This window comes from Oryctolagus cuniculus, assembly GCF_964237555.1.
Source record: "Oryctolagus cuniculus chromosome 16 unlocalized genomic scaffold, mOryCun1.1 SUPER_16_unloc_1, whole genome shotgun sequence".
NCBI lineage: Eukaryota > Metazoa > Chordata > Mammalia > Lagomorpha > Leporidae > Oryctolagus > Oryctolagus cuniculus.
Window position 1 is genome coordinate 6,702,182 of NW_027208201.1, and position 71,811 is coordinate 6,773,992.

The 71,811-nt window shown below is 40.2% G+C and overlaps 2 protein-coding genes across 2 annotated transcripts; both read left to right on the forward strand.

The window, feature by feature from the left end:
• Window positions 1-37,954: 37,954 nt before the first annotated feature.
• LOC138847809 (vomeronasal type-2 receptor 116-like) lies at window positions 37,955-53,298 on the forward strand. Its single transcript, XM_070067623.1, has 6 exons — window positions 37,955-38,115; window positions 42,013-42,304; window positions 44,062-44,868; window positions 48,970-49,197; window positions 49,504-49,627; window positions 52,394-53,298. The coding sequence occupies exons 1-6, from the start codon at window positions 37,955-37,957 to the stop codon at window positions 53,296-53,298; spliced, it is 2,517 nt and encodes an 838-aa protein (XP_069923724.1).
• Window positions 53,299-56,951: 3,653 nt separating this feature from the next.
• Window positions 56,952-57,674, forward strand: LOC138847810 (methyl-CpG-binding domain protein 3-like 2B). Its single transcript, XM_070067624.1, has one exon. It carries the CDS (start codon window positions 56,952-56,954, stop codon window positions 57,672-57,674), a length of 723 nt encoding a protein of 240 aa, XP_069923725.1.
• The last annotated feature ends 14,137 nt before the right edge of the window (window positions 57,675-71,811 follow it).

Genomic DNA, 71,811 nt, shown 5'->3' on the forward strand with positions numbered 1-71,811 from the left:
ACTGTGACTGACTTAGAAATCTCTCCCTTTGGCTTCGAGCTGTGTCCTTGTCTGGATCACCAGACTGTGACATGCATTCTGTAGGCTGTGGACACAGCAATCCTGGGATTGGTTGTGCCCTACACAGAGACTAGTTCTCCCTGCAGAGGGCTGGCCCTGCAGACAGTATCTACCCCATGTTCTCCCCATTTCAGCTGACACTCTGGTCTCTAACTCTATGCTGAGGAGATCTTGACATGTCATCATCTCTGTATTTTCTTTGCCTGCAACTCCAACTCTTGCACACTTCACTGAATATGTCAGTCTGCAGCTACCAAATTTATCTGAGGATAAATGTCTACACAGAAAGTCTACCAATAGAGATACAACCAGACTCTAATGTTCAAACCAGAAAATACAGTGTCCTCATCTTGGTAAGTTCAAGGTTGTGTGTATGTGTTAAGTATCATTGTGACTGCAGGTGAGTGTATCTTTGTGCCTTTGTGTATTCTGTCCCTATTGGCAAATCTGACAAATGTATGGCAGAAAGGCAGATGAATGAAAGCAGAGGTCCTCACCCTTGTTCTGCCTTCCATAGAATTTTGTGTTTGCTCCCCAGCCTTTCAGAGGTAGAAGACAGGCATCAAGATTTTTGGGCTCACCCCATAAGCACATCCCCTGATCCAACTCCAGGGTCTTGGCATGGATGAATTTTGAGACCCAGGACCACTACTAACAATGCGCAGATGTGTCTGGAAAGGTGCCTAGGTATTCTGATGCATGCACTACCTCATTCAACCTTGCTGCCTTGCTTATCATTCCTCCATCTTATATCTGAAATTAATTTCTTATTGGAAGACAAGAACCTCTATTTCACTTTGTCAGCCTTTGGGATGAGCTTCTTTCACTGCCCAATATTTTCATTTTTTACCCATGTTGTACTGTATCACTGAGAAGTATACTTTTTTCAGAACATATACATGGACTTTTTGTATTAGTATATTTTTGGTTGCTTATAATAAGGTGGGAATTTTACAAGTATTTGTTCTTGAGTCTTTGATTTTTCTTCCAACTTTGTGCACAGTACAGAACTTAATAGATGACAGCTTCATATTTTGGAAAAATATTAAGGTACTCAATATTCAGCTGATTATCAGTGCTATAAATAACCCAGGGGTGAACAAATATACCCATCATAATGGCAAAGTATATCACTAGGGTAAAATGATTTCATTTTATTTTTTAATTTTTATTTAATAAATATAAATTTCCAAGTACAACTTTTGGATTACAGTGGCATTCCCCCCTCATAACTTCCCTCCCACCCACAACCCTCCCGTCTCCCACTCCCTCTCCCATTCCATTCACATCAAGATTCATTTTACTGCGCCATAAACAAGAGTGTCAACTTGTTAAGTCAACAACAGGAGTCACTGAGCACTTACTCCTCATGTGGGATCTCTGTCCTTAGTGTGCTATACATTGAGATTTAATGCTATAACTAGTACTCAAACAGTATTTTACAATTTGTGTTTCTGTGTGGGTGCAAACAGTTGAAATCTTTACTTAATATATACTAAACTGCTTTTCTGTATATAAAGATAATTGAAAATGAATCTGGATGCATATGGAATGGGAGAGGGAGCGGGAGATGGGAGGGTTGCCGGTGGGAGAAGTTATGGGGGGGGAGCCATTGTAATCCATAAGCTGTACTTTGGAAATTTATATTTATTAAATAAAAGTTTAAAAAAGATGCATTTTTGATTATCTTTATATACAGAAGATCAATTTAGTACATATTAAGTAAAGATTTCAACAGTTTGCTCCCACACAGAAACACAAAGTGTAAAGTACTGTTTGAGTACTAGTTATAGCATTAATTCACATTGGACAACACATTAAGGACAGAGATCCTAAATGGGGAGTAAGTGCACAGTGACTCCTGTTGTTGACTTAACAATTGACACTCTTGTTTATAGTCTCAGTAATCACCCTAGGCTCTTGTCGTGCATTGCCAAGGCTATGGAAGCCTTTTGAGTTCACCAACTCTGATCTTATTTACACAAGGTCATAGTCAAAGTGGAAGTTCTCTCTTCCCTTCAGAGGGAGGAGATGGAGGTTTGATGGCTCATTATTTCCACTGTGATCTCACTCGCTGAGATCTTCCATGTGGGTTTTTTTTTTATTTTTTGTGGTTTTTGTTTGTTTGTTTGTTTGTTTGTTTTTGCCACAGTGTCTTGGCTTTCCATGCCTAAAATACTCTCATGGGCTCTTCAGCCAGATCCAAATGCCTTAAGGGCTGATTCTGAGGCCAGAGTGCTGTTTAGGACATCTGACATTTTTATGAGTCTGCTATGTATCCCGCTTCCCATGTTGGTTCATTCTAGTCTTTTTAATTCTATCAGTAATATTATCAGACACTAGTCTTAGTTATGTGATCCCTTTGACTCTTAATCCTATCATTATGATCAATTGTGAACTGAAACCGATCACTTTGAATAGTGATATGGCACTGGTAAAGCAAAATGATTTTAAATAATTTAATTCACCACTCTTATCACTCAATTACTCAATGGATCCACAGCATAATTTTTGCACCAGATATATTTGGTGTCCCACAAGCGAGTCCTCTCTGTGATCAGAAATCCAATTTGGTTCAGGTGTGTATGGAAAAGGAACACTTGTTTATATGTTTATACCACAGGAAAAATTTTAGATTCATGTGGCAGGATAATATATACAATACAGTGTGACAAAATAGAAAAGTACCTTATATTAAAAATGAAACACTGCCATTTTGAAACTGTGAATATACTATATGAAGTAATGAAAGTTTTCTAAAAAAAAAAAAGAGAAATGTATCCCTTTCTTATTTGATACCATAGCTTACATGTAGAATATATTTAAGACCTTGTATATCCATGTACATGGGACAAACACATTAATTAAATTAGTTGGAGGAATTAAAATCTGGGGAAAAGGCAAATAACCATATGTAAAAATTATCCTGGAAAGTTTCTTTCACCATCTAATTTCTCTTTTTATGTATAGTAATATTGATTGAAATGCTCTGTGTACCAAAGAATCCTTAGAAAAGAATGAATTATGGGGCTGGACTGTGGTGCAGTGGGTTAATGCCCTGGCCTGCAGCACCAGCATCCCATATGGGTGCCAGTTTGAGATGTGGCTGCTCCACTTCCCATCCAGCTCTCTGCTGTGGCCTGGGAAAGCAGTGGAAGATGGCCCAGGTCCTTGGGCCCCTGCACCTGTGTGGGAGACCCAGAAGAAGCTCCTGGCTTCAGATCGGCACAGCTCCAGCCATTGCGGCCAACTGGGTAGTGAACCATCGGATGAAAGACCTCTCTCTTTCTCTCTCTCTCTCTCTCTCTCTCTCTCTCTGCCTCTCCTCTCTGTGTAACTCTTTCAAAAAATAAGTAAATCTTAAAAAGGACTAAGAGTCAAAGGGAGCACATAAACAAGTCTAGTACCTGCTAACGCTAACTGATGGAGTAAATAAAGGGGAGAGTGATCCAACATGCGAAACGAGATACTCAGCAGACTCATAGAATGGCAGATGTCCTAAATAGCACTCTGGCCTCAGAATCAGCCCTAAAGGCATTCGGATCTGGCTGAAAAGCCCATGAGAGTATTTCAGGCATGGAAAGCCAAGACACTCTGGCAAAAGATCTCTGCGAGTGAGATCCCAGTGGAAAGAACAGGTCTTCAAAGAAGGAGGTACCTTTCTCTGAAGGGAGGAGAGAACCTCCACTTTGACTATGACCTTGTCTAAACAAGATAAGAATCGGAGAACTCAGAGGGCTTCCATAGCCTTGGAAACTCATGACTGGAGCATAGGGAGACTACTGATGCCATAGACAGGAGTGTCAATTGGTAAAGTCAACAACAGGAGTCACTGTGCACTTACTCCTCATGTAGGATCTCTGTCCTTAATGTGCTATGTATTGAGATTTAATGCTATAACGAGTACTCAAACAATATATTTCACTTTGTGTTTCTATGGGGGTGCAAACTGTTGAAATCTTTACTTAATGTATACTAAACTGATCCTCTGTAAAAAAAAAAAAAAAAGAAATTATCAACTCCCAACTTGACTCTCACTGGGATTAAACATGACAATAGGTCTGATCTGATTTCATCTTCATTTAAAAAAAAAAAATCATCTATTATTTTTCACTTTATGTTTCTGTGTGAGAGCAAACTGTTGAAATCCTTATTTAATGTATACTAAGCTGATCTTCTGTATATTAAGATAATAAAAAATGAATCTTGATGTGAATGGAAGGGGAGAGGGAGTGGGAAAGGGGAGGGTAGTGGGTGGGAGGGACAGTATGTGGGGGAAGCCATTGTAATCCATAAGTCGTACTTTGGAAATTTATATTCATTAAATAAAAGTTAAAAAAAAAAGAAGTGAATTTGTCAAAAGGTTCCAACAATATATTCCTGATATACGCTATATTAAGCATCTTGTGACCCAGAAGACAAGGGCTAGCTAACACTATAGATAATTTCAAAACAATGGGAAGATTTGGAAGTTTTCTTTTTGGTCATACCCTGAACTTATAATACCAAAAGAAATCACATTCTCACAAAATAGTCCAATGGTAGAGACAGAAGAAAACCTGAGTAATATGTATACATAGAATTGCATTTATACATTTTTTGTAAGTTTGGGTCTACCAAGTAATACAAGGTGCCTATAAACAGAAATTGTGAATTCTGAAAAATCTATGATGGATTTGTAATTGTGGAACAAAAACACAACTTGAATTTCATTTTTTGAACTTAAATAGAATTATTTTAAAAAACTTAATCCTGTATGTACACAGTAGTGCAACCTACCCAAAAATCATACAAACATCTCCATCCATGTTTTGCTTATGTTATTGAAGTACTATAATTAGCTAACATAAAGTTGCAACAAAACCTCCGTGGGATGGGTTCCAGAACAGTCCATACCATAATCACCCTTGCAACTACTTCATAGACTTTTCTTGATTGAGTTAAAGCAATTCCCAATTTGTTGAAAGGATGCATGGACAATCAATTTCTCATCATTTAAACTCATGAGATGGTGGCCACCAAAAACAAAAGACTAAGCTTCTACCCAAATGAAACCTTTAGGATAGGGAGGTTGAGGAAAAATAAGGACTGCTGAGTACACATGCACCTCCCACCTCTCATTTGAGTGCTCTCTCTCTTTCCAATTATGCCTGTCCTACAGCTTCAGCAACTTCCAAGGAAAAGCAAATTTGCAAACAGTGCTGGGGATAACATATTCTTCCATGATTCAGGCACTGTATGACACACTGTGATATCCAGAGTGTGTGTATTTTCCTCTGGGTCTTGGGTTGTTGGCTAAAATTGGAGAGTTCCCCTGCCAAGAGTGTACATGAATAAGTCTTGGTCATCAATGCACAGATGATAGAATGGCCTCCTGCATTCAAGGATGTGTCATTCTATGAGAAGAATTAGAAACAGAGAGAGGTGGGAGGAGATGATATGTGAAATTTTAAATATGCATTGAATTCTCATTTCACATGTATGCATAAAATATGATGTTCCTCACACATGTCCTCAGCCACTGTCTTTCATATGTGCAAGTTTGTATCAGCAGCTGAGAGAACGGTAGGAGCAAAGTTAATACATGGAGAAAGAAGCAACTTAAGAAAACAGAAGCACAAACACACACACACATACACAGATGCTACATATATTTCTTTATACATTCTAAATCATTTAGTCATATATGGTGAGAATCTTTGCTGTATTTTGATATACTTTGAAATCAAGCAGATTACACAAGAAGTTGAGTAAAAGGATTAATTTTGTGGATGTGTCAGTAGGGGGATGAACTTCTGCCCTTCTCTGGATATGCTTACACATTGGCAAATCATGAAGCCCATTTCTCCATTAAAGTTCTGTAGGCCTGAGAGAGATATTAGACAAAGCCATGAAGAGACTTCCTAGGGTACACATAGGGTCATCAGTGGTGAATGTGACCTTTCACCTTCTCGATGAAGGATCATGTGAAATGATGAAACTGGATGTGTTTTTTTTTAATTCGAACACTAATTCTTTCTACAATTGCCAAATCCCAAATTCCCATTACATCTACTGATGTAATGACCCTTGCCTCTGTGCACGCAGGTTACAGAGTTCTTTTCCAGCAATGCCCTAGGGAGGAATGAGAGTCCAAATCATGTTTTTCCAAAGCTGTTTTTATGCTCATAGAGAGTGGCAGATGCATAGCCTCAGGACAAGGTGATGCCTACAGTTCCTGGATAGGGCAGAAGTGAAGCAATGAAAATCGGATCAGCTGATCTGATCACAGGGACATTAAGGCAAGGCCTCAACCCTGTGACTTCCTTTGAAATGTCTTCCTAGTGGTTCTAGCTGTGTCTCTGTGTGACTCAGTAGATTAGCACACACTGTCTACTTGTTGAGAGCATACAGCAATACTGGGACCAGCTTTGCCCTACACAGAGATATCCCCCCTGTAGGGAGCTGAGATAGCAGACATAATCCAGTCTGTTTTTTCCTAATATCAGTAGAGACTTGGGCTTTTAACTTTATGTTGGGTGGACTTGGCATGTTTTCTGTGATTTTTCTCAAACTACTCCTGAATCCTATATGCAGTTCACAAGACATCCCTCCCTTGATCTGTTATAATTTCATGAGTGTCTACAAAGATGGAGACTTGCTATTGGGTGGGTTTTCCACCCTTTACATCCTGGAACCAGAAACAGACATGGCCTGGTTACCTTTTTTATCAGGGCCAAAGTATAAAATGTCAGTTAATTGGTAAGTCCAACATTGAGTTATGTGTCAATTGTGGTTCAGACTGCAAGTGAGTGTGTGCTTGTATTGGTTAATCTGCTTGAGAATTCTAAAAAATGTACACGGAAGTTGCAGGAATGCAGATCAAAGAACTCTGGAGTTCCTTCCTTTCTTTTGCCTTTCACAACCTTCCCTTTCCATTTTATTTTGCTCTCCACTCCTCTAGAAGAGAAGAGAGAGAGATGGACATATTTTATATCCACTCTATTAATCTGATATCCTAATCAGCCTCTGAGAATCTTGAAATGAGTGGACTAGTGGAACTCCAGCCCCCATCCTCGCCCCCACCCTTGTCTGCCACAGACAAAACCCATGGAATAGAGAATGGCCTGAGGTCAGTGTTAGGTCTAAGGCACTCACCCTGGGTGTCATTGCTAACAAATATGCCTCATGTAGAAGCTATTATTGTCTGAGATCCACCACCTGAAATAGAGCCTGTCCCCCCATACATTGCATTCTACCTACTGTTCAACTGGCAAACAATGTCCATCTCCATTCTATGCAGAAGAGAGTCAGTCATCATGTGTGTCCATCTGATGTCTCAGGAGTTACTGTGCCTAGATGTAGAAAAGTCCTATATGGGCACAGACTGCCAATTCTGTGTGTCATTAGACTTCCACATGATGCAATATGCCATGAAAGTATTTCCCCCTAACTGATGGACATTGTATTATGGCCACCAAGTGTCATTTTATATGCATAACTCATACTTGTTTACCCAATATTGAATATTTGGAATATCACTCATTTCTTGCTTCTCGATGTAATATATTAATGATCATTTTATTTGTATATTTCTCTGACTGAAATAATTGGGGCAAATTCTTGGATCATGAGGTATATTTCTTTATAAAGCTTGTGGTACTTCTTGACAAATTCTTGCTGATAAACCCACAGATTTCCATTACCCTCACAAATCCCCACACCCATTGTCAGTGTGTCCCCATACTCAGGCCTTCCTCCTGCCCAGCACACCCTCAGTTCACCTTGTGTCTCTATGGGTCTGCTTGTTGTGGAGACTGCATATAAACTGATTCATAGCCTTTGTTATCATCTGTTGATTGACACCTTTCACTGCACAATGTTTTCAAGTCTTTTCCATTTAATGGCTTGTATCAACCTGTAGCATAATTTTCTCATAATATTTTTAAAGATTTATTTATTTATTTGAAAGTCAGAGTTACACACAGAGAGAAGGAGAGGCAGAGAGAGAGAGAAAGAGAGAGAGAGAGAGAGAGGTCTTCCATCCATTGGTTCATTCCCCAGTTGGCTGCAATGGCCAGAGCTGTGCCAACCTGAAGCCAGGAGCCAGCATCCTCCTCAGGGTCTCCTACACAGGTGCAGAGGCCCAAGGACTTGGGCCATTTTCTATTGCTTTCCCAGGCATAACAGAGAGCTGAATTGGAAGTAGAGAAGCCAGGACCCGAACTGGCACCCATATGGGAAGACAGCACTGTAGGAGGTGGCTTTACCGGGTACGCCACACTATCATCCCCCTTCTCATAATAACTTAATAGCTAGGTCTACATTTGCTATCCAGATGCTTGTGTTTACTTATTATTGATATAAAATTAGGAATATATGTTTTTCTTTGTTATCAAAATTCTATTCAGTTTTTTTAACTTACATAACTTATTTCACATGATTTATATCTCACAACTTGGAAAACCTAAACAATGAATTTTAGAATATACTGAACAAAATATCGGGTATTCATCAAATAATTTACCGAGTACCTCTCATGTGCCAAACTAAACATGCTATGCATGGTTATAGTACAAATCATGAAATCACTGGATGTCTACATGTGAGACAGATTTTTTTTATCTAAAATGATCACACATTCTGGTTTGCTTCATACAGCCAATTTATGCAAATAATCCTTGAGTATTCATTAATGTCATCCCATCTTGTTGTCAAAAGTGTACCAGCTTGGAATGTCAATTACATGGTCACTGTAGACTTAGAAGGAGTATGAGAAATGTTTACAGACAGGTAGGAGCTATAAATCCTGACTTTGCCTTCTATCTATTTATTACATCAAACCTTATATTCTTCATGTGCTAAGTAAGAATATTACTACTACAAAACAAAATTCTTATTATGATAGCATTAAAGGTTTATAAAATTCTTGTCCCCACTCCCTCAACTGTCCAGCATCCTTGTAGATGAAATGAAATTACTTAATATGTTTTTGTTAAGAATCCATGCTTTTCAATCTTCTGGATAGAAACTTTACCATTGGTGTTATCTTCAACTTAAATATTTGGCAAATTGGCCAATGAAGCAATCAAAGATCTTGTTCTGCCTCCAGGCTCCAGAGATTGTAGAATCAATCTGCTTACTCAGAAGTGTACCTAGTCATTCTGATTTTTGGATATTATTTTTCTGGCATGTAAAATCTGCTCAATTAATGAAAGACACATGTAAAATAGTCTCAGGCATACAAATTCTCAAAATAATTATCAAATAATAAACTGAACGGCAAAGATTTCAGAGGAAACAATTCAATAAAGAGAGAAATGTTCGGAAGCATATATCTGGAGATGAATGAAATTTAAGTGATCAGGTACCCTCATATTATTTGTTACACAGATGAAAAACCTCTAATGAGCATCATAGAAACTCCAAATTGGATGCCTAGGTAAAATCAAGGAGATACAGAATCAGATTGGGAAGGACACAGTGATGTCCTTGGGGGTGATGAGGCAAATAGTCATCCTATCACAGTGCCTAATGTCGTGCAAAGCAATCATCATCATTCTCTTTTCTCTGCAGTCTCCTCGGTCTTTGTGTGGCCAGAGGTGTGGGCCAGGATTCAGGAAAATGACACAGGAAGGAAGACCTGTCTGCTGCTATACTTGTGTTATTTGTCCAGAGAGAGACATTTCCAATCATACAGGTAAAAACCCTAGAATGGACCTATGAGAATCCAGCCTCTGAACTATCTCTTGATAAAAAGGAAACCAAGAATATTTGCATTGGGATCAGAGTGCCCTATTGTTCTCCATGCACACCTTCACTCACTCTTTCCAAACCCTTGTTGTATGCTCACTATCACCATCTCATTATGTATAAGCTGTTGTCTGACGGTGCTCATCCTCTCTAGCTCAACTCTGACACTGATTCTATCTGGTGTCCTTCTCTGAGACCTAATGTCTAAACAAGAAATATAATATTTGTATTTGTTAAGGCTCACTTTGGATCTAAAGGGCTTGAAATCAAAACTTTTCCATACACAACTGATGAACAGGGCGCTACTTCACATGAATTGTGATAGGAATACTGTGTTATTTTCTGTGCTACATCTTTGACACTGTGCATGGTGTGCAGTACACATAACGAAGGCCACCAGTTTGTCCTTTGGATGTATATACTAGAAGAAGAGGAAAATCAATGTGAAATGTAGAGACACAAAATCCTAAAAATGATACAACTTGGTAACCCCAAAAACCATTGAAAAAGGTCAACATTTAAGCATGTTAAATATCAAAGCCAATCATTTTGAGAAATGTAAAAATGTACTAAGTCTCAATGATAAATAGTTCCACTGTTCAATGCAGAATAAATATGTTTATAATAATTTGAATTCTTCCAAAAGTATATTTAATTTCCATAATCTTAGCTCTAGAAATATTTTTATTGCAGTATCTTCAAATAAGGTCTATATAGTTTCCTTTATGAGGAAGATAACAAAAATGACTTCAAGTTTTGTTAAAATATTCAACATGCAGTAAGTTAGTGAAATATAGAAAACTAAAGTATCATGCATTGACCCATTGTACAATGTACACTTGCCTATGTGTGTCCAGTGCATCTCTGATACGGGTGCCAGAAGCACCTACATTCTATAAAAAGTAAAGGGTGCACGTTGAAAAGCATTGTAAGAGAGAATTCTTCAAATATTTACAGATGCTTATATTCTCTCTCTCTCTCTAAAATATGTTTATTTCTCTGTTTGAATGTCAGTTACAGAGAGAGGGAGAGCCTAACAGAGAGAGAGAGAGAGAAGTGAAAGAGAAGATCTTCCATCAGGTAGATTCACTCCTAAGATAACTGCAATGGCTCGAACTGGGCCTGGACAAAGCCAGAAACCAGGAGCTGCTTCCAGGCATTGCAGAGGCCCAAGTATTTGGCCTTCCTATGATGGTTTCTCAGGCACATTGGCATGGAGTTGGTTTGGAAGAGGAGCAGCCAGGACATGAACTGGTGCCTGTATGGGATGCCATCATCCCAGGCTGTGGCTTTACCTCCTACATCACAACTTCATTCCCTGAAGCTTGTATTCTTGCATGAACACCAAGGATAAAAACTGAGTAGGACTCTTACTGCAAGTGTAGCCCTACTAATACCATTTTCTTGCTTTTTAAAAAATATTTATTTATTTTATTTGAAAATCAGAGATTCAGAGAACAGAGGGGAGAGAGAGATAGAGATAGAGATAGAGATAGAGAGAGAGAGAGAGAGAGAGAGAGAGAAAGTATGAATGTAATTGCTCATGCCCCCAATGAAATCAATGGCACTGGCTGGGCCAGGCAGAAGCCAGGAACCAGGAGCTTCATTTGATTGTCCCACATGGGTTGGGGGTCCCAAGTACTTGGACCACCTTTTGATATGTTGTGTTGTTATCTTCATTTACTTTTTGATTTCTCTTTTGATTTCTTCTGTGACCCAGTGTTCATTCAGGAGCATGTTGTTCAGTCTCCATGTGTTTGCATATGCTCTCAGGATTGCTAATTTCCAGATTCATTCCACTGTGGTCTGAGAAGCTTCATGGTATGATTCTAATTCTTTTGAATTTGCTGAGACTTGCTTTATAGCCTAGTATGTGGTCAATCCTAGAGTAGGTTCTATGTACTCCTGAGAAGAATGTATATTCCTTAGGTGTAGGATGAAAAGTTCTGTAGATATCTGTTAGGTCCATTTGGTCTATAGTGTCGATTAAATATGCTGTTTCTTTGTTGATCATCTGTCTGGTTGATCTGTCTATTGCTGAATGTGGAGTATTGAAATCCCCCAATTCTATTGTATTGGAGTCTAAGTCTACCTTTAAGTTCCTTACCATATCTTTTAAATAAACCGGTGCCCTGTACTTAGGTGCATATACATTTATAATAGTTACATCTTCCTGTTGAATTGATCCCTTAGTCATTAAATAGTGCCCCTCTTTGTCTCTCTTAACAGTTTTTGTGTTAAAGTTTATTTTGTCTGATATTAAGATGGCTACGCCAGCTCTTTTTTGGTTTCTGTTGGCATGGCATATCTTTTTCCAACCTTTCACTTTCAGTGTGCATGCATCTTTGTTGGAAAGATGTGTTTCTTGTAGGCAGCAAATAGATGGGTTTTGTTCCTTAATCCATTCAGCCAGCCTGTGTCTTTTAATTGGAGAGTTGAGGCCATTTACATTCAATGTGACTCTTGATAAGTAGTGACTTTGCCCTACCATTTGCCAAAGATATTTCTAATATATGCTTTGAACTTCTTGTGATCTTTTACTGTGAGGTTTTCTTCCTTCACCTTCTTTCATACTGATGGCTGTGTTTCTGTGTGTAACACATCTTTAAGCATCTTTTGCAGGGATGGATGTGTGTTGACAAATTCTTTCAATTTCTGTTTGCTCTGAAAGGTCTTTATTTCACCTTCACTCACCAATGAGAGCTTTGCAGAATATAATATTCTGTGAAATCAGTTTTTCTCTGAGCACCTGGGCTATGTCTCGCCATTCCCTCCTAGCCTGTAGGGTTTCTGATGAGAAGTCTGCGTGAGTCTAATTGGAGATCCTCTCAGAGTAATCTGACGTTTCTCTATTGCACATTTTAGAATCTTTTCTTTATGTTTCACTGTGGTGAGTTTGATTACAATGTGTCCTGATGAGGATTTCCTTTGCTCAGGTTTATTGGGGGTTCTATGTGCTTCCTGTACTTGGATGTCTCTTTCCTTCTCCAAACCCAGGAAGTTTTCTGCTGGTATCTCACTAAAAAGGCCTCCTGAACCTTTCTCTCCCTCCATGCCTTCAGGAACTCTTAGAACTCAAATGTTGGGTTTTTTAATAGTATCCTGTAGATTCCCAACAATATTTTTTGATTCCTAAATTTCCTCTTCTTTTCTCTAGTTTGACTATATACTTTCCTGTGCTCTGTCTTCTAAGTCCGATATTCTCTCTCCTGCCTCACTGATTCTGTTTCTAAGGCTCTCAAATGTGTTGTTTATTTGGTCTATTGAATTCTTCATTTCATTTTGGTTTCACTTCAATATCTCAATTTCATGTTCTACTAAATTCCTCATTTCATTTTGATTCCTCCTTATGATTTCATTTTCACTAGAGAGATTTTCTGTCCTGTCCTGTATGGATTTCTGTAGTTCATGCATTTGTTTTTGAAAACTTCTAAATGTTCTTATCATAAATTTTTTGAATTCCATATCTTGTATTTCTTTGATCTTATCGTATCCATAATCTTGTATTGGAGTGTCATTAAGTCTTCCTTGTTCTTGTTTCCTCAGTTTGTTGTTTGGCATTGTGGAGATATTCTTTGGTTTCTTCTTCTTTTTTTCTGTGGTGGCTGTTCTCATTATACTATGACTCTAGATTAAGTGGACTGTCTGCTTTTGGTGAATCTCCAGAGGTTTGTGGTGGGTGTGGCCAGAGAGCTCTATACAGTTTTTCAGGGTTAAGGCTGTGCCAAAGGAGACACACCCAGGTTTGGAGTGGTAACTCTCTCTCTCTCTTATCCAGAAGGGAAGTAATTCCCCTCAGCTGAGCTCTTCTCCTCGATGGCAATCAGTGCCTGAGCACTAGTCACAGTGGGTATAATCTTCGTCTGCTCTGTCCCAAGGACCACACAAAGGATCTGTTCAGTCCTCAGTGTAAGCTCAGATTCCCCTGCAATGTCTCTCACCGGGTAGCCAAGGCCACTCGAGTTTGTGGCTTCTCCCAACGAGACTGTGGTGGAATGAGAAGGCCATGCCAAGATGGCTGCTGGGAAGTGAGTATCAGTTACTCAGGAATTGCTTAAAAACCCACCTGGCAATGGAGCCTGCCTGGCAGCAGGCTTTGATTGGATGGCTCTGGAAACCACATGGCAACAGAGCCTGCCTGGAACAGTCTGTGATTGGTTAGGGCATAAACCACCCCTTGACTGGATTGGCTGCCTTGGCTGCCTTGGCTGCTGTGCCAACTGAAATAAACAAGTCTGCAGGCTGCTCACCTCTGGCCTGCTTTCACCAGACTCCCAGGGTCTGTGTGGTGACTCCGCACCTCCTGAACCCACCACGCTCCTCCTCTCAGAACAAATCCACAGCAACATGAGACTACTCACATCTCAGCCACACTGTGAGTTCTCCCACACACTCTCATTTTTTTTTCCACAGTCCCAGTTCATAAGCTCCACACATTCACTAAGTCTTAGTCTCCTGTTATTACTCCCAAACTGAGTTAGGTTTTTCTGCTTGCTTGAGGGTGGGTGCAGCCCTGAGTTGGTGCAGATGATATGTATGTCCAAAATGGTGCCTGCTCTATTGTCTTGCACACCTTTGTAAGGTGTGTGGAGAGAGAGAATCATGTCCGTACCATCCCTTTTACTTTTTTCTTTCCTCTAGTTAGGCTGGTGTACTTTCCCCCATGGGGATTCAAGCCTCATTCCCTCTAGGCTCTTCCTGCTACTTTTCTGCCAGTGTCTCGGGCTACTGTGGTTTTGCCTCACCTCTCTTTCCAGTGCTGGTGCGGAGGAGAAGATTCTTGGCAGCTGGGCTCCTGAGCTGTGGGCGCCCATGTCCTCCACGTAGATCTACCATGTCCCTCTAATTCTGGAAGGGTTTCCTCTGCAGTTGTTTTTCCCCTAACTCTTCTCTAAGACTTCACTATCTCCACTTTTATTAAACTATCTTTCTTGGGCCCTGCACCCACATGGGAGACCAGGAGGAAGCACCTGGTTCCTGGCTTTGGATTGGCACAGCACACTGTCTGTGGAGGCCAATTTGTGAGTGAACCAATGGAAGGAAGACCTTTCTCTCTGTCTCTCTCTATCTCTCTCTCTCTCTCTCTTTCTCTCTCACTGTCTAACTCTGCCTGTCAAAAAAAAATTCTGCATCCATTGAGATGATCATCTCTTTTTTTTTCCTTCATTCTGTTGATGTGATTTACTACAATATGTGATTTGTAAATGTTAAACCCAGTTGGCATTCCTGGGTTAAATCTCACTTCATCACAATGTATGGTATTTTGTTGTAGTGTTGAATTCACCTTGCTAACATTTTTTGGGAATTTTTGCACTTGTGTTTTTTTAAGTATATTGATCAGTTGTTTTTTTTTTTTCTGTTGTGTCTGTGTTTCATTTTGGTATCTGAGTGATGCTGGTAGAGTTCCATCCTTTTCAATATTTTGAAACAGTTAGAGAAGAATCAGAGTTATTTCTGTAGAATTCAGTTTTGAAGCCACTGGGCCCTGGATTTTTCTTCGATGGGATATTTCATTACTGCTTTAGTGTTATTAGGTTAGGTTTTATATATCTTCTTTCTTTAAAAAAATTATTTATTCGAAAGGCAGAGTTATAGAGAGGCAGAGGTAGAGGCAGAGAGAGACAGAGAGGACTTTCATCTGTTGGTTCACTCCTCAGATGGCTGTGTCAATCCAAAGCCAGGGATAGGAGCTTCTTCTGGGTCTCCCACATGGGTGCAGGGGCCCAAGGACTTGGGCCATCTTCCACTGCTTTCCCAGGCCATAGCAGAGAGCTGGATCAGAAGTGGAGCAGCCAGGACTAAAACCAGTGCCCATATGGGATGCTGGCACTGCAGGCGGTGGCCTTACCCACTACACCACCATGCCAGCTACCTATATATCTTCTTGATGTAATTTTGACAAGTTGCATGTATCTAGGTTCCTTTCCATTTCTGCAAAGTTTTCTATTTTGCTTACATACAGTGGTTTGTAGTAGTTTCTTATGGTTCTCTGTGTTTCTGTGATTTCAGTTATGATGTTTCCACTTTCATCCCTAATTTTATTCAAGTTTTTCTTCTTTTTTCTTTGTTGTCCTGAGTAAAGTTTTGTCTATTTTGTTTATCTGTACATAGTACCAGTTTTTTGTTTTGTTGATCTTTTGCATTTTTTAATTTCAATTTTATTTATGTTTGTTCAGATCCCTGTCATTTCTCACCTCCTTCTAATTTGGAGTTTCATTTGTTCTTGCTTTTTTAAGTCCTTGAAAATGCATTGTTATACTGTTTTATCTGAAATATTTCTGTATTTTAGTGTATGCATTTATTTCTGAAATTTCTTAATTCTACTTTTGGTAGAATAGATAAATACACTTCACATGCTGTGTTTTCATTTTTTGTTTCAAGGAATTTTTAGAAACTATAGTTGATTTTTAGATTTAATAAATCTTAACAGTTTGCCAAATTCCTTTCATATGTAGATATTATATATGTACACATACTATATTTATAAAAACCAGTATATTAATATGACATGATGCAGGACTCATGACAATGATCATAAACTGAGGAAATAAGGGTATATTATATTGATGTTATAATTTAGTGAAGACAATATTTATAACTTTTATACACCAAACAATATGACATACATACATTTTTTATACTCTACACGTATTAACTTTCACATATGAGAGAATATGTGGTATTTCTCTTTCTGTGTCTAGCTTAGTCAGCCTATGAAAGAGATACATGAACTCTGTTTATTGAAGCACAATCCATAATAGTAACAATGAGTAAATGAAAAAAATGTTGAATATATAAATTCTGAGACCTGATTGTCACCCAATATATGATTTATCCTGGACATTGCTTGGTGTGCTAATGAGGAGAATGTGTATTCTTGTGGTTTTTAATTAAAATGTTCTGTCAATGCCTGTGTTGTTCATTTGCTCCATGGTTTGGCTCTCTTATATACCTTTGTGGAGTTTCTGCATAGATAATGTGTCCATTAATGACAGTGAGATATTGAAGTGCATCACTATTATTGTATTGCAATCTATCTCTCCATTTATTTATAATAATATTTGCTTTATATATTTGGGGTTTTGTATTATATATGTATATATATAGTTATGTCTTCTTTCTAAATGAATTCTCTTATTAATATATAATCTTCTTTGTTTCTTTTTTAATTTCTGGATTGAAATCTGTTTTTACCTGATATGAGTACATCTACTCCTGATCATTTTTTCTCTCTATTTGTATCTAATATCTTTTGCAACCCTTTACTCTCAGTGAATGTGTATCTTAACCTGTGAAGTGAGTTTTTTATGGATAATGTAGGCTTGGGTATAGTTTTTTTTTTTTTTTTAAGAAAAGATTTTATTTACTTATTTGAGAGGTAGAGTTAAAGACAGTGAGAGGAAGAGACAGGGAGAAAGGTCTTCCTTGTGTTGGTTCACTCCCCAAATGGCTTCAATGGCCGAGGCTGTGCTGATCCAAAGCCAGGAGCCAGGAGCTTATTCCAGGTCTCCCACATGGGTGCAGGACCCAAGCACTTGGGCCATCTTCTACTGCTTTCCCAGCAGGGAGCTGAATCGGAAGAGGAGCAGCTGGGACAACAATCAGCACCAATTTGGGATTCCAGAGCTTCAGGCCAGGGATTTACCCCACTGTGCCACAGCACCGGCCCACTATTATTAACTTTTGACAATTTGACTGCAACATTCCTTATGGAACATCTTTATTGGTTGAGTCTGTAAAGGGTTGAACGTCCGTTATTTCAATGTTCATATCTCTTTCAAGAACTAAGAAGCTTTCAGTTATTATTGCATTCAGGAAGTTCTCCATAGCCTTTTCCTTCAATTATTCCTGTAACAACAAATGTTTGTTTACTTATTGATATGCCATATATCACACTGGCCTTTTCATTATTTTTACCAGACTGTATTATTCCAAAAATCTATTCTCAAGAACAGCAGTTTTTTTTTTTCCCTCTGTCTTAGTTTATCTGTTCTTGAAGCTCTAAACTGTATTTAATTCATTGATTTAATTTTAAATTGCTCCTCTTCCAGTCCATCTCTGATTCTGGTTCCAGAAAGTAAAGAGGGAAAAACCCACCCAGTACCAGGTCTCCATCTCTGAAGACACTTGGCTTCATGGAAATATAACAATTCCTGGGAGGTATTTCCTGCGAACTGTATGAAAAATTCAGGAGTAGGTTGAGAACCATCATAGAAAACAGCATGTCAAGTCAACCCACCATAAAGTTAAAGGCCCAAATCCCTGTTGATGTTAGGTGAAAATGGTCTGGATTATATCTGCTATCTCAGCTCCCTGAAGGGAGAATAGAGCTCTGTGTAGGGCACAGCTGATCCCAGTAGCTGTATGTTCTCAACCTGTGGACCGTGTGTGCTAGTCTATTGAGTCACACAGAGACACAGCTAGAATCACAAGGAAGACATTTCAAAGGGAGTCACAGGGCTGAGGCCTTGACTTAATGTGATTAGATCAGCTCTGGTTTCTATATATGTCCATTGCATCATTTCTGTCCCATCCGGGAACTCATGGCATCATCCCGCCCTGAGGCCAAGCACCTGCCACTCTCCATTAGGAGGAAAAACAGTTTAGGAAAAACATGCTTTGGACTCTCATTCCTCCCTAGGGCATTGCCAGGACAGAGCTCTGTAAATCTGCGTGCACAGGGGCCAAGAGTTGTTAGGTCAGTCAACTGTTTTGAGGGATTTGGCAATTGTAGAAATAATTAGTTTGGAGGTAAAAAAAAATTCAATTTCATCATGTCACAAAATCCTTCATCAAGAAGTTGAAAGGTCATCTTCACCACTGATGACCCTGTGTGTACCTCCAGGAAGTCTCTTCATGGCTGTGTCTAACATCTCTCCCAGTCCTGTAGTACTCTCATGGAGAAATAGGCTTCATGAATTGGAAATAGTATGTACATCCAGAGAAGGGCAGTAGTTTATCCATACACTTACCCTTTTACATCACTTTGTGTAATCTAATTGTCTTTGCAGTACATCAAAATACAGTAAAGATGCTCGCCATATATAATTAAGCCTTTCAGAATGTATACAGGAATATATATAGCATCTGTGTTTGTGTGTGTGTTGTGTGTGTGTGTGTGCTTGTTTCTTCTTAATTTGCTCCTAACACATGTATTAGCTTTGTTCCTAATATTCTCTCAGCTGCTGATAGAAAGACACTTGCTGGTGACACGTGTGAGAAACATAGATGTTTCAGAATTCACAATTTCTCCTTAAAGACACCTTGTGTTATCTGGTAGGCCCAAAGTTACAAAACGTTCACATTCTATAAATCTAAACATATGTATACATACTACTTATGTTATGTTCTATCTCTACCCTTGGACTATTTTATGAGACTGTGATTTTCCTTTGAAATTAAGGATCAGGGTGTGACCAAAAAGAAAGCTTCCAAATCTCCACAAAATATTGCAACTATTCATAGTCTGAGCTAAACTTTATCTTCTGTGCTTATGATGCCTAATATATGGCATATTAGGCATACATCTTTGAGACCCTTTGACAAATTCACTGTAAATTATTCCAAGTTACTAACTGTAAATAAGAACACAGACTACTTCAAGAACTCTAACTACAAGTAAAAAATGAAATTAGATGCTGAAATAAACTCTCTGAGATTTTTTTTACATACAGTTATTTGCCTTTTTCCTAGACTTTAATCTCTTCAACTAATTTAATCTATTTGTCTCATGAGTTAATAAATATAAGTGTGGGTTCAGATAATGTAATAGTAAAATCCACACAAATCCAGCTATAATTCAGGAAGAAAAGGCATCCTCAGTATCCAGTGATATTGCTTTCAAGAGGAGAATAAGAGTTTCCTCTGCAAATGTGCACATGCTACACAGTGATGTAGAGTCTTGTTAATGTACACATTGTGGAAAAACACAGGAGACAGAGCCTCTTCTGGTCTCCCACACAGGTGCAGGGGCCAAGGACTTGAGCCATCCTCCACTGCTTTCCCAGGCCATAGCTGAGAGCTGGATTGGAAGAGGAGAAGCTGGGACTAGAACCAGCACCCATATGGGATGCCAGCACAGCAGGCACAGGATCAACCCATTGTGCCGCAGTGCCGGCCTCATCATTCTTCATCTAAAGAACATAATTACCTACTTTTAGGAAACATTATTTAAATATTTAATATAAAATAAATAAATGAATTATGAAATGGATATTTAAGAAAATAGCAAAACATAAGAAATGTCATGAAAATTCAGATCACATAGAATACTACTGTAATGGTTACACACTTATAAGTTATATTGGCCTAGAATTTTAAAACTCAATTATGTTTATGTATGTGTTATGTTTGGATAACAGAGAGTTTTGTTTCTTCAGTATCTTCATTATTTTCAAAAACTTTTCACTTAGAAGTCACTTCTTTTGGGGAGTGTTTTTTTAGTTGTTTTAAGTTTTAGAAACTCACTTAAAACATGAATAAATAAAAATTAAAAGTTTTCACTAAAATAAACATTTATATTCACTGCATTTTCCTCAGAACCATTTGAAATATCCTGTGCACTCAAACAGTTGGAGGTACATACCCAAACATATATTTTTTTTTTATTTTTTTGACAGGTAGAGTGGACAATGAGAGAGAGAGACAAAGAGAAAGGTCTTCCTTTGCCGTTGGTTCACCCTCCAATGGCCGCCGCAGCTGGCGCACTGCGGCCAGCACACCGCACCGATCCTGGCCTGGAAGAGGGGCAACCAGGACAGAATCTGGCACCCCGACAGGGACTAGAACCCGGTGTGCCTGCACCGCAAGGCGGAGGATTAGCCTAGTGAGCCGCGGCGCCGCCCCAAACATATATTTTTAAAAGAATAGTCAGGATAATCTGTTCATAACACTGGAAGTGTGGAAACAACACAAATCATCACCTGTGAATGATTCAATGAGTTGGATATGGCAGATCCATAAGATTGAATGTTCTACAGCTATAAAAATAATGAAAGAAACTGAAACACAGCAGACCATCAACTTATAAATAGCAATGTCATTTTATATGGTAGGGTTATCCCTGAAAATATGCATACTAATTAATTTCCTTTTTGTTTATCAGTTTAGATGCTATGAATGTTTATATTTGAAAACATGTCTCAGTTATACCTGCTTTATCTTGCTTTCCTGGAGGTTTTGAATTTATCCTTTTGTTGGTATAATTTAGTGGAATTTATTTCCCAAACACAAGAGTCAACTAATCCTTGAGCATTCTTCACTTTGGACACTGTATTGTTCACAAACATCTTAATCAATAATTACTGTCTTGTTATTTGGACAGCATATCTTTATCACAACTATCGGTAGATTCCATGATTATAGGCATTATTCTGTAATTGTGTCCTCCATCATTTGACTGCTTTCTCTTTTTGCCTTTGCTTAGTGTTCATATTCCAGGAGACAATGATGCTATTACTCCGGTGAAATTCACATACCCTGTGGGAACCACTGAAGTAATGTACAAGGATGTGGTGTTACAGTACTTTTACACTCAAATTCTACATCGACTTTTTATAAAGTATATTCACAGGGTTGTACAATTATCATGTCTGTGTAGATTGAAGCCTTTTGCATCATCCCATAATCAAAGCCTTTGTCCACTAAGCAGCCACTTGCAAACTTGCATGAACGTGGTTCATGCAACCATTCATCTCTTTATTTGCTATGTGTTTACCTACTCTGGACAGTTCCTGGCATTGGAATGAGGTAATATGAGAACTCTTAGATCTAGCTTCTTTAACATGGCATTACATTTTCAATTTATCCAAATCATATCAGATATATGAAAATATTTCTAGACTGCCTTGTATTTTTTGAGAGGAAGAGAGAAAAACTGTGAGAAAGGGAGAGATGGTTGAGAGACAAACCTTTCAGTGCTTCACCTCACAATGCCTGCAGTGGCTGAGCCTGGATTGAAGACAGAGCAAGGAGCCAGGAAAAAAAATAACTGACAAGGATCCAATAGCTTGAGTTGTTACCACTCACTCAATGGGTTTTTTTTTGGGGGGGGGGCTGGGGTCAGGAGTCAGAACCAAATTAGTAACCCAGATACTATTATGGGATGCAAGATCATCTTAATTGCAAGGCCAAATGCCTAACCAACAATGGCTTTTAGTTTTGCTTATCTGACAAAGTTGAAAGGCTACTTCATCTTGGATTTTGCTTACAAAGGTAGAAATGTGAAGAAAATTTGAGAAAAATAATTTAGGGTCTCCTAAAACTGCTCTGATTCTTTAAAACTTTCAAAGAAATTTTATCAGGTTTTATGAGAATAACATAGCATTTGGGGGTAAAGATGCAGCCCAGGAGCCCTGCACTGGAGACCAAGATGGAGAAGACATTCACGGCCACCATGACCTTCCCCTTGGTGCCGTGGTAGACAGGCAGGAAGGTCACCCAGACACTGCAGAACACCAGCATGCTGAACATCAGGAACTTGGCTTCATTGAATGTGTCAGGCAGATTCCTGGCTAGGAAAGCCACAGTGAAGCTGGCCAGGGCCAAGGAACCCAGGTATCCCAGGACACAGTAGAAGGCAGTGGCCGAGCCCTTATTGCACACCAGGATGATGTGGCCAGGCTCAGAGTATGCATCTGTGTCAATAAAGGGAGGAGAACTTCCCAACCAGATGCCACAGAGAGCCAATTGGATCAAGGAGCAGATGGGAATGATGAAGTTAGAAGCTCCTATTACCAGCAATTGCCTCATTGTTCTTCCAGGTTTCAGAGCTTTGAAGGCCAGAATCACAGTGATGGTCTTGGCCAGCACAGTGGAAACAGCCACTGTGAACACAAGGCCAAATGCTATTTGCTGGAGGAGGCAGGTGGCTGTGTTGGGACGGCCAAGGAAGAGTAAGGAGCAGAGGAAGCACAGGAGGAGGGTGATGAGCAGGATGTAGCTGAGGTTCCTGTTATTGGCCTTGATGATGGGAGTGTCTTGGTGCTTCACAAAGACCCAGAGGACTGCAGCTGTGAGGACAGAGAAGCACAGAGCCATGCAGGCCAGAGCCATACCCAGAAATTCCTCAAAGCCTAAGAAGGTCACCAGTTTGGGGAGACAGTGGTTTCTCTCCAGGTTTGGGTACTCGTGATCTGCACTGGGGATGCATTGTTCTGCATCTGTGGGGAAAAGCAAGATTCACGTTTCCATTTCACAATTTGCTCCTTTTCCCTGTTCAGGAAAAGGGTCCCTTTTTCAAAGTCATGGTGAGTCCATCCTGCTCTGATATATAGCAAGAAACACTAAAGGATATTTCTGCACTCCTGACCCAGGGACAATGCTTGACTCCCATAGGAGAAACTGGTTCAAAGAAGCTCCTTTGCATGTGGGGCTCTGTGGTCTCATCCTGTCGCTCAGACTTTTTTTCAATGTTTTAATTTCTATAACATGGTGAATTTCCTGTAATTCATGTGGGCTTGGATTCTTCCAAGCCCTCTTCTCTACAGTCCCCAGTGGCTTTCTCAGGAGAAGCCTTTGGTTCACATGGGTTAGAATATTTTTCTGGGGTCATCAGTGTTAAGGTTTTTCTCACTTATCCTCAAATGGAGATGACCTATATAAATCATGTGTCATTCCTGGGACCGCCATACATTTTTCTCTATTCTAATTCCTACATGGACTCGTCTTGTCAGTATTTCCATATAACTGTTGTGATACTGTGGTTGAATAGAATTGTAGCTGTTTGTCTTTATGAGGGTATATGGTAGTAAGTAGTATTTTCATCATGTTACTGAAAAACAACTAGGCACTCTTGTTAACCTGAAAGCATGGCTTGTTCTCCATTTTAGCTCTTGTGAACACCACATTGGACACCACATTGTCTCACTTGAAATAATGCACTTCTGCTGCTACAGCATGAAAGAAGTCATTAAGAACGGGCCAGTTGGTGAATATGTCTCTTTCAATCAAATGTCAAACAAAAATAGGGCCAGTATTCTGGCAAAGCCACCACCAACAATGCCGGCATCTCTTATGGACATTGTTTTGTGTTCCAGTTGATCACTTCCCAATACAGGTCCCTGCTAATTGCCTAGAAAGAACAGCAGAAGATGGCCCAAGCACGGGGGACCCCCACACCTATGTGGGAGACCCAGATGAGGATCCTGGTTCCTGGATTCTGCCTCATCCAGCCTGGGCCATTGTTTCTATCTGGGGCCTGAGCAATTGGATTGAATCTTTCTCTCTCTCTCTCTCTCTCTCTCTCTCTCTCTCTTTCTCATTCTCTGTATCTCTGATTTTTAAATTAAACGAATAAATCTTTTTTAAAAAGCAAGAAAATGTTATTAGTATGGCTACACTTGTAGTAAGAGTCCTACTCAGTTTTTATCCTTAGTGCTCATGCAAGAATACAAGCTTCAGGACTGGAGTTGCCTGCAATGATGGCATCTGAACAGGTGCCTGTTCATGTCATGGCTGATCTACATCCAAACCATCTCCATGCCAATGTGCCTAGGAAACCAGCAGAGAAAGGCTCAAATTTGGGTCCTGTGCAAGACCTGGAAGAAGCTCCTGGTTTCTGGCTTTTGCCTGGCCCAGAACTGGCCATTGCAGCTATCTGGAGAGTGAATCTACCTGATGGAAGATTTTCTCTGTATCTTCTCTCCCTCTCTATTATGCTCTCCCTCTATCTGTAATGCTGATATTCAGACAAATAAATAAAGATGTTTTGTAAAAAAAAGAAATATAAATATTTGCAAAAATTTAGAGGAATTCTCTCTTTCAATTCTTTTCAATGTGTTCCCTTTACTTTTCATAGAATGTAGGTGCTTTCAGCACCTGTCTCAAAGATACCCCAGGAACACATAGGCAAGTGTACATTGTACAATGGGTACATGATACTTTAGTTTTCTTTCTTTCACTAACTTACTGCATGTTGAGTATTTTCACAGAAACTTGAAGTCATTTTTCTGTTATCTTTTTTTTGACAGGCAGAATTAGACAGTGAGAAAGAGACAGAGAGAAAGGTCTTCCTTTTTCCATTGGTTCACTCCCCAAGTGGCCACTGTGGCTGGCGTGCTGTGTCAATCTAAAGACAGGAGCCAGGTGCTTCTCCTTGTCTCCCATGCAGGTGCAGGGCCCAAGGACCTGGGCCATCCTCCACTGCCTCTCTGGGCCACAGCAGAGAGCTGGACTAGCAGAGGAGCGACTGGGACAGAATCCACACCCCAACCAGGACTAGAACCTGGTATGCTGGTGTCGCAGGTGGAGGATTAGCCTAGTGAGCCACGGTGCCAGCCTGTTATCTTCTTTATACTGGAAACTATATATAGCTTGTTTGAAGATACTGAAATAAAAATATTTATAAAGCTAAGATTATGTGAATTAAAACATCCTTTTTGAAGAATTCAAATTATTATAAAGATGTTTATTCTACATTGAACAGTGGAACTATTTACCAATGAGACTTAGTACATTTTTACATTTCTCAAAACAATTGGCTCTGATATTTTATTTGATACCTAACATTGCTTAAATATTTGCATTTTGCAAATGGTTTTGGAGTTAGCAAGTGGCATCATTTTTAGGATGCTGTGTCTCTATATTTCACCTTGTTTTTTCTCTTCTTCTAGCATATACATAAAAGACAAGTGGTGGCATTCATTATGTGTAGTGAACAGCATGCACAATGTCAAGGATGTAGCACAGAAAGTCATATAATACTCCCATCACAATTCATATGAAGCAGCTCCCTTCTCGTCAGTTATGTATAAAAAAGTTTTGATTTTAAGCCTTCTAGATATCCAAATGGAGCATTAGGAAACACAAATATTATATTTCTTGTTTAGACCTTAGATCACAGATTGAGAAGGTCTCATCCTGCACTGGATGGGAAAGAAGGACACCAGATAGAATCAGTGTCAGAGCTGAGCTTGAGAGTTTGAGCACCGCCAGACAACAGCTTATACATAATGAGATGGTGATAGTGAGCATACAACAAGGGTATGGAAAGAGTGAGTGGAGGTGTGCATGAGACAATAGGGCACTCTGATCCCATTGCAAATATTCTTGGTTTCCTTTTTATCAAGAAATAGTTCATAGGCTGGAGTTCTCACAGGTAAGTCAAATGTTTTCTACCTGTATGATTGGAAATGTCTCTCTGGACAAACAACACAAGTATAGCAGCAGGTATATTTTCCTTCCTGTGAATTTTCCTGAATCCTGGACCACACCTCTGGCTACACAAAGACTGAGGCATCTGTAGGGGAAAGAGAAGTGATGGTCATTGCTATGCACGACATTAGGCACTGTGATATGATGTCACTATTTGCCTCTTCATCCCAAGGTCATCACTATAACCTCACCAGTCTGTGTCTTGTCAATTTTATCCAAACTTCAAATTCAAGTTTCTATGATGCTTAATCCAAGTTTGACAATGGCCTATCAAATATTATGAGGGCACCTGATAGGTTTAATTTTGATCATCATCAGATCTATGCTTCTGGACATTTGTCTCTTTATTGAATTGCTTCCTCTGAAATCTTTTAGTTTGGCTTTTTATGTGGTAAAATTATTCTCAGAATGTGTATGTCTGAGACTGTTTTACATGCCTCATTCCTTAATTGAGTAGAAGATTTTACATGCCAGAAAAAATATTCCAAAAAAAATGATGACTATGTACACTTCTGATTGTAACGACTCAGAAAAAGACAAGCCTATAAAGAAAAGATGAGCAAATATTATAAACTATGGATTGTGCATTGATCTACTTCTGGACTTCTAGACCCAGGGAGCGAATAAATTCCTGATACTACCATTGCATTTGTGGTATAACACACACTAGTTATAAAAATCACCCACAAAATTGTCTGGGGTATGTCAACAGCACAATGATGATAAAATTCAGAAGAAAAACTGAACTAATTGGCAAACACAATAAAAAAGGAAAATGGGGATGGTTTCTTCAAATAGTCAACTCATAATTTACTTGTGTTCATACTGCAGCAAACATAATTACGACTCTCACCAAAAGATTAAAATATCACCATGCTTATACATATATATCTAATACACGAAGTTTTTTCACCTTATAAAAATAAAAAAGTTGAAATAAAATTTTAGAATTTGTGTAGACGTGTCTTTAGTAATTTTATGTCTATATATTGATCTCTATCTCTATTCCTTAACATTGCTCTTTCTAGTCACTCAACCTCAGGATACATAAATATGCCCAAAGTAAAAACAATAATACTAGTACAAATGTGCACTTCTAATACACACTGGCTCATATATGTGTAAGCAACACCATATCTTCTAAGCCAAGATGTGAAATGAGAGTTGAATGCTTATTTAAAATCTCACACATAATATCCTCTCAGATGCTATTCAGACGCTCTGTATGTATGCAACATTCCCATGGATCCACACCTCCATGAATGCTACAGGCCATTCTATCATCTCTTCATTGAGGACCAAATCATGCCCATATGCATTCTCAGAGGAAAACCCCCAGATTTTGATCAGCAACCGAAATCCAGCAGGAAAATTCACAATGTTGTGGATATCATAGTGTGCCATATGGTGTCTCATTTCATGGAAGGAAACGTCCTCCCCAGCACTGTTGGTAAATTGAATTTTCCTCAGAAGTGGATGGAGCTGGAGGGCAGGCACAATTGGAAAGAGGGAGAACATTCAGATTCAAGTTGTGAGTGCACACGCACTGAGAAATCCTTCTTTTCACTCCTCTCTATCCTCAGGGAGTCTATTTGGTTTAGGCTGATGTTTGTCTGAATGAACATCATATCATGGGTTCAAGTGTGGGGAATTCTGCCTCTCTCCTATTAAAATGATAGAGAGCATCTGAATCCAAACAGAAAAATCACAGAATGTGTTCCACAGGGTGGCTGACCATGAATAATTAGTCAGAGGTTTAGGAAAGCTCATCTTAGCTCTTCCATATGAGAACAATGTGGCTTTATATGTGAAATATCTTGATTGTTGTGATGGTTCCACACGGTAGTACATTCATGTGCACTTTTAAAAGTTTAACCCAGGACCGGCGCCACGGCTCACTAGGCTAATCCTCCGCATTGCGGCGCCAGCACACCGGGTTCTATTCCCGGTCGGGGTGCCGGATTCTGTCCCGGTTGCCCCTCTTCCAGGCCAGCTCTCTGCTGTGGCCCAGGAGTGCAGTGGAGGATAAACCAAATGCTTGGGCCCTGAACCCCATGGGAGACCAGGAGAAGCACCTGGCTTCTGCCTTCAGATCAGCGTGGTGTGCCAGCTGCAGTGCACTGGCCACGGCGGCCATTGGAGGGTGAACCAACAGCAAAGGAAGACCTTTCTCTCTGTCTCTCTCTCTCACTGTCCACTCTGCCTGTCAAAAAAATAAAAATAAAAAATAAAATAAAATAAAAAGTTTAACCCATTCCCCAAAAAGAATGAAATCCTCTCTTTGGCAAAATAATAGATTCAGCTGGATACCATTATGCATAATGAAATATACCCATTCCATAAAGAAAATATCATATAAGATTTTTGGTGATATGTACTGCATAATATAGAATGGAAGAAAAACCCATAATGTATAAAATAAAACTGGCATCTCAGAAATTGATTTGTTTTTATGGCCCTAGCTTAAATTCCTGTGGTGCAGTGATCTTTCTACATTTCACTTGTGGAACATTATGATTTGTGGGGTATTAAACCCAAAATTTAAAGCAAATTCAAATGATGTTATTGCAAAAATTAAAAGGAAAATGGAAAGGAAGCATGGGAGATTGAGAAAGCAAAGGAAGAAAGGATGGTTATCTTCTTAGAATTCTATCAATGGAATACATGAAATCTGTTCTTTTATAGCAATAATTTTTTTTTTAATTTAACAAAATTTTGGCTGACCTTGTGGTGCAGCAGGTGAAGCCACTTTCCACAGTTCCCTGCATCACTGTGAGTACCGGTTCAAATCTCAGCTGCTCTACTGCCAATTCAACTTTCTGCTAATGTACCTGGGAAAGCAGCAGATGAGGGTCCCAGTGCTTGGGCCCCTGCAGTCACACTGGAGACATCATTGAAGCTCCTGCATCCTGACTTGGCCTGCCCTAGTCCAGGTCTTTGCAGCCATTGGTGAGTGAATCAGCAGATACAAGATCTGTCTCTCTCTCTGATTCTTTCTCACACAGTAACTCTGATTTTCAAATAATTTTTTTTAAAGTTTAACAAAATAGAATGAAATATCAGTTGAATTCAATTAAATGAATTATATCCAAGCACAGTTTTTCTTAATACACATTTTCCCAAATCTGCTTGTACATTTCTAGCTGCCCCTGGTAGTTCTAAACTTATAAAGTTGTGATGCTGTGTATATGTAGTTTATTTGTGTAAAATTTTCACCTCGGGGAGAGCAACAGGATGGTGGAATAGGAAGGGAGCACACTGATAGTCTGTGAAGAGACAGTTTAATAAAAGTGGAGATACTGCAGGTTCAAGGAAGAGTAGGGGAAGAAACAGCAGAGGAAACTCTTCTGGAACTAGTGATTCATGGTGGGCCTGCGTGGAGGGCACGGGAGCCCACGGCTCGGGATACCAGTGGCAGAATCAATGCACCAGCACTGGAATGCGAGGTGAGCCAAACCTCAATAGCCTGAGACACCGGCGGGAAAGTGGAAACAGGAGACTAGGGGGAATGAGGCTTGAAACCCTGTGGGGAAAAGTTCACCAGGCTAACTAGAAGAGAGAGGAAAAAAAAAAAGTGACCGGTACGGACATGAGTTTCTCTCTCTCCACTCACCTCTCAAAGACGAGCAAGACAAAGAGCAGGTGCCATTTTGGACATATGTCATAAGCGGCTGGACCTCAGGACTGCACCCGCCCCCAGCCAAGCAAAAAAACCTGACTCAGGGAGGGGGTGAAATAACAGGAGATTAGGACCTAGTGAATGTGTGGTGCTAATGAAATGAGACTGTGAAAAAAGAGATGGTGGGGAAGAGAACTCACAGAATTGACATGAGTACTCTCCAGAGACACTACAATTTGGTAACCTTGGCAACCCAGTGGGAGGCTGCAGGAGAATTTGAGCCCACACTTAGGGCAGCACAGATTCCCTGTGTAGCCCTTGGGAAAGAGCTTCTGATCTCGGGCTCCTGTGGGTATATCATTCACCTGCTAACGACCTTCAATTCTGCTCAGCTCTGCAGAATTACTTCCCTTCTGAATCAAAAAAAAAAGAAAGAAAGAGAGAGAGAGAGAGAGAGAGAGAGAGAGAGAGAGAGATTTACCATGCCTAACCTGGGAGTGTCACCTTTGGCACACCCTTATCCCTGAGGAACCAAACAGAGCTCTCAGGCCACACCCATCTCAAGCCTCTAAGGCTCCATCAAAAGCAAACAGTCCACTTAATACAGTCACAGTATAACAAGAAAAAAAAAACACCACAGTGAGCGAAGAATCCAAAAAAATATCTTCACAATGCCAAGCAACAAATGCAGCAACTGAGGAAACAAGAACAAGGAAGACATTATGGAACCCCCAAATGAACAAGACATCCCAAACCAAGATTATGAAGGTGATGAGATAGAAGAAATGCAAGATATGGATTTCAAAAAATTTATGATAGGAAAAATTAGAAGTTTTCAAAAACAAATGCTTGAGCTACAGAAATCCTTACTGGACAGGATAGAAAATCTCATTCAAGAAAATGAAATTTTAAGGAGGAATCAAAATGAAATGCAGAAACTTGTAGAATAGGAAATTGTGATAGTGAGGAGAAATCAAAATGAAATGAAGAACTCAATAAATCAAATGACAAACACATTAGAAAGCCTTAAAAACAATCAGTGAAACAGAAGAGAGAATATCAGACTTAGAAGAAAGAGCACAGGAAAGTTTATAGTCTAACCAAAGAAAAGAAGAAGAAAATAGAAATCTAAAAAATATTGTGGGGAATCTACAGGATACTATTAAAAACCCCAAAATTTGGTTCTAGGAGTTCCTGAAGGCATGGAGAGAGAGAAAGGATTAGAAGGCCTTTTTAGTGAGATACTTGCATAGAACTTTCCGGGTTTGGAGAAGGACAGAGACATCCTAGTACAGGAAGCTCATAGAACCCCCAATAAACATGACCAAAAGAGATCCTCACCACGACAGGTTGTAATCAAACTCACCACAGTGAAACATAAAGAGAAGATCATAAATTGTGCAAGAGAGAAACATCAGATTACTCTGAGGATCTCCAATTAGATTCACAGCAGACTTCTCATCAGAAACCCTACAGGCTAGAGGGAATGGCGAGACATAGCCCAGGTACTAAGAGAGAAAAACTGCCAGCCCAGAATATTATGTCCTGCAAAGCTCTCATTTGTGAATGAAGGTGAAATAAAGACCTTTCATAGCAAACAGAAATTGGAAGAATTTGTCGCCACTTGTCCAGCACTGCAAAAGATGCTTAAAGATGTGTTACACACAGAAACACAGACATCAATATGAAAGAAGGTAAAGGAAGGAAACCTCACAGCAAAAGATCACAGGGAATTCAAAGCATATGTTAGAAAATATCTTTGGGAAAACGGCAGGGCAAAGTTACTACTTATCAATAGTTACAATGAACGTTAATGGCCTGAACTGTCCAGTTAAAAGACACCGATTGGCTGAATGGTTTAAGGTACAAAACTCATCTATTTGCTGCTTACAAGAAACACTTCTTTCCAACAAAGATGCATGCACACTGAAAGTGAAAGGTTGGAAAAAGATATACCATGCCAACAGAAATGAAAAAAGAGAGGGCATAACCATCTTAATATTAGGCAAAATAAACTTTAACACAAAAACTGTTAAAAGAGACAAGGAGGGACACTATATAATCATTAAGGGATCAATTCAACAGGAAGATATAACGATTATCAATGTATATGCACCTAATTACATGGCACCAGTTTATTTAAAAGATTTGTTAAGGGACTTAAAAGGAGACTTAGACCCCAATACAATAGTATTGGGGGACTTCAATACTCCACTCTCAGAAATAGACAGATCAACAGGACAGAAGATCAACAAGGAGACAGTAGATTTAAATGACACTATATCCCAAATGAATCTAACAGATATCTACAGATTTTTCATCCTACACATAAAGAATTTGCATTCTTCTCAGCAGTACATGGAACCTACTCTTGGATTGAGCACATACTAGGCCATAAAGCAAGTCTCAGAAAATTCAAAAGAATTAGAATCATACCATGCAGCTTCTCAGACCATAAAGGAATGAAGTTGGAAATTGGCAACTCAGGAATCCCTAGAGCATATGCAAACACATGGAGACTGAACAACATGCTCCTGAATTAACAATGGGTCCTAGAAGTAATCAAAAGAGAATTCAAAAAAATTTCTGGAAGCAAATGATGATAACAACACAACATACCAAAACTTATGGGACACAGCAAAAGCAGTGTTGAGAAGAAATTTTATATCAATAGGTGCCTACATCAAGAAATTGGAAAGGTACCAAATAAATGAGCTTTCAATGCATCTCAAGGATATAGAAAATCTGCAGCAAACCACACCCAAATCTAGTAGGAGAAGATAAATAATTAAAATCAGAGAAGAAATCAACAGGATTGAATCCAAAAAAAAAACATTACAAAAAATCATCGAAACAAGAAGCTGTTTTTTTGAAAAAATAAACAAAATTGACACCCCATTGGCCCAACTAACTAAAAAAAGAAGAGAAAAGACCCAAATCAATAAAATCAGAGATGAAAAAGGATATGTAACAACAAAACGCCACAGAAATAAAAAGAATCATCAGAAATTACTACAAGGACCTGTACGCCAGCAAACAGGAAAATCTATCAGAAATGGATAGATTCCTGGACACTTGCAATCTACCAAAATTGAACCAGGAAGACATAGAAAACATAAACAGACCCATAACTGAGACAGAAATTGAAACAGTAATAAAGGCCCTCCCAACAAAGAAAAGCCCAGGACCAGATGGATTCACAGCTGAATTCTACCAGACATTTAAAGAAAATCTAATTCCAATTTTTCTCAAACTATTCAGAACAATCAAAAAAGAGGGAATCCTCCCAAATTCTTTCTATGAAGCCAGCATCACCATAATTCCTAAGCCGGAAAAAGATGCAGCATTGAAAGAGAATTACAGACCAATATCCCTGATGAACATTGATGCAAAAATCCTCAATATATTCTGGCCAATAGAATGCAACAACACATTAGAAAGATCATCCACACAGACCAAGTGGGATTTATCCCTGGTATGCAGGGATGGTTCAATGTACGCAAAACAATCAATGTGATACACCACATTAACAGACTGCAAAAGAAAAACCATATGATTATCTCAATTGATGCAGAGAAAGCATTCGATAAAATTCAACACCCTTTCATGATGAAAACTCTAAGCAAATTGGGTACAGAAGGAACATTCCTCAATATAATCAAAGCAATTTATGAAAGACATTCTTCTCAGATCTGGAAAAAATGATGCTGAAATTCATATGGAGACACAGGAGACCTCAAATAGCTAAAGTAATCTTGTGCAACAAAAGCAAAGCCGGAGGCATGGTACTGGTATATAAACAGATGGATAGACCAATGGAACAGAATAGAAACACCAGAAATCAATTCAAACATCCACAGCCAACTCATATTGGATCACAGATCTAAAACCAATCCCTGGAGTAACGACAGTCTATTCAATAAATGGTGTTGGGAAAACTGGATTTCCACATGCAGAAGCATGAAGCAAGACCCCTACTTTCACGTTACACAAAAATCCACTCAACATGGATTAAAGACTTAAATCTATGACCAGGCACCATCAGATTATTAGAGAACATTGGAGAAACCCTGAAAGATATAGGTACCGGCAAAGACTTCTTGGAAAAGACCCCAGAAGCACAGGTAGTCAGAGATGAAATTAACATTTGAGATTGAATCAAATTGAGAAGTTTTGGTACTTCAGAAGAAACAGTCAGGAAAGTGAAGAGGCAACTAACAAAATGGGAAAAAAATATTTGCAAACTATGCAACAGATAAAGGGTTGATAACAAGAATCTACAAAGAAATCAAGAAACTCCACAACATCAAAACAAAAAACCCACTTAAGAGATGGGCCAAGGACCTCAATAGACATTTTTCAAAAGAGGAAATCCAAATGGCCAACAGGCACATGAAAAAATGTTCAAGGTCATTAGCAATCAGGGAAATGCAAATCAAAACCACAATGAGGTTTCACCTCACCCCAGTTAGAATGGCTCAAATTCAGAAATCTACCAACAATAGAGGCTGGAGAGGATGTGGGGGAAAAGGGACGCTAACCCACTGTTGGTGGGAATGCAAACTGGTTAAGCCACTATGGAAGTCAATCTGGAGATTCCTCAGAAACCTGAATATAACCCTACCATACAACCCAGCCATACCACTCCTTGGAATTTACCCAAAGGAAATTAAATTGGCAAACAAAAAAGCTGTCTGCACCTTAATGTTTATTGCAGCTCAATTCACAATAGCTAAGACCCAAATGCCCATCAACAGTAGACTGGATAAAGAAATTATGGGACATGTACTCTATAGAATACTATACAGCAGTAAAAAAAACAATGAAACCCAGTCATTTGCAACAAAACGGAGGAATCTGGAAAACATCATGCTGAGTGAAATAAGCCAGTCTGAGAGGGACAAATATCATATGTTCTCCCTGATCAGCGACAACTGACTGAGCACAAAAGGGGAAACCTGTTGAAGTGAAATGGACACTATGAGAAACAGTGACTTGATCAGCCCTTGTCCTGACTGTTGATGTACAATGTAATACTTTATCCATTTTAGTATTTTTATGTTCTAGTACTATTGGTTGAACTCTTAATTAACACACAATTATTCTTAGGTGTTTAAATTTAAATGAAAAGTGATCTCTGTTAAATATAAGAGTGGCAATAAGAGAGGAAGGAGATGTACAATTTGGGACATACTCAATCAGACTTTCCCCAAATGCTGGAATTAGAAACATGCCAGGGGATTCCAATACAATCCCATCAAGGTGGCATGTACCAATGCCACCTCACTAGTCCAAGTGATCAATTTCAGCTCACAATTGATCACACTGATAGGTCTAAGAGTTAAGGGATCACACAAACAAGACTAGTGTCTGCTAATACTAACTGATAGAATCAAAAAGGGAGAGAACGATCCATCATAGGAAGAGGGATACACAGCAGACTCATAGAATGGCTGATGTCCTAAACAGCACTCTGGCCTCAGAATCAGCCCTTAAGGCATTGGGATCTGGCTGAAGAGCCCATGAGAGTATTTTAGGCATGGAAAGTCAAGACACCCTGGAAAAAAAAAAAGAAGACCTGAATGAATGATCTCTTTGAGTGATATCCCAGTGGAAAGAATGGGGCCATCAGAGAAGGAGGTACCTTTCTCTGAAGGGAGGAGAGAACTTCCACTTTTACTATGATGGACGGTTTGCAGGTGGAAGGGTGGTTAAGGGGGGGGAACTGCTATAATCCAAAAGTTGTACTTTTGAAATTTACATTTATTAAATAAAAGTTTTCCAGGAAAAAAAGCTAATGAATAGAGATGGAAGTGGTACAGAAAGAGATGGCAACCCAAAGCATATATATAAATACCAAATGTGTTCCTTTATATATTCTAAAATGTTAGGTATATACAATCAGAATAATTATCATATTATGGTACACTATAATTCAAGAGATTATGATTGACACATTCATCCTTGTAGAGACTATACATATTTGCCTTTGTCCCTTTTATTCCATTCAAATTTCAACTGCCTCTTTATGGAGGATCTTAGCCAATGGCCATTATTTCATATTGTGTTTCCATAGTGGGACAATCCTAGGGAATTTTTCAAGTGTTTTCCATAACAACAGAGGTTGAATTACTAATGCATAGTTAGTTCCTAAGTAGTGTAACCCTCACACCCCAAATTCGGAATCCTAGAAATGGATTAAACATGAACCATGTCCATGTGACTATATGTGTTCATGTGAACAATGTGATACCATTCATTTCTCTGTTGGCCTATATATTTTTGAGTAGTTACCCCAAGTATTATGCCTACAATATGCTATCATTAGAATATTTTATATAGAATTTAAAGCTCCAGCTCAGACAAGGATGACAGCTTGCTAAAAACATTATCAGGCATACCTGTTGCCTGAATCATTGCCATGTTAGAGAGATGTTGGATGAAGTCCAGGAGGCATGAGGCTCATCTGTCCACCTCCACAAATTCTAGACCCTTCATCTCTCAGTTACATGGTGGCCCTTGGAAGTAGGCCCCTTCCCCACCACTGTTGCTACCTACCATTCAAAGATTCCTCTAGAATTCCACAAAAAAATCACATTCTTACCCACTACCTACCTGACCCCTTTTTCTTCCTGATCTGATGAAACTGTCAACCATGTGTCTTCTGTTCTATGACATGTTATTTCTTCAATTTCTAATTCTTCATGCATTTATTAAGTACTTTTCTCCTTTCTTTTTAAGTTGGTGTGTGAGTCTTGTAGAATGGAGGCTTATTTGTGAATTAGTGTAATTGGTTGCTACAAGATATATCATAGGTAAGGGGTACAACCTTGAAGAGCATGATCATGATGGGGAAACTAAACTCAATAAATTTAAGCAAGGAAGTGAAAGATATACAAACTAAAATCTTCATAAGATAAATGGATATACACACAAATAAATGCAAAGAAATATGATATTGTGTATTATAAGTATTAATAGTCTTCAAATATACATAATATCAAAAGGCATATAATAACTTAGTGCAAATCCTGTCAAAATCCCCATGTCATTATTCACAGAAGTAGAAAAGAACAAAGGTTACCAAGGCTGGGAGTTTCAATGCTCAGGAGAAGTTAGAGGAATAAAATTTCATTTAGACAAGACCAATGAGTTCAAGTGATGTGTTGCACATCATGGGGAGCCTGGGAATAGCATGCAGTTTACTTGCAAAAATGCTAAGGCACTTGACTTTAATGTGGTCAACCTAAAAAAATGAAGAGGATGTGAGGTAAAACACATGGCAAAGAGCCAGATGAATGCATCCACAATGTGTACAGCTATCAACACATTCACTCAGATCCATAAATCTAGATGATTTAAAGTTAACAATTAAACAGGTAAGGAGATTATTAATTAAAAAGGTAGAGGAATCTGGTTGAGAATGTTTCCTGTAAAAAGTGAGAGAAAATAGACAGCCTTAGAAATCCATGTTTGATACAGAACAGAATTCCTTTCACTTGTCACATGGAAACCATACCAATGCTAAAGGCTTGTTAAATGGGGAGAACCTCAGGGAAGTGGGTAACTGGATTAATTGTGTGGAGGGCTATACATGGTGAGAGAATTGGTACCCTTTTCTGAATATGCCTGCTCATTCTTAATCACGAAGCCAATGTTCTCAGCAGAGTTTTGCAAACTTGAGAATGATATTAGACACAGCAATGAAGAGACTGGGTGGGGAGCAGAGTCATCAATGATAGACATCAGCCCTTGACTTCTTTCCAACTCATATGTGGAATGATGCAACTGGACGTTTTGTTGATCTTAGCAGCAACTCTTTCTAAACTTGCCAAACACACCAAGAAGTCCACTGGAGTAACAGTTAGCCCTTTGTGCACTGTCCAATCATTAGGTGGTCCCCAGTGCCTTGTTGGACCATGATGAAATCATACAAGGAGGAGAGGAATGAGAGTCCAAAACATGTTTTTCCAACGTGTTTTCCCCTAGAATGGAGGGTAACAGGTGCAGAGCCCCAGGGCAGGATGATTCCTTGAGTTTCTGTATGGGACACAGTGAAGCAAAGAAAAGGCTGAGCTGCCAGTGCTGTGCTGATCACATGGACACTAATGTCTCACTGCATGGACTTCTTTAGAAATGACTCCCTGTAGTTTCCAGTTGTGCCCCTTTCTGACTCACTAGACTGGCAGACAGCAATACTAGGATTCAACAGTGCCCTGCACAGAGAGCAGTTCTCTGCAGGGGATTGAGCCTGCTGACACCTGCCAGCTCCTTGTTCCCTAACCTCAGCTGATGTTCTGGGCTTCATCTCTGCATTGTGAAAACCCTGGCAAGATGTTGTCTGTGAGTGTTCTGTGCCTACTCCTGCACACTATACACACTTCACAGGGCATGACCCACAGGGAATGCAATAATTACCTTAAGCCAAGTATCAACCAAGATGGAGACCTGATCCTGGGTGGTTTTTTCCCTCTCTACTACCCAGAACCAGAAAGCAAAAAGGTCCAGATGCCTTTTTTACATCGTCCCCAGTATAAAACTGTTGTATCTTGGTAAGTTCAAGATTGTGTGTATGCATTAAGTGTGGCTACCATTGAATGTGAGTGTGTGTTACTACTGTGTTTAATCCTTTCTGAGAATGCTAGAAGGTATGAAGAAAGTGCCAAAATGCCAATAAAGGAAGTTGCAGGTTCACTCCATTCTTGTACCTTCCATGCCTTGCTGTTCATTTTTCTATTTGCTTCTTGGTCCTTCAGGGACAGAGAAGTGACATCAATGATTACCTGCCCACTCCATTGGCTTAGATCTCTCAAATACAGCCCTCAGCATCTTGGAATGAGGAAATTTGTGGGGACTCCAATCCTACCTGCATGCATGGAGTGGGCACAGGTGTCCTGAGGCACTGAGACCCTGGTCTGTGGTCAGTGTTAAGATTAAGGGGTCACTCTGATTTCCAGTGCTGAAAAGAGCATTGTCACTATTGTACCCAATAGTGAATCCATGTGTATCTAAGATGTGCCACCATAAACAGACTTTGTCCCACCGCACATCATTAACTGAGCCCCTTCAGACTGCAGGCTTGAGTCCCTGAATGTAGCAAGATTAAAGGGATTTATCTTCCCCAAGACTTTCAATTGGATCCTTAAGGTTTTTCTCTAGGAACCACACAGAAACTGCATTAATTCTGGGCTTGACGCACCTGTGCAGCATGTGTTTTAGTAACTGTTAACATGGATGCCTGAAGAGGATTAGAAACAAGACATCCTGTCTCTGCACCCTTGTTGGTGGTGACAGTGGAGTGTGCTTCTGACTCACTGCAGAGAACCACATGCTCATGTGTTCAGAAGAGAGTGAGGCAGAGAGATGTTGGTTTAAATGGAGCATGTCTGTTCTTATCAGCACTTTTGGAATTTAATGCTTATCAACTCAGCAGGTTGCCATGCACTATGGGCAACTGCTAATGGGCTGGCGACCTCTGAGGCACAGTGTTAAAACATGTAGTCTCTCCTAGTCGGTGCCTTCACAGTGTTCTGTCCCTTCTCAATGTTTCATTAAATTTCTTTGTGCATTTTTAATTTCTATATTATTAGCGAAAATGCCTAATGGGACATTTATGGTAAACACTTTATGCATGTGAATCTTCTGGTTATGTGGCAGCTACTGATCGTTTGTACTCTGTCAGATTTAGGGAGATAGGATGTGATTTTCTAAAGGTGAATTAATCTCTCATCTCAGGGACTCTGTGTGGGAGACAGTGAGGAGCTGCCTTGTTCATGATCTCAGGGTGAAAGGTCAGCCCATGCCACAAACTGGAGGCCAGGCTTTGCTCTCTGCCTTCTCTTCCCCAGGTAGAAAAGTGTCTGGCCACCCTAATTTGTGCAGACCTTTAGCCCTCATGTGCTTGCCACACTCTAAAATTGCATTTGCTTCAATCTCCTTTAGTTAATATGGGCTCAGATGATTAATTTTTTGTGAAGTTTGACTTCAAGCTCCAGCTTCAATACTGTGATTGAACTTCCTTAAAGCTGATGGAAGTTATGTTGTTATTTGCCTGACAGGAGTTATTTTATGTGCATATCCCACATTTGTTTACCCAATATTTGGCCTTTGATTTGGCATTAATTTTGTGTGGCTGTAATACTCTAATGATCAGTTTTATTTAATAAACTGCATATTTCTCTGAGATGCTGGGGGTACATCATTAAATAATGAGATAAAGTCTTTTATCAAGATTTTTAAAAGAGTTACCAAATCATTGTTGATAAACATGTAGATGTTTATCACCTGCTCACAAATCCCTAACTCCTTTTCAGTGTCTCCACATCCTTCATTCCTTCTCCCCTACTGCGTACCACCCCTCTGTCTTGTGTCTCTGAGGGTCAGCCTATTACGGCCCCCTCATGTGAATTGATTCATATCCTTTGTGGTCTTTTGTGACTGACAAATTGCAGTGCACCATGTTTCCTGTTTTATTCATGTTGTGGCTTGCAGCAACATTTAGTATACATTTCTCAAAATATCTTTTTTAAGATTAATTTTATTTATTTGAGAGTCAGAGTTACTCAGAGAGAGGAGAGGCAGACAGTGAGAGAGGTCTTCCATCCACTGTTTCACTCCCCAATTGGCCACAATGGCTGGAGCTGCACCCAGCTGAAGCCAGGAGCAAGGAGCTTCTTTCCGATCTTCCCACATGGGAGCAGGAGCCAAAGATTTAGGCCATCTTCTATTGCTTTCCCAGGCTATAGCAGAGAGCTGGATCAGAAGTGGAGCGGCCAGGACTTGAATCAGTGCCCCTATGGGATGCTGGCATTGCAAGTGGCAGCTTTACCCGCTATGCCACAGTGCTGGCACCCAAAATATCATAATATCTAAGTCTGCCTTGGTGTCAGACATTCCTGTTTACTCAAAATAGTAACTCAACATGCCAGGTCCTGAAATTAACAACTGACAACTTTGCCTTCAGCAAAAAAGAATTAAGCTAGTCAACTTTCAGCTGACAGCAAGTGTTATAAATAACCCAAGGTGAATGCAGTGTGCTCTTCACAGTGAAAAATTATTCTACTAAGGCCAAAAGATTAACAGAAAATGTTTATTCAATGAATTTATTTTGTAATTCAAACAAATAAATTTAAGCTATGGACACATGCCACTAGCATAAATTCTGTGCCAGGTCAACCTCAATTTTAAGAACTCCTCTATGTGATCTGAAAATCTCCTCAGATTAAGTGTGTATAGAATGTTGACTTATCAATAAGACAAAATTCAATTTCAAACTCCACATATAAGAACAACATGTACAACACTGTGTGACCCAATAATTGGCAATCAGCAAAAATAAAGCACTGCCAATTAGAAACTTTTTGAATATGTATTATAATATTGAGGAAATGAAGAAATGACAAACTATTAGTTAAGCCCAACACAGAAACATAATATTCATTGCAAAGCAACTAAAGGAATGATTGGATGAATATATTAAGTCCCATGCAACTTATTAACAGGTATGAATATTCTTAGCATTCAAATTCTGGAAGAAATGTAAGAAGTTATAAAAGTTCAACAGAATTCCAAGGGAAGAAGAAAAAAAGAAACACATAGTGAGAAAATAGACCATCCAATTTCTCATACACATGAAATGTGAGAGCTCTTAAATTCTAAGAAACTATTTTCACTCAAGATATATGCTGTGATTATAGAGTAAATTGAAATTATGTTATAGCAAAGATGAATAGAAAAAAGAGAAAGGAAGGAGGAAGAATTGAAGGAGGGAAGTGTGGTTATGTTCTTAGGACTGTATCTGGAATATATACAATCATATATCTTTGTATTAGTAACAAGTTTTTAAGAAGATATATAGAAAAAAGGATTGAACATACAAGTGTAAAATATGAAATGAAAAATATGAATTCAATAGAGAAAAAAATGGAAACTAAGGAAACATCCTAAATTATCTGAGTTCAGGAGAAAAATGTTTACATTTCAAGGAAAACAAAATGTTAAATCTGATTTGAGCAAAGCAAAACATTAGAATAGGAAATTAAAGCAAGGACCAGGGACAAATGGCTCAGATGGACCTGGCCGAGGAGGAGAATGTTCTAAAACTTTAAACAACTGATGAGTCAGGTGGCATTCAGCCTACTCCAGAAATTACTGGAAACAGAAATGCTTGCTCCTGGGTGTTGTCCTTAGGTTGGGATGCATTGAAGCTTTCCTGAAGGGTTCATGAAGGTGAGTGTGATCATGGGCACAGTTTGCTTCAGAGGAGTCCAAGGGCCATTCTACAATCTTCTAGAGCCCTTGAAACCTCATTCGCATCTCCTTCTTTTTCCAAAGCTGAGGCACAACTGAGTGGAAGCCTGAGTCTGACCACTTCTGCTTCAGGGTGTGGCTGTGTTGTTGCTCTGAATTCCATGGTCTCACCCTCTCCCGGATGCTGCCCCTCTCTTTAGGTGGCTGTGGAAGAACTACCAATATGTGCTGGCCTTCCGCTTTGCCATCCAGGAGATCAATAAGGACTCCCAGCTCCTCCCCAACCTGACCCTTGGTTTCAAATTCTTCAATGCCTTTGCCAGTGAACAGTACACCTTACTGAGCATAGTATATTGGTTGATTGGGATTAATGTGCCTTTCCCTAACTACACCTGCCATACACAAGGGAGACACGTTGCTGTCATTGCTGGAACTACATCAGCATTGTCTGTTGAGTTTGGAACGCTTTTGGAGCTCTACAAAAACCCACAGGTAAATGAGCTGTGAATCTGGAGGGCAATAGTTAAATTTCCTCCAACACCATTCTCTCACCTCTGAAAAATGGAAATGGGGCAGCCGAGTATACATACCACACCATGGTATAGGAGAGATCCCATGGATTTCCTAAGGATGTGAGATTATTAACAGGGGAAGGAGAAGGGAGAAAGGGAAATAGCAGGGCCTGTTGACAGTCTTCTTAAGATTCCTGTCTAGGGCCTGTGTAACCATCTCCCACCTGCTGGAAGCATAGGCTGTCTAATAGTCTCACCTCTACACTTCATAATGTCCACAGCACACAGATGTTCCCCATCCAAGGACAGCACCATCTCAGGTGGCATCCAGAGACCTAGGACAGTTGGATATAGGGAATGCATCTGGGTCCCCTTTGGGAAAACAATGAGGGTAACAGACAGTGAAAAATATTTTTTAAAGACTTCTATATTTGTTTATCTAAAAGGCAAAGCAATGGAGAAAGATGGAAAGTCACATACACATACACATACACATGGCATTGGAGTGGATCTCTTAACCACAGGTCACTCCCCAGATGCCCACAACAGCTAGATCTGAGCCAGCCAGCAGCCAGCAGCCAGGATTTCCCTCCTGTTATACCACATGGTAGAAAGGGGCCTAGTACTTTTGTTATACATTGCTGACTCCTCCAGTACAACAGCAGGCAAGTAGATCAAAAGTAGATTAACCAGGACTTGAACTGGCACTTAGAAGTGGGATGCTGGTATCATCATTGGTAGGCTAACACACAGTGCCACTATGCTGGCTCCACCATGGAGTGTTGAAACTCACATCTTGTTACACTGGAGCTCAACCGATCATGTTCCCAATGCTAATTAGTCACAAGCACACAGGTTGATTTTTCTCAGGATTCCCAGTGGCCATGCCATCTACAACTGTGCATATCAGAACTGTGGACATGGGTTTATTCCAATCTTTGGGAGACAGGGAAGTAGCCAGGCAGACAAGGAGCTCTAGTATAAACAACTCAGCTGATTTGCTTACCAAATGTCTGACATGGTGTTGGGCTTAGTCTACCATTGCACATGTGTAGAACCAGGAAGTCATTCCACATGAATGCCATGACCCAGTGAGTTGAGTCATTATCACTGCCTCCCCAGGTCTGTGTCAGTATCTCAAAAATACTTCCCCAGGGACCCACTATACAAGCAACAATCAGAACATGTGCCTGTCAAACATAGGCCATATGGTGAGCAGAGGATTCTGGATTGGAAAAAATATTTTGCCCCAAATTAAAAAAGGTTGGTGATTATATTCTTGGAGACAATGCAGGTTTCCTGTGGTAATCAATGCACTCCAAATACCAAGAGATCAACACAGTAGAGATTTCTGTCTCAGAGTTATCTACAATGGTGGCTGCTGGAGGAGGTGGCTCTACTCCACCAGTCACCCTGGGCAAGGATGGGTGAAGCAACATCCAAAGTTCCTTCTTCCTCAGGCCCCACTGCAGGACATGAAGAGCATACAGATACTGACAGATTTTCTTTAAAGCTATGAAGGAGGAGTCACATTTATTCACCTAAAGCAATGGGCATGCGAAGCATGGTCTTCTCTGTGGCCAGAGTAGCAAGATTTTTCATCTCTACTGCACTCTTTCTTTTCACACAATAGTAACCTATTTAAAGTTGACCTTGGGGAGAAATTCTTTTCACTCACTTCCAAGAGAGATAACACAAATCCTACAAAAGTTTGATCATGTTTTTCTTTGCTTTCAGCTCACCTATGGCCCTTTTGATCCCATGCTAAATGATAAAGATCAGTTTCCCTCACTCTATCAGATGGCAACCAGTCACAGCTCTTTGGGCCATGGAATGATCTACTTGTTGCTGCATTTTGGCTGGACTTGGGTGGTGCTCTTTGTGTCTGATGACATGAAAGGAGAGCAGTTCCTTCAGTATTTTGAAGCAGAGATGCTCAAGAAAGGTATCTGTGTGGCCTTTACAGTTAAGCTCCCTGTCACAAAGAAGTTGTATGGGTATGGTGATCTCACTTTCATGAGTAGCATCAGAGTTTCATCTGCAAATGTGCATATACTCTATGGTGATGTAAGAGGTCTCATCAGTGTGGACATTTCAGTGCAGTCCTTTGTAACCATCGGGAAAGTGTGGATCATGACATCAAAGTGGGATCTTGTTATGTCTGAGACAAACCACATGCTGCATTCTTTGCATGGAGGCTTCTCATTTTCACCCCACAAGGAAGAAATCCCTGGCCTCAAACATTTTGTCAAGATGGCAAACCCTTCCCACTACCCAGAAGACTTTTATTTCAGTAAATTATGGCTTTTCCATCTGCACTGCTCACTTGAAGGATCATTTTGTGGACATATTGGAAGCTGCCCACCAAATACCTCCTTAGAGTTTCTTCCAGGACATATTGACTTGCTGACCATATCTGACTCCAGCTATTTAGTCTACAATGCTGTCTACACAGTGGCCCACGTCCTCCATAAAATGATTTTGGAGAAAGTAGAAATGGGATCTCCAGGAGAAGCAATACAGCCTATGATTCTTCCCTGGCAGGTAAACCTCCCCTAAAACAGAACAGAAAGTTGCCACCTGATGGAATCTAGAGATGTTGTATTGAGATACAGCATCATGACCCTGCTATCTTCTCAACGTCAGAGAGATTAGGTACATCAGAAGTTGGGTTCTTTCCATTGGTTATTGGTATATCTGTGATTGTTGGCTTTGGCTGGAAATTTCAATCTCTATGGATTTTGAATGGTTACTTTCTGAACAGAAATGGTATCAGAAAAGTTTGTAATGTAGGCTGAAATGCTGCAACACGTGAGAAAATTTGACAGATAAAAAGTTGTCATGCCATAATATTCCTTGGAATTTATACAAAGCCAAAAAAAGACGTATTGACAAATTATTTTTCATTTCTATAAATTTTTCATTTGTAAAATTTAACAATTTTGACATCCTGCCACATGTACATCAAAGGTACATATTTTATATATATCCATATCTACAGTTTTTTCTTGGAATAGGGATATTAATATCACAAGGAGAGTGATTGATGACAATGTTGCTAGTACAGGAAGATAAGGGTATATGTCATATACACCGTATGCTTCAGTGAAACAACATACCAAATGCTAGGATACCATCACAATGTTTATACTCTGTATATTAACTTCCACAAATCAGAAAAACATATGATATTTGCCTTTCTGGGCCTGGAGTACTTCACTCAGCATAGTGATCTTCAGTTCCATGTATTTTGTTGCAAATATCGTTCAAATCTGACAGCAGTTTAATTTGATTTATAATCCTGTATAACCTGTGGCCTAAGCCCTGGATGAGATAAGATACTTTTTGTGAAAACAGAAATGGATTTCACATAATATCCTAAACATGATAGGAAATGGATGGGAAATGAAGCATGTTAGACCAACTGCCCTTACAAACTCTGCAGCAATCAGGGAGCATGGACTGTAGTCCCATTTCTTACATATGAGACTACTGAGGATGCACATGAGCACAGGATTTGCCTGCTCAGTCAGCTGAATATTTCTGGGTTTAACCCTGGCTTACATGAATGCATTCCCCACATATAGAATGTATTTAGAAAATTCTGTTTGCATGTGCAAAGGACAAATACGCTCATAAATTTGTAGGATATATTAAATAAGGGTGATGTGTAGAAAAAGTAAAATATTTGTAAAAATTAGCATCAGAACATTTACTTCATAATCAAATTGTATTTAAGCATTAGAAGTATGTTTTATAAACTACAGTATTAGAGTAAAACCTTGGGAAAGGAAATTAATTTTTCAAGAAGGCTTCCATAGATATAATTAATGAATTATTTGTAAATTTTGTCCTCTACATTATTTAAGAATTAAGTGGTAAACTGTCCCTTGACAATCAGGTCATGGAATCTTTGAGTCTTTTTTTTTTTTTTTTTTGACAGGCAGAGTGGACAGTGAGAGAGAGAGAGACAGAAAGAAAGGTCTTCCTTTGCCATTGGTTCACCCTCCAATGGCCGCCATGGCCGGCGTGCTACAGCCGGCGCACCACGCTGATCTGATGGCAGGAGCCAGGTGCTTCTCCTGGTCTCCCATGGGGTGCAGGGCCCAAGCACTTGGGCCATCCCCCACTGCACTCCCTGGCCATAGCAGAGAGCTGGACTGGAAGAGGGGCAACCGGGACAGAATCCAGTGCCCCGACCGGGACTAGAACCTGGTGTGTTGGCGCTGCAAGGCGGAGGATTAGCCTAGTGAACCACGGCACCGGCCTAGGTCATGGACTCTTGAAGACATTGATTCTAAAAGTGCCATTGTTACTTTTTACCGTGTATATCCTCTTTGTTTTGTTCTGTTGGGTTTTTTTCTCTGTTTTCTATCTCTCTCCCATTTCTCTTCTTCATACTGATAACTCTAGGTTACACAGAGTTATATTTATTTTAAGGCAATTGGGAAAAGATCCCAGATAAAAATAAGAGGGGAAATAAGAGATGGAGGAGGTAGTCTATAACTGTAAAACAGTTTGGTTCTGCATACAGTCATACAGACTGAGCTCTAATGGTACAGCCTAAGAACTAGTCATGGGGCTCCAAAACCATAAGAATTGGTGGTACAAATGCCATCTTCACTGTTAAAATGGTCATATTAAAAGTTAAAGGCAACAGATAGATCAGTCTAAGTTTAAAAAGCATGATATAATGATATAAGTAACATCAAGTACCTGGGAAAATAATATAATTAAAAAAGGAAGGAAAGACCAACATGGGAAGCAGTCCACACAGCAGACTCCTAGAATAACATTTGCTATAAATAACACTCTAACCTCAGAATCAACCCTAAGGCTTCCTTGTTGGGCTAAAAGGCCTGCGAGATCATTTCAGGCATGGAAAGCCAAGACATTGTGACAAAAAAATATCCTACACAGAGGATCTCTGTGAGACCTCAGAGGACAGAAAGAGTCATCAAAGAAGGAGACACTCTTCTCTGAAGGGAGGAAAGAACATCCACTTTGCTTATGGCCATGTCCAAATACCGATGGAATCTGTGGTCAAAAAAAAGTCTTCCATAACCTTGGGAACCCATGGTAAGAGCCTCAGATGATCGCTGATATCATAAAAAGAGTGTTAATTATTAAAGGAACAACAGTAGTCACTGTGACTTGCTCCCCATGTAGGACCTCTGTCCCTAATGAATGTTAATATGAGAATTGACTGCAAATTCTCTCCCTAAACTGTACTCTATATGTTGTGTGTGTGCCTGGGTGCAAATTGTTAAAGTCTGTGCTGAGCATGGTGTTGGTCCTCTGTTTATAAAGTCATACTAAAAATGAACCATAATGAAGAAGGAGATAGGAGAGGGAAAGGGAGGTGGGATGGTAGCTGGGGGGGAGGGGGGCTATGGGGGAAAGAACCACTATATTCATAAAGTCGTATCTATGTAAAAATGCACTCATTAGCCGGTGCTGTGGCTCACTAGGCTAATCCTCCGCCTGCGACACCGGCACTCTGGGTCCTAGTCCCAGTTGGGGCGCCGGATCTACCCCAGTTGCTCCTCTTCCAGTCCAGCTCTCTGCTGTGGACTGGGAAGGCAGTGGAGGATGGCCCAAGTGCTTGGGCCCTGCACCCACATAGGAGACCAGGAGGAAGCACCTGGGTGTCCTGGCTTTGGAGGGGCACAGCATGCTGGCCATAGCGGTCAATTGGGGGGTGAATTAACAGATAGGAAGACTTTCTCTCTGTCTCTCTCTCTCACTGTCTAACTCTGCTTGTCAAAAAAATGCATTCATTAAATAAAAATTAAAAAATTAAAAACACAATTAAGTGATAGTTGTTTAAAAATAACAACTTAGTTGTATCCCAGTACAGATGTGTTGTGATCTAGAAGGTTCAAGGTTAACACATACTATAAAAGCATAATAAGCTTTCATAGATTTGAAATTTTGTCTTTGGTCATACCATACTATCTGATATGTCAAAGATAGTCACAGTCATCACAATAAGTGACCCAAAGCCAAGGAGAGAAAGAACACCATGTTGTGTCATGTTCAACCAGTGTTAAGGTATAAGTATACCTTAAAAGGTATAATGTATATTGCTGATATACATAATATACATATCTTATAGATATGGACTTCTGAGGTATTACAGTGGCTTTGAGTCTCTTGATGGAAAATATATCTTATGAAACAATCATGCATTAATCTCTAATTTTTCCCCAACCAAAATACACTAATCATCAACTATATTTTGAACCTTATGAAGAACTTATGTAGATACACACCTATAATATTCATAACAGCTATCAAGTTATTTCAGTAGCCATCCATGTGCTGCCCAACTGGTAACAGTAGAGTTAGCTTCCATAAAGCCCCAACCAATCTTTCATGGCCAAAGCTTCAATAGAGTCTGTGCTCCAGTAAACCTCTGGACCACTAACTTTTCTGATTGGGGACAATCACTCTTTGATGTTTTGTTGAGGGAGCAGAGGAATACCTTAACCCGGGAGATGTTTAAGCATCCAAAGAAAATTAATGTTCTACCAAATGGAAAAGCTGAATGCAAAAGACAACAAAGAGGGCTTGTTTAGAGCATCTGACTTCCCACAACTAATTTGGATGTGCTGTCTATTTCCAATTATGCCTGTCCTCCAGCTCCATCAATTTCTGAGGAAAATCCAATTTACAAACAGCGCTGGAGATAAAGTATCCTTCCATGAAACAAGAAACCACATGGCACATTATGATATCCAGAACGTTGTGAATTTTCCTAGTGGTCTTCATTTGCTTATTAAAATTGGAGAGTTTTCCTCCAAGAGTCCACATGAACAAAGCTTACTTGTCAATGAAGAGATGATAGAATGGCCTGTTGCATTCAAAGTGGTATGATTCTCTTTTGATACGAGATACCCACAGAGAGATCTGCCAATAATCTTGTGAAGAGGTTAAGTGTGAAGTGATCATGTTCTTTTGTAATACATGGGAAATAGGTTGGGGAAACAGAAATGGCAATCGTAGGAATGCTGAAATGGATGTCTAGGTATTAGTCACAGGTACAGGAGGAGGGGATGTAGTCGTGACCTTCAATTGAAGGCCAAGGTGTTATGTAGTGAGGAGGGATCTACTGACATCCTTCACGGTGGCTGATAACATACCAAACCATGACCAGTGCTTCTCTTTTTTCTTCAGACCCCTCAATCTGTGTGTAGCCAGAGCTGTGGTCCAGGATTCAGGAAAATGTCACAGGAAGGAAGACCTATCTGCTGCTATACTTGTGTTTTGTGTCCAGAGAAAGAAATTGCCAATCAGACAGGTAGAAAATTTCCAATCCATATCTTTACTGTCCTAGTTATTTCTCCACAAAAGAGAAACCAAAGAGATTTGCAGTTAGTTCCTAGTGCATCATTGTTCTCTATGCACACATTTACTCATTCATTCAATATATCCATTTATGATCACTAAAGATACTTTATGTTTAAGTTCTTCTCTGGTGATGCTCATTCTAGTAACGTCAACTGTAGCACTGATTCTAAAAGATATCACACCATGTTAGATAAGTCATCATCTGAGATTTGCAGGTGGAACTTGCTATATTTCCAACTGAGAAATGTAGGATGTATAATCATCAAGGCTTTCTATTGGTGCCTGTAAATCTTGAAACCAATTCATCTTACAAACACATGATAAGCACAGAGCTAGTGCTTGTATGTCATCATGGAAATACTGTATTCCTCCCTGCACTGTCTTTAATATTTTCCATGGAATTAAGGATGTCTAGTACCACAGGTACATTTAGATATATAGAATTTATTAAAGGAAAGAGTCAAGGTGAAGTATGAATATCACATCCTACTAAAATATACAGTTTGGTATGCTCATAAAAACTTTTGAACAAGACAAACATAAAAATAATTACCTATCAAAATACATGTACCAGGCCGGTGCCATGGCTCAATAGGCTAATCCTCCACCTAGCGGCACCAGCACACCAGGTTCTAGTCCCGGTCGGGGTGCCAGATTCTGTCCCGGTTGCCCCTCTTCCAGGCCAGCTCTCTGCTATGGCCCAAAAGTGCAGTGGAGGATGGCCCAAGTGCTTGGGCCCTGCACCCCATGGGAGACCAGGAGAAGCACCTGGCTCCTGCCTTTGGATCAGCATGGTGCACCGGCCACAGTGCGCCAGCTGTGGCGGCCATTGGAGGGTGAACCAACGGCAAAAGGAAGACCTTTCTCTCTATCTCTCTCTCTCTCACACACTCTCCACTCTGCCTGCAAAAAAAAAAAAAAATGTACCAAGAATGTAAAAAATGTGCTATATCTCACTGAGAAATACTTCCATTTTTTTAAAATATGGGAAATAGACCTTGTAATGATTTGATTTCCTCCAAAAAGGCTTCTCAATTCCTATTGTGTTAGCATTAGCAACCATTTGGTTTTAATCATTTCCTAGAGGAAATAAATAGTTTTGGCCATGAAGAAGATAACAGAACAAAGAGCTAATCTGTGCACAAAGGTTTTGCAAAAATTCAATAACAAATAAAAAGAATTTAAAAACATATGCTGGAAGCATGTTGTACAACAATACTTTCTTGTATGTACAAACACTGTAGAAAGTATCTAAGATTGAAGCCAGAGCACCTGGTGTCCCCAAGAAGAGAAATGGGTACTTCAAGATAAGAATGCCAGGAAGATTGACTCTAAATTACATTAGGATCTTTTATGGTTGAAGAAGTGTCATCTAAAAAGTTAAATCAAACCCTCATAACAAGTGTAGCTAGACCCCAATACCATCTTCTGTATTTAACTGAAACAGAGATATGCCCATTCATTGACTTGTCTCTATGACTTATTTCTTGCTGCATTGGCAAGAAAATGTTATTTCAATAAATAGAGAAAACATGGTATCCAGAGCTGAATTTATTCCCCACCTTCCACAAGTACAATGGGGTAACAAGTTATGATTTCATAGAATGAGTGAAAAGTTCCAATACAAAATAAAAAATTTCTCAGAGTTTCAGAATGATATACTGCTATAAATGATCTGTGATTTCTTTACATTTAGCATGTATAAGTGAAACAGGCACTTTTATTTGGGTATTATTTATATCCATTTCCTACAATTCCCACTGATCTATAGTCTTATTACTTTTTACTTTTTGAACTCTTGATTCAGTGGAGTTTTAAGACTTTGACTAAATGTAAATTAAAAATATGCTATTTCAAAAATTAAAAAAGGAAGGAATGAAGGAAGGAAGAAAAAGGAAGGAAAGAAGAAGGGAAAAGAGAAAAAAGAAAGGAAGGGAGGTGGAATGGAGGAATAAATCATCTTAAAATTGTACCAGTGAATGGAATGGAATCTCTTCTGTTTCTATTAATATCACATTAACATGAGAATTGATGATAATTGTATTATACTAATTATCATGCACTTGCTATGACCCTGAGAATGCAATGTATTAATTCATTTTGAAATTTATATTATATACTAACTTGAAAAATATCTAATTTCTCCATCAATAACTGGGTAAAATATCAATTACATCCAAATTTCTTTATTTTAAAAACACCTCTATTCAAATCCAAATGTTGTTTATTCAATAAAATGCACCTTAAGATTCCATTAAAAATTGACAAAAGGATTCCCAAGGAAATGAAAATATAAAATGAGGAAAGATTGTTCTGCCAGATATCAAGCTAATAACTGTAGTATTGATGGCTGTAAGGTTCTCTTAGGAGTTTGGGGTTGTTTATTTCTGTGTCTGAGCTACAGAGATACAGGATGTGACATGAGGCTGACTTAGGGGATAGAACAGAGAAAGGCTGGGAAGCATCCATGACCATGGGAACAGGAATGTGTCACAGGATAAGTCAACCTAGCCCCCATATGCTGAAGGTGTTGCTTGAATGAGTTTGTTCCAATCTGCAGATGGGCATCCTCCCTGGACAGCAATGCAGAAACTTGATCAGGTGTACCCTGCTATATATCACAAGCTCCCAGCAGCATTGCAGTTGACCATTTTCCACAACAGAAAGAAATCCAGATTTTCTACAAAGTAAACCTTCAGTTTTTCTCCTTCCTCAGATGCAAAGCAGTGCATCCCATGTGAAGATCACGAATACCCAAACCAGGATAGAAGTCGCTGCCTCCCTAAGTTGATGACGTTCTTGGCCTTTGAGGAATCTCTGGGGATGGCTCTGGCCTGCATGGCTCTGTGCTTCTCTGTCCTCACAGCTGCGGTCCTCTGGGTCTTTGTGAAGCACCAAGACACTCCCATAGTCAAGGCCAATAACAGGACCCTCAGCTACATCCTGCTCATCACCATCCTCCTGTGCTTCCTCTGCTCCTTACTCTTCATTGGCCGTCCCAACACAGCCACCTGCCTCCTCCAGCAAATAGCATTTGGCCTTGTGTTCACAGTGGCTGTTTCCACTGTGCTGGCCAAGACCATCACTGTGATTCTGGCCTTCAAGGTTACAAAACCTGGCAGAACTGTCAGGCGATTGTTGATATCAGGAGTTTCTAACTCTGTCATTCCCATCTGCTTCCTCCTCCAACTGATTCTCTGTAGCATCTGGCTGGGAATCTCTCCTCCCTTCATTGAGTTAAATACACACTCTGAGCCTGGCCACATCATCCTGGTGTGCAATAAGGGTTCGGTCACTGCCTTCTACTGTGTCCTGGGCTACCTGGGTTCCATGGCCCTGGCCAGTTTCACTGTGGCTTTTCTAGCCAGGAATCTGCCTGACACTTTCAATGAAGCTAAGTTCCTTACATTCAGCATGCTGGTGTTCTGCAGTGTCTGGGTGACCTTCCTGCCTGTCTACCACAGCACCAAGGGGAAGGTCATGGTGGCTGTGGAGGTCTTCTCCATCTTGGCCTCCAGTGCGGGGCTCCTGGGCTGCATCTTTGTCCCCAAGTGCTATGTTATTCTCATAAGACCTGAGATGAACTCTTTGAAAGGCTTAAAGAATAAAAGCAAGTTCTAAAGGATTCTAAAATTTTTCCACTTGTTTTGCTATCACATATTCAGAGTTTAGAACCATGAATCCAGACTGAAGTAGCAATCCAGAAATAATGAAGGAACTAAAGTTGATTTTTTTCCTTTAAAAACTATTTATGTATTGGACATACAGCCTAGCAGTCTGAGTGCATGGCATCAATTTCTGGCTCTGGCTTTGGCTCCTGACCTGGACTTCTGATTCCTGGGGACCCTGGAAGGCAGTGGTGAATCTTCACGTAACTTGGTCCTGTCCAACCATATGAAAATCTAGGGTCTGACTGACTGTTGTTGGTTGTAGCCTCATCCCAGGCACAGGCATAGGGGGTGTAGAGATGTGAGGCATTGAATGGGACGTCTCTGTCTCTGTCACTAACCTTCTGTTTCTCTCCCTCTCAGAGTTAGTAATGGGAGTTTAGAGAAAATTTTTATATCAAGTAAAAATAAATTATGGTGTAAATGCCCATCAAGGCTACAACAACAATGCTATTTTATATTAAAAGGCTATCACTGAAATAGTTGAGATGAATTAATTTCTATTTATTTATCAGTGTATAGACAATGTAAGTGCTCATATATGTGAGGACATCTAATTAAACATGCTTTGCATTCTGTTTGCCCTGGCTACTGAGTGCTTGTCATTTCTTTGTTGACATTGTGATTTAAGTGAGATTTCTTTCCCAGATACGGGAGGTGATTGGTCATGCAGTGTTCCTCTGTTGAGATACTGTGTTGTCCAAAAATATCTTAATAAATACTCATTGTTGAACTATTTTGAAGTGGTGCTTTTATAACACATTATATGGAATATCCACTTACACATGGCACTGAATCAGTAACTGTATGTTCTTCTGCCAATATATTGTTTTTTTATTTTTGTCTTTGCTTTAAATTTTCTTTTTCCAATTGCACATGGGACACAATGCTGTTTGGATTAATGTGGAATTCTCATAGCTAAGATGAACCAATTTTAAACTGGACAAGTCAAAAGCATTTAAGTGCATGCATATTCATATTGAACATTCAGATTATGCACAGTATGTTCACACATTCAGGCAGTAGTCTTCTCTAAGTGGATTGAAGGGTTTTCATCACCCTATAAAAATTTCCTTATGTAATAAGAAGTCACTTTCAAACTCATATCATGCAACCAATCATCTCCATATGTTTCTATGAATTCACATTTTATGAATAATTCTGACAAGTGGCAACAGTCAATATGTGGCTTAGGAGTCTTGGTTCAAACCCATACACATTGCACCATCATCACTTATTCCTTTTTCAAACTGTATAATTTTCCATCTCACAGATTTTTACCATTCTTTTTTGCAATTTTATTGTTTCATTTTTCTGCTCAACCTAATATTTTGTTATTTTTGAGATAACATAGTTTTAGTTTGCATTTGACTCAAAAGCTTAAAGCTCCACTAAATAAAGCGTTCAACAAGTACTAAGCAAGAAGACCATAGTTCTGCAGGAATATAGGCAGGGGCTATAAACAATAATCCAATGAAAAATGTTCAACTTCCCTCACATACAGCAAATTTTAAAATAGCCATAGAACATTCATAGTGTAGTAGTGTGTAGTTATTAATAATTTGTTCAACAAAGTTTTAAAACAAAGGCAAAATACTATATTTGCAGCCAAAATGATATAAACAGACATATTTCTTTCCTTTATTTTTCTTCACAACCAAAATGAATTTTTTCTTAGATTTCCCCAGAACCCTTTTATTTAAGGTATCTAAACTTGACACATTTCATAAAAACAACTTTAGGAATGTTATGATTTTTCCCACGCTACCTGTCCTTGCACCTACACTTCTACTCTTCTTCCTCCTTCCTCTCCTATTCCCATTCTTATTTTACACTAAGATTTATTTTCAATTAACTTTATACACCTAAAATTAATTCTATATTAAGTAAGAGTTCAACAAATAGTATGAAAAAACAAACTGTTCCTCAACAATTGACACAAGGGCTGTCCAAAGTTATCGGATATCAAATTGCTATTTTAAATTTTCATCTTGTGACTATTTTAAAAATGCTAGCTACCACATTTAAGGGAGAATCTGTGTTATTTGTCTTTCTGTCTACCATATTTATTTTATCCAACAGCCCACAGCAGGACATTCATTTTTTTACACCTTGTTACAGGTATAAACTGGTCCTCCATAAAGTCTTCCATAGCAGCTTTATCAGCTTACATTCCCACCAACAGTGCATTAGGGTATGTTTTTCCCCACATCCTCACCAGCATTTCTTGTATTTGAAAGTCAGATTACACAGAGAGAGGAGAGGCAGAGAGAGAGAAAGGTCTTCCATCTACTGGTTCACTCACCAGTTGGCTGCAATGGCCAGAGCTGCATGGATCCAAAGCCATGAGCCAGGAGCTTCTTCTGGGTCTCCCACATGGGTGCAGGGCCCAAGGACTTGGGCCATCTTCCACTGCTTTCCCAGGCCATAGCAGAGAGCTGGATCGGAAGTGGAGCAGCCAGGAGTCAAACTAGTGCCCAAGTGGGATGCCGACACTGCAGGTGGCAGCTTTATCAGCTACACCACCATGCTGACCTCAGGATTTGATTTTTGAAATCAATCTTTTCACATATTTACTGATTTACTTGCTTACTTATTTATTTAGAAAGGCATAGGGGCCGCGAACAAGAGAAACAGACCCAAAGAGCCATCTTGCATCAGCTGGTTCTTTCCACTGCTTTCCCAGACCCATCAGGGAGCAGGATTCAAAGTCTACCAGTTGGAACTCCAACCTGGCCCTCTATGGGATGTGGGCATTTCCAGGGGTGGCTTAATTCACTGGGCCACAGAACCAACACAGTTTCTACTTTAGCCTATTAAAACCAATGTCATATGCAAAATTATATATATGGAAACTTTCTAATTTTTACATACAGAAAATGCTTCCCGCATACATTTTCCCTTGGCCTGTGGCTTATCCACTGATGGGATTGTCTACTGGTGGAAGTCATTGCATTTTTCCCAGGATCCGTGGATTTCCCAATGAGTTGGTTGTCCACTGTCTTTCTCTATAAAGGACGAGCCAGAGGGCAAAGTTCCAGCATTTTCCAAGGATCCACAGGCTGTGCACATCCCACACTGAGGGCAGCCAGGCAAACCTTGTGACCATGGGAAAACCTGTATTGTTCTCATCTCCAAGCCAGCCCTCCCTAGTGAGTAGAGAAGTATTGTGAACGCAGAGTGTACACTGGTGTACTTTTTCCTTCACTGAAATTTCTCTGAGTAACTCACAGAATTTTTTCTTAAGATTTACTAATTTATTTGGAAGGCTGAGTTACTGGGTGGTGGGAGGGTAGAGAAGCCCTCCATCTGCTGGTTCACTCCAAACATGGCCACAACTTCAAACAGTATTATCTCCATGGTTTTGAGTGACAGTCAATGTCATCTACTCTTTGTTATGTGAACTTTCTTGGGATCAGAGACCAGATTGTTCTAAAACATTTCTTAATTTATTTCAAAGAAAGAGTTACTGAGAGCAATTGTAAGAGCAAGCGAGAGACGTTCTTCTGGCCTCCCCTTCTCTCATTCACTCTCTGTCACTCTGCTATCAAATAAAAACGAACTCTAAAACACACACCTTTTCCTTCTCATCCTCACAAACCGCTCATGCCCCAAGCCTTCTGGATGTCAGCGGTGTACAGTGTAAGGCAGTTTCACCCAGAAGGGGAGGTGGAGGCAGCTGGGACCCCATCCATGGATGGCAGTCTGTGTCTTCCACTCTGCTCAAGTTTGGTTTTGCTTTTCAAGAGGAGGCTGAGAAGAACAATGATTCCTGAGACCTTTCGAAGGAAGCAAGAAGCGTATGTGATGAAGACCAAGCCGAGACCCGGCACAGGCTCCGCAATGCCGCTCAGACCAGCTACGCCTTCCAGAGCCCAGTTACTCGAGTTACTGCCTTCTCGGGCAATGCATTCCAGCGCCGCCGGCCAAGGGGAAGCTGGAAAAGCCCCAGCAGGTCTGTGCACTCAGGTGGCTGCAGGGCTCTGGGCCAGCAGCAGCGAGCGAGAGTCTTTACCCAGTTTGAATTTTGCAAATGCCTGGAAGATGACAGCACCGGCAATCCCAAGGAGAGCCCCAGGTCCGGCTGGTGCTGTGGGTCTGCAGTCCAGGCCCACGCCCATGCCCACCCCTGGGCCAGCCTCGGAGATGACTTTGATGGTTCCACCCGCAGATCCAGGGGTTTCCTGGTCTTTCTACAGCCGGCAGGTAACTCCTACGGACATCCAAAGGAAGACAAGGAAAGTGAAGAAGCTGAGTAGGAGACTGGCTGAGGCCCTGAATGCAGACAAGATCATCAGAGAGGGAGAGAAGGCGGGGAGGGGAGACTGATGGGGCAGAAGCTGGAGAGAAGGAGCAGCCACGTGGTGCAGGCACTGTGGGGGCAAGGAACCCCCCCCCAAGAAAGAGCTTTCCATGTAATGCCAGTCCCACCCTCTTCGCTGATCCTGTAATCCCCAACTGTTCTTTATGAAACTCTTTAGACTGAAACTGTGGGGTGCACCTCTTTTTATGGATGACAGGATAGGTTTCCCTTGAGAAAGGAACTCTTTCAATAGTTCAGTTTTTCTTTACAGTGCCTTTTCTTTATTTTAATATCAAAGTCTACATGGATAATATAGCATGAGGGATTATATAGTATTTGATACAATTTTTTTCTTACAATACATAATGTTCAAGGGTAAGATATCTGCTCCTATGAGATTTTCTTCATGTTATGGCCATTTGAGTCAGATTAAAACCCTGATTACTTTCCTGGTTCCTGGGTTCAGCCTTGTCCTACTTGGGCTTGGGGGCCATTTCGAGAGTGAGTCAGCATATGGAAGATCTCCCTCTCTCCCCCTCTCCAATTAAATTAAATTATATATATATATATATATATATATATATATGACTTTTTAAACAATTAGAGGTGAGAACAGGCAGCAGCCATAAAGCTCAACTTTGCCCTATTCAATGCAATCTTTGTAACTGTAGCAACCTCAATGTAAACTATTTTAACTGGTATTATCACAGTTGTTGACACGAGTGGCATTCAATGGATCTTCTTAAAAGTTCTTAAAAGAACTTACAGAATAAAGGTCCTCAAGAATTTTTTTGCAAAAAAAAATGTATTAAGGACATAGGTTATAACATGATTGTTTCATGCTGAAACAAGCTAATCAAAAATGACCAAATATTATTATACAATGTAGAGTAGGCCTAGATAACATGGTTTGACTGTATGTGTTTAGGGCCCTACTATTCATGGCTAGCTTTGCAAGGATCTGGAACGGGCCATTCAGGGAATCACTTTTGTTGTTGCAGTTCCTACTATTAGATATGACTGGGAGTACTTGCTCAAATTCGCTTCCATGCATTTTGGGAGAATAATTTTGCTTGCTCAGATCCCATATTTTGTGTCTGTGCATAATTATTCCTTTCCCACTTATTTTTTCCACTCCCCTCTTACATCTCTTTCACTTTCAGTCCTTTCCCTAGCACCCTTCACCCTTTCCTCTGGGGCTATTCAGCCGGGAATACAGCAGATAAAAGGATTGTGTTGGGTCCAGGCAATTCAATGATTCAGTTTTGGGGGGAGATTTGTTGCTGGGCTCCTGACATTCCTATAATGGGAAATTTGGCATTATCTGTTGGCTTGTGAGAACCACTCTCGTCTTTCATGTTCTGAGACAACATCCCCTGGGGAAGGAGATACTTGGTTCATTGGGGCTCTGTTCATCCACTACAATGTGGGGAAAGTGATGTAGGATACTTGTACTGCAAGGAGAGGCTGCCTGCTGAGACTGATTATTCCTTGTGTTTGGGATAAGGGAAGTCTCACCGTGGGTGCAGTCATCTTATGCTGAGGGAGACCTGTGGAATTTGCATTCTGGGATCCCCTCATCTGTGATGAATGCTGCTGGCAGATGCTTCTATCAGCTCCAACTTTAACAATGGCATGAGAGGTAGTTTCCCACCATATGAAATGTTGTAGACCATGGCGGGCTACCTGTGGAGACTCTCGATTGTCTCAAAGGTGTCTAAGGTGTCACTGCTGGAAACATTAATACCTAGTCTTGGACAAAGGGAGGCAAGATGGGACCTGCACTGAGGGACAGTGGTGTGGCATTTACTGGGTAGGGAATTGGGAGTTGCTTTTTCAGGATTTCCATCAAGTTGTGATACAGGGTATGACTTGAAACCTCCAACATGTGAACAAACCCCCATGACATAAGGGGTTAATTAGGGGACCTAAAGCTTTGGATCCTGTTTTCTCTCAGGTCTCCTATGTGAGTGCAGGGGCCCAAGCACCTGAGTTATATCCTGCTGTTTCCCCAGGCTCCTTAGCAGGGAGCAGATCTGAAGCTGAGCAGCCAGGTCTCAAACTGGCATCCAAGTTGGATGCCGATGTCACAGGCAGCAGCTTGACTCACTATGACAATGCTGGTCCCTTCCATTTTTCAAATCTTGGGATGACAGAGGTCCCATCATCTCCAGTTCAGGGAGATGGCAGGTGGCAGGGGCGGTTATTGCATGGGGCCTCATTTACCTCTAGCCAATGGAAGCAGAAGGATCTCTAATAGCTTCTATTCTTTCTCTTGTTGTGGGGGACCAGCAGTCATTCTGGGTCTTGTCTACTTACCTGGTCTGGACTTGGTCATCCACTGGATATGGGCTCTCCATTCTCTAGAGTTGAGGGGCAGCTGAGGAAGTCTCTTGTGATGCTACCCCCTTTCTAGTATTGCATATGACTACAGTGTTGGCTCAGATCCTCATCAACTCTCGTTTTGTAAGGATGAAAGTTTTGCTCGGACCCACTGTTTTGTATGAGGATGACAGTTGCTATCTGAGCTCCTGTGGCCTGTAATTTTTTTGTTATTTATTTATTTTTTTGATTTATTTTTTGACAGGCAGAGTGGACAGTGAGAGAGAGACAGAGAGAGAAAGGTTTTCCTTTTGCTGTTGGTTCACCCTCCAATGGCCACTGCGGCTGGCGTGCTGCAGCCACCACACCACGCTGATCCGATGGCAGGAGCCAAGTACTTCTCCTGGTCTCCCATGGGGTGCAGGGCCCAAGTACTCAGGCCATCCTCCACTGCACTCCATGGCCACAGCAGAAAGCTGGCCTGGACAACCGGGACAGAATCCGGCACCCCGACCAGGACTAGAACCCAGTGTGCCGGTGCCACAAGGCAGAGGATTAGCCTAGTGAGCCGTGGCGCTGGCCTAGTGGCCTGTAATTTTAAGGAGCTCGGTAGTCCCACGGAAGAACCTGTCAGCTCCACTGTTGGCTAGACCATGAGCCACTTGCTGGGATGATTATAATCTCTAGTCTTGTGGGAAGGACTGGGGATCTCCTGAAGTGCCTTCTGCCATCTCTGGTTTTGGGGGAAGTTTAATGTGGTTTTCAAGAGCATTTTATTTTGAAAAAGTAGATGTACATAAAAGTTGTAAAACTATACAGGGTTTATACAGTCAGTATTCATTTATATTTATTTGCATTTTATGTCTTGATTATCTAAATTCCTGGAGTTATATATCTCCACATTAAATCTTCTTCCTGCAGCAGCCTGAAGAAATCTCTGTAGTGTTTCTTCTAGTGCAGTTACACTTTTCTGTGTTTCCAGCTTTTCAAAAAAGAGAAAGACAGGTCTTCCATCCACTGGTTCACTCCACAAATGGCTGCAATGGCCGGAGCTGGGCCAATCTGAAGCCAGCAGCCAGGAGCTTCTTCTGCGTCTCCCACATGGGTGCAGGGACCCAAGGACTTGGGTCATCTTCTATTGCTTTCCCAGGCCAAAGCAGACAGCTGGATCAGAGGCGGGACAGCCAGGCCTGGGACTGGGACCCATTTTGTCTTCATTTTTGAGGAATATTTTCATCAGTTCTAAATTTTTGGGAAGTCACAGTGTCTCCTTGTCCTACGTTAACCCTTGAAAAGTCAAATATCATAATCATCATCCAATGTCGTCTTACTTCCATAGGTCCTTTTGAAAGTCATCGATATTGTTGCTCCTTTAATAGAAATTGCCTTTTTTCTTTGGTTGCTTTGAGGACTTTCAGGTTGTCTTTGATTTTCTATGGTTTGTCCATATTTTCTCAATTTTCCTTAGTATTTTAATCATAGTCATTTCAAATTCATCATTACTTCTAACCACTATCCTTGTCTAACTCTAGCACCTGAATTTTCTCTGGGCCTATTTTTATTGATTTTTATATTTGTAATTGAGAACATCTTCTTGCGGCTTTGCCTGTCTAGCTTTTGTCTGTGCGCTGGATGTAGTAATAGTTACAGAGGGTCTTAACTATGTCATCTGCCACTAAATACTGAATTTTGTTATGACAGGCAGTTTAATACTAACAGATCACCCTCAGACTACGAAATTTAGGTTTTGTACCTTTTAGGGAAATACCATTTCAGTTTTGCATTTACTCCTAAGATATAGTCCTTATTCTTAGTGTATGCTGCTTACTCCCACAGTGGGACATTTCTAGGATTTTTATTATAATTGAGGTTCCCCTCTAGGTCATTCCACTTTGGATGAGTCCAAACTTCAACTCCCAGCATTTGTGACCTCTGAAAGTTCTGCACAACTCTTCAGCTTTCAATACTCCCTGCCAACTCTGCTAGCCTTCTTCCACAACTCCTTGCATGTCCTCCTTCATCTATGCAAGATTCTCATTTGATTGAGGTTCTTCACCTGATACTGTGATCTCTTCTCAGGTGAGGTAGAGTGTTTTCTTACTAACTCTTGGGAACACAATCTCTATAAAGGATTGAATCAAGATTGAATTGTGATAAACTAAAATAGAAGACAGTTGATTCTATGGGGAATTCTGGAAGTGGGGTGGCCCTTCAGGGAGGTTCCAAATTGAGACAAGGGAACTGAGCCATAATCTGATGATCCTCCCCTCTCCAAATTAACCAGTCAGAGGAAGTGGAGTAGGGGCCACATTCTCAGATGAGGTACTTTCCTTTTGCCTAAAAGAATTCTCAGAGAGGATAGCAACATAAGCCATTAGCAAATAATACTTCCAACAGCTGAAGGAATAGCTTAGTCTTGCAGGATCTAGAAAACAAACTGCTATATCCACTATGGTCCACAATTTATGGCATTCACATGCACTTGCTTTTATTTTTTTAAGATTAATATTTTCATTTACTTGAAAGGCAGAGTTACAGAGACAGGGCAGATCTTCTGTCTACTGGGTCACTCTTCAAATGGCTGTAACAGCTGGGGCTGAGCCAGGCTGAAGCCAGGATCCGGGAGCTTTTTCTGGCTCTCCCACACAGGTACAGGGTCCCAAGCACTTGGATCCTCCTCTGCTGTCTTCCCAGGTGCACTAGCAGAGAACTGGATTGGAAGTAGGGCAGCTGGGTCTCGAACTGGCACCTGCATGGGATATTGGCATCACAGATAGGCTTAAACTGCTATGGCACCACGCTGGCCCCATAATTGCTTCTTAAAGTGCCTGCACTCAGGGGCTGGTTTTATGGCACAGCATCCCATACTTAGTTCCGGCTGCTCTGATTCTGACCCAGCTTCTTGCTAATGTACCTGGAAAGACAGAAGCAGGTGGTCCAAGTGCTGGGATTCCTGCCACCCATGTGGGAGACCAGGATGGAGGGAGACCTGGCTTGACTGGCTTACACCTGGCTGAGTATTTAGGGTGTGAATCAGCAAATGAAAGAGCCATATCTCTACCTCCCCTGCCTTTCACATTTAAATTTTATATATATAATATTAGATGTAAATAATATATCATTATATATATAACTTGATATTTTACATATGTATGTGTGTGTGCATGTGTGTATACATAAAGTGCCTGCTTTAGGATGGTCTTGAGAAACTTACAAGGTCAATGGAACAAATTAGACAGCTCCCTCCACCCCTAACAAACCAGTCTCAAATCTGCAATTGATATCATCACTACTCTCCTCTACTACCCCATTCTAGATTCCCTTCACCCTGGACTGACACCTCTGGGGGCCTAGGTGACTAAGATTCTGAATCTGGGGTATGAGGGTTCCACTACTTAGGAACTAACTATGCATTAGGAATTCAACCCCTGTTGTTATGGAAAACACTTGAAAAATTCCCTAGGATTGCCCCCTCTGACAACACAGCATGAAATAATGGCCTTACCTGAGATCCTCCACAGAGAGGGGTTGAATGGAATAAAAGTGACAAAGACAAATATGTATGGTATCTACAAAGGATGAATGTGTCAATCATAATCTCTTGAATTAGGGCATAACATAGTATGATAATTATTCAAATCATATATACCTAAGGTTTTAGAATATATGAAGGAACACTTTTGGTATTTATATAGATGCATTTGGGTCACCGCCTCTTTCTGTACGACTTCCATCTCTATTCATTAGCTTTTTTGGAAAACTTTTATTTAATAAATATAAACTTCAAAAGAACAACTTTTGGATTATAGCAATTTTCCCTCCATAACCACCCTCCCACCTGCAAACCATTCCATCTCCTAATCTTTTTCCCATTTCATTCTTCATTTTTTGAAAGACTTACTTATTTGTGAGTCAGAGTTATACCACAGAGAGAGAAGGGGCAGAGAGAGAGAGAGAGAGAAAGAGAGAGAGAGGTCTTCCATCTGATGGTTCATGCTCCAATGTCCACAACAGCCAGAGCTATGCCAATCCAAAGCCAGGAGGCAGGAGCTTCCTCGAGGTCTCATGCAGGTGCCGGCGATTATGGACTTAGGCCATCTTTTACTTCTTTCACAGGCCTTAGCAGAGAGCTGGATCATAAGTGGAGCAGCTGGGTCTCAAACAGGTGCCCATATGAGACACCAGTGCTTCAGGCCAGGGTATTTACCCTCTGTGCCGCAGCACCTGCCCCCCATTCTTCATTATGATTCATTTTCAATCTTTATATACAGAAGATCAACTTAATATACACTAGGCAAAGATTTCAAAAGATTGTACCTAAACAGACACACAAAGTATAAAGTACTATTTTAATACCAGTTTTACTATAAATTTACAAAGGAAAAACATTAAGGACAGAGATCATACATGGGGAGTAAGTACACAGTGACCCCTGTTGTTGATTTAACAATTGACACTCTTATTTATTTATTTATTTATTTACTTATTTATTATTTTTTTTGACAGGTCGAGTGGATAGTGAGAGAGAGAGACAGAGAGAAAGGTCTTCCTTTGCCATTGGTTCACCCTCCAATGGCTGCTGTGGCCAGCCCACCACACTGATCCAAAGGCAGGAGCCAGGTGCTTCTCCTGGTCTCCCATGGGGTGCAGGGTCCAAGCACTTGGGCCATCCTCCACTGCACTCCCTGGCCACAGCAGAGAGCTGGCCTGGAAGAGGGGCAACCGGGACAGAATCTGGTGCCCCAACCGGGACTAGAACCTGGTGTGCCGGCACCGCAAGGCGGAGGATTAGCCTAGTGAGCCACGGCACTGGCCGCCAACACTCTTATTTTTTTTTTTAAACTTTTATTTAATGCATATAATTTTCCAAAGTACGACTTATGGATTACAATGGCTTCCCCCCCATACCGTCCCTCCCACCCACAACCCTCCCCTTTCCCACTCCCTCTCCCCTTCCATTCACATCATGATTCATTTTCGATTATCTTAATATACAGAAGATCAGCTTAGTATACATTAAGTATGGATTTCAACAGTTTGCTCCCACACAGAAACATAAAGTGAAAAATAATAGATGATTTTTTTAAATGATGATGAAATCAGAGCAGACCTATTGTCATGTTTAATCCCAGTGAGAGTCAAGTTGGGAATTGATAATTTCTTTTTTTTTTTTCTTTTCCTTTTTTTTTTTTTTACAGAGGATCAGTTTAGTATGCATTAAGTAAGGATTTCAACAGTTTGCACCCCCATAGAAACACAAAGTGAAATATATTGTTTGAGTACTCGTTATAGCATTAAATCTCAATGTACAGCACATTAAGGATAGAGATCCTACATGAGGAGTAAGTGCACAGTGACTCCTGTTGTTGACTTTACCAATTGACACTCCTGTCTATGGCATCAGTAATCTCCCTGTGCTCCAGTCATGAGTTTCCAAGGCTATGGAAGCCCTCTGAGTTCGCGGAAGCTAAACACTCTTATTTTTGACATTTAGGACATCTGCCATTCTATGAGTCTACTGTGTATTCTGCTTTCCATGTTGGATCTTTCTCTCCATTTTAATTCTTTCAGTTATTATTAGCAGACACTAGTCTTGTTTATGTGATCCATTTGACACTTAAGCCTATCATTATGATCAATTATGAACTTTGATCACTTTGACGAGTAACATGGCATTGGAACATGCCACCTTGATGGGATTAACTTGGAATCCCCTGACATGTTTCAGCTTTACCATTAGGGGTAAGTCCGACTGAGCATGTGTCTAACTGTACATCTCCTACCTCTCTTATTCACATTCTTATATTTAACAGGAGTCTCTTTTCAGTGAAATTAAACACCTAAGAATAATTTTGTATTAACTAAAGAGTTCGACCAATGGTATTAGGTAGAACAAAAAACATACTAAAAGGAATAAAATTGTAGGTTGTTCCTCGACAGTGAGGATGAATGTGTCAATCATAAATAAAGTCATTGTTTCTCATGGTGTCCATTTCACTTCAACAGTTTACCTTTTAGGTGCTCAGTTAATTGTCACCAATTAGGGAGAACATATATTTGTCCCTTTGGGACTGACTTATTCACTTAGCATGATGTTTTCCAGATTTCTCCATTTTGTTGCAAATGACCAGATTTCATTTTTTACTGCTATATAGTATTCTATAGGGTACATATCCCATAATTTCATTTTCCAGTCTTCTGTTGATGGGCATTTAGGTTGATTCCATGTCTTAGCTATTGTGAATTGAGCTGCAATAAACATTGAGGTGCATACAGCTCCTTTATTTGCCAATTTACTTTACTTTGGGTAAATTCCAAGGAGTGGGATGGCTGGGTCATATGGTAGGGCTATATTCAGGTTTCTGAAGAATCTCCAGACTGACTTCCATAGTGGCTTTACCAGTTTGTATCCCCACCAACAGTGAGTTAGTGCCCCTTTATCCCACATCCTTGCCAGCATCTGCTGTTAGTTGATTTCTGTATGTAAGTTATTGTAACAGGGGTGAGGTAAAACCTCATTGTAGTTTTGATTTGCATTTCCCTGATGGCCAGTGATCCTGAACATTTTTTCATGTGTCTGTTGGCCATTTGGATTTCCTCTTTTTTTTTTTTTGACAGGCAGAGTGGACAGTGAGAGAGAGAGACAGAGAGAAAGGTCTTCCTTTTCCATTGGTTCACCCCCCAATGGCCACTGCGGCTCGTGTGCTGTGGCCACCGCACTGCACTGACCTGAAGCCAGGAGCCAGGTGCTTCCTCTTGGTCTTCCATGTGGGTGCAGGGCCCAAAGAGCTGGGCCATACTCTACTTAACTGCCGGGCCACAACAGAGAGCTGGACTGGAAGAGGAGCAACCGGGACAGAATCCAGTGCCCTGACTGGGACTAGAACCCTGGGTGCTGGTGCCGCAGGTGGAGGATTAGCCTATTGAGCCACGGCACCAACCTGGATTTCCTCTTTTGAAAAATATCTATTTAGGTCCTTGGACCATCTCTTAAGTGGGTTGTTTGTTTTGTTGTTGTGGAGTTTCTTGATCTCTGTGGATTCTGGTTATTAATCCTTTATCAGTTGCATAATTTGCAAATATTTTTCCCATTCTGTTGGCTGCCTCTTCACTTTCCTGACTGTTTCTTTTGCAGTACAGAAACTTCTCAATTTGATGCAATCCCAAATGTTAATTCTGGCTTTGACTTCCTGTGTCTCTGGGGCCCTTTCCAAGAAATCTTACCTGTGCCTGTATCTTGGAGGATTTCTCTGATGTTCTCTAAAAATTTGATGGTGTCATGTCATAGATTTAGGTCTTTAATTCATGTTGAGTGGATTTTTGTGTAAGGTGTAGTGTTGGGGTCTTGCTTCATGCCTCTGCACATGGAAATGCAGTTTTCCCAGCACCATTGGTTGAATAGACTGTCCTTGCTCCAGGAATTGGTTTTAGATCCTTGATCAAATATATGGTGGCTGTAGACATTTGGGTTGATTTCTGGTGTTTCAATTCTGTTCCATTGGTCTATCCATCTGTTTCTGTACCAGTACCATGCTGTTTTGATTATAACTGCCCTGTAGTATGTCCTGAAATCTGGTGTTGCGAAGCCTCTAACTTTGTTTTTCTTGCACAAGATTGCTTTAACTATTCGAGGTCTTCGGTGCCTCCATATGAATTTCGGCATCACTTTTTCCAGATCTGAGAAGAATGTCTTTGTATTTTGATTGGTATCGCATTGAATATGTAAATTGCTTTTGGGAGAATGGAAATTTTGATGATACTGAATCTTCTAATCCATGAGCATGTAAGATTTTCCATTTTTTGGTATCCTCTTCTATTTCTTTCTTTAAGGTAATTATCATAGAGATCTTTGACATCCTGGGTTAAGCTTATACCAAGGTAATGGTTTGTCTTTGTATCTATTGTGGATGGGATTGATCTTAGAAGCAAATTGAGTATATAAGGAGCATTCCTCAACACAATCAGGGTAACTTGTGAAAAAGCCCCCAGCCAGCACCATATTGAATGGGGAAAAGTTGGAAGCATTTCCACTGAGATCTGGTACCAGACAGGGATGCCGGCTCTCACCATTGCTATTCAATATAGTAATGAAAGTTTTAGCCAGAGCTATTAGGCAAGAAAAAAAAGTTAAAGGGATACAACTTGGGAAGAAAGAAGTCAAACTATCCCTCTTTGCAGATGATATGATTCTTTATTTAGGGGATCCAAAGAACTCTACTAAGAGACTCTTAGAACTCATAGAAGAGTGTGGCAAAGTAGCAGGATATAAATTCAGTGCACAGAGAGCTGGATAGGACATGGAGAAGCCAGGACTTGAATTGGTGCCCATATTGATGCCAAGACAACAGGTGGTGGCTTTGCACACTATACCACAGTGCCAGCCCCTATGGAATACTTTTGAAAACCATAAGCTAAATTTCTTTCTTCACTTCAGAGAAAAGTACCTTATTTTTTGAAGACCCCATCTTTCCCCTGGGGTTTCACCCACCGAAGTGCTTCATGTAGGACATTTTTTTTTCTAAGTGTCTTGGCTTTCCATGACAGATATGTTCTTGTGGACTTTTTAGCAGACCAGAATGCCTTCAGGGCTGATTCTGAGGTCAGAGTGCTACTTAACGTGATTATCATTCTATGAGTCTGCTGTGTGGACTGCTTCCCATGTTGGAACAGTCTCTACTTTTAAATTTTATTATTCATTGTTATAGGAGGAGGCAAGATGGCAGAATAGGAAGGGAGCACCCTGATAGTCTGGGGAGAGACAGTTTAATAAAAGTGGAGATACTGCAGGTTCAAGGAAGACTAGGGGAGGAAACAGCAGAAGAAACTCTTCCGGAACGCGTGATTCACAGTGGACCTGTGTGGAGAGCGTGGGAGCCCACAGTTCGGGACACCAGCAGCAGACTCAACACACCAGCGCTGGAACGCAAGGTGAGCTGAACCTCAATAGCCCGAGACACCGGCAGGCAAGCAGAGAGAGGAGACTAGAGGGAACGACCACCGGGGGTGGGAAGTTCACCAGGCTAACTGGAAGAGAGAGAGAGAGAGAAAAAAGGGTGACTGGTACAGACACTGGTTTCTCTCTCTCCACTCACCTCTCAAGGGCGAGCAAGACAAAGAGCAGGCGCTATCTTGGACAGACGTCATAAGCAGAGCGACCTCAGGTCTGCACTGGCCCTGAGCCTAGCAGAAAAACCTGACTCTGGGCGGGGCGAATTAACAGGATATTAGGACCTAGTAAATTTGTGGTGCTACTGAACTGAGACTGTGAAAAAAGAGACGGTGGGGGAGAGAACTCATGGAATTCACGTGAGTACTCTCCAGAGATGCTACAATTCCATAACTTTGGCAACCCAGTGGGAGACTGAAGGAGAATTTGAGCCCACTCTGAGGGCAGAACAGATTCCCTGTGTGGTCCCTGGGAAAGAGCTTCCGATTTCTGGCTCCTGTGGGTATATCATTTGCGTGCTAACTACCTCCAACTTCATTCAGCTGTTCAGAATTACTTCCCTTTTGAATCAAAAAAAGAAAGAGAGAGAGAGAGATCTACCACGCCTAACCTGGGAGTGTCACCTTTGGCACACCAGAGCTCTCAGGCCACACCCATCTCAAGCCACTAAGCCTCCATCAAAAACAGACAGTCCACTTAATCTACAGTCATAGTATTACAAGAAAAAGCACCACAGTGAAAAAACCAAATATCTCCAATATGCCAAATAACAAACGCAAAAACCGAGGTAATAAAAACAAGGAAATCACCATGATGCCCCCAAATGAAAAACACCCCAATTCAAGATTATGAAGATGATGAGATAGAAGAAATGCAAGAAGCAGATCTCAAAAAATTGATAAGAACATTAAGAAGTTCTCAAAAACAAATTCTTGAACTACAGAAATCCTTAATGGACAAGATAGAAAATCTCTCTCGTGAAAATGAAATATTAAGGAGGAATCAAAATGAAATGAAACAACTAGTACAACAGGAAACTGTGATAGTGACGAGAAATCATAATGAAGTGAAGAATTCAATAGATCAAATGACAAACACAATAGAGAGCCTTACAAACAGAATGGGTGAAGCAGAAGAGAGAATATCGGACTTAGAAGACAGAGAACAGGAAAGGATACAGTCAACCCAAAGAAAAGAAGAGGAAATTAGAAATCTAAAACATATTGTAGGGAATCTACAGGATACTATTAAAAAAGCCAACATTCGGGTTCTAGGAGTTCCTGAAGGCATGGAGAGGGAGAAAGGATTAGAAGGCCTTTTTAGTGAGATACTAGCAGAAAATTTCCCAGGTTTGGAGAAGGACAGAGAAATCCTAGTACAGGAAGCTCACAGAACCCCTAATAAACACGACCAAAAGAGATCCTCACCACGACACGTTGTAATTAAACTCTCCACAGTGAAACATAAAGAAAAGATCCTAAAATGTGCAAGATAGAAACGTCAGATTACTCTCAGAGGATCTCCAATCAGACTCACAGCTGACTTCTCATCAGAAACACTACAAGCTAGGAGGGAATGGCGAGATATAGCCCAGGTACTAAGAGAGAAAAACTGCCAGCCCAGAATATTATATCCTGCTAAGCTATCATTTGTGAATGAAGGTGAAATAAAGACCTTTCATAGCAAACAGAAATTGAAAGAATTTGTCGCCACTCGTCCAGCCCTGCAAAAGATGCTTAAAGATGTGTAGCACACAGAAACACAGAAACACGGTCATCAATATGAAAGAAGGTAAAGGAAGGAAACCAAGGAAGGAAACCTCACAGCAAAAGATCACAGGGAATTCAAAGCATATATTAGAACTTATCTTTGGCAAATGGCAGGGCAAAGTTACCACTTATCATTAGTCACATTGAACGTTAAAGAACTGTCCAGTTAAAAGACACTGATTGGCTGAATGGGTTAAGGTACAAAACTCATCTGTTTGCTGCTTACAAGAAACACATCTTTCCAACAAATATGCACGCAGACTGAAAGTGAAAGGTTGGAAAAAGATATTCCATGCCAACAAAAACCAGAAAAAAGCAGGTGTAGCCATATTAATATCGGACAACATAAACTTTACCACAAAAACTGTTAAGAGAGACAAAGAGGGACACTATATAATGATTCAGGGATCAATACAACAAGAAGATATAACAATTATCAATGTATATGCACCTAACTACAGGGCACCGGTTTATCTAAAAATTTTGTTAAGGGACTTAAAGGGAGACTTAGACCCCAATACAATAGTACTGGGGGACTTCAATACTCCATTCTCAGAAATAGACAGATCAACAGGACAGAAGATCAACAAGGAGACAGTAGATTTAAACGACACTATAGCCCAAATGGATCTAACAGATATCTACAGAACTTTTCATCCTACACAGAAAGCATTTACATTCTTCTCAGCAGTACATAGAAACTTCTCTAGGATTGACCACATACTAGGCCATAAAGCAAGTCTCAGCAAATTCAAAGAATTAGAATCATACCATGCAGCTTCTCAGACCATAAAGGAATGAAGTTGGAAATTAGCAACTCAGGAATCCTTAGAGCATACGCAAACACATGGAGATTGAACATGCTCCTGAATGAATAATGGGTCATAGAAGAAATTAAAAGAGAAATCAAAAATTTTCTGGAAGTAAATGAGGATAACAGCACAACATACCAAAACTTCTGGGATACAGCAAAAGCAGTGTTAAGAGGAAAGTTTATATCAATAGGTGCCTACATCAAGAAATTGGAAAGGCACCAAATAGATGAGCTTTCAATTCACCTCAAGGATCTAGAAAAAATGAACAAAATTGACACCCCATTGGCCCTACTAACTAAAAAAAGAAGAG

What these genes read in the sequence shown, in the direction of transcription:
- LOC138847809 (XM_070067623.1), top strand. Translation starts at nt 37,955, where the DNA reads ATGACCCACAGGGAATGCAATAATTACCTTAAGCCAAGTATCAACCAA. An exon ending in AGCTCTACAAAAACCCACAG is followed by an intron (nt 42,305 to 44,061) that starts GTAAATGAGCTG and finishes CTTTGCTTTCAG; the next exon opens with CTCACCTATGGCCCTTTTGA. An exon ending in AGAAATTGCCAATCAGACAG is followed by an intron (nt 49,628 to 52,393) that starts GTAGAAAATTTC and finishes CTCCTTCCTCAG; the next exon opens with ATGCAAAGCAGTGCATCCCA.
- LOC138847810 (XM_070067624.1), top strand. Translation starts at nt 56,952, where the DNA reads ATGCCCCAAGCCTTCTGGATGTCAGCGGTGTACAGTGTAAGGCAGTTT.